General features: G+C 41.7%; 1 pseudogene; it reads left to right on the top strand.

The window, feature by feature from the left end:
• The first annotated feature begins 47,336 nt into the window (after positions 1-47,336).
• On the top strand, positions 47,337-52,567 carry LOC109439552 (developmental pluripotency-associated protein 4 pseudogene; annotated as a pseudogene).
• The last annotated feature ends 19,522 nt before the right edge of the window (positions 52,568-72,089 follow it).

Raw genomic sequence — 72,089 nt, 5'->3', positions numbered from 1 at the left:
TAGACCAAATAGAACAGACATGTACAGAACATTCCATCTAACAGAAACAGAATAATACATTCAAATGCACATGAACATTCTCCAGAATAACATGAGAGGTTACAAAACAAGTCTTAGCAAATTTAAAAAGACTGAAATTATACCAAGTATCTTTTCTGACCAAGAAGTATGAAACTAAACATCAGTAACAGGAGGAAAGCTGGAAAATTCACAGATACGTCAAGATTAAACAACACACTCCTGAACAACCAGTGGGTCAAACAAGAAATCAGAAGGAAAATCCAGAAATGTTTTGAAATGAATGGAAGCATAACATTGAAACCTATGGGAGGCTGCAAAAGCAATTCTAAGAGAAAGTTTATAGCAATAAATGCCTACATTAAAGAAAAAAATCTCAAATGAACAACCTCATTTTTCACCTTAATTAGAAAAATAAACTAAGCCCAAAGTCAGTGGAGGAAGGTAATAAAGACCAGAGCAGAAATAAATGAAATAGAGACTAAAATGATAGAAAATATAAATGAAACTAAAAGATAAACAAAATTGACAAACCTTTACCTAGACTAAGTTGGAAAAAAAGATGATTCAAATACAATTAGAAATGAAAGGAGACATTACAATTGATACCATAAAGATACAAAGGATCATGAGAGACTATCATGAACAATTATATGCCAAAAAATAATCTATAAGACATGGATAGATTCCTAGAAACATACAACCTACCAAAACTGAATCAGGAAGAAATAGAAAATATGAACAGGCCAATAACAAGAAAAGAGATTGAATTAGTAATCAAAAACCTGCAACACAGAAAGGCCTGATGGCCTAGATGCCTCCATATGTGAATTCTATCAAACATTTAAAGAAAAATTAACACCAATCCTCAAACTCTTCCAAAAAACTGAAGAGGGAAGACTTTCCAACTCATTTTAGAAGGCCAGCATTACCCTTATACCAAAGCCAGACAAAGGCACTGCCAGAGAAGAACCACAGACCAATATCCCTGATTAATATAGGTTTTTAAATTCTCAACAAAATGTTAACAAAGAGAATTTAAGATCACATTAAAAGTATCATTCACTGTGATCAAGTGGGATTTATCCCTGAGATGCACAAATGATTCAACGTAAAAGAATCAATAAGTGTGATATAGTACATATATAGAATGAAAGATTTTTTAAAATCATAAGATCATTTCAATAGATTCAGAAAAAGCATTTAATAAAATACAACATCCTTTCATGATAAATCTCTCTCTCTCTCTCTCTCTCTCTCTCTCTCTCTCTCTCTCTCTCTCTCTCTCTCTCTCTCTCAGCAAAATTGGGTTTAGAAGGAACATCCCTCAATGCAACAAAGGCCATACATGACAAACCCACAGCAAACAATGGTGAAAGGTTGAAAGCTTTTCCTCTAAGATCAAGAACAAGACAAGTGTGCCCATTCTCACCACTCTTATTCAACATACTCCTGGAAGTCCTAGCCACAGCAATCAGACAAGAAAGAAGAAATAAAAGGCATCCAAATTGGAAAAAGAAGAAAAATTGTTTTTTACTGTAATGATATCTTATATAGAGAAAATCCTAAACACTCTACCAAAAAAACTGCTAGAACTAAACAATTCATTAAATTCAACGTGCAAAGAAAATGAAAACAGGATCTCGACGCAGTATCTACACTCCCATGTTAGTTGCATTATTCACAATAGCCAAGACATGGAAACAACCTACATGACCATCAATGGATAAATGAAGAATGTCTTACACACAAACACACATACACACCCCAGAGTGTTATTCACCATGAAAAGGAAATTCTGACATGATCCACAACATGGATGAAACTTGAGGTCATTATGCTAATTGAAACAAGTCAGACAGAGAAAGACAAAATCTGTATGTTATCACTTAAATAATGGAATCTAAAAAAGCCAAACTCATAGAAACAGCAAGTGGAGTGGTGTTTACCAGGGGGTGGGAAAAATGGGAACATGTTTGTCAAAGGGTCCAAACTTCCGGTTATAAGATGAGTAAGTTCTAATAATATAATATATGCATGATGATTATGATTAATACTGCATTATATACTTTAAAGTTGTGAAGAGAGGAAATCTTAAGTATTTCACCACACACACAAAAACTGGTTAGTTATGTAACATGATGGCAATGTTAGCTAATGCTATGGTGGTAATCCTTTTCAATATATACATGTATCAAATCAGCATGTTGTATACCTTGACCTTACACAATGTTATGTGTCAGTTATATCTCAGTAAAGCTGAAAAAATATTAGTAGAGATTCAAAGGAACCATGCTTAACCCCCAAATAGCAAGCCAGACTTCTGTCTAACATGATACAACTCTTCTATTTACAACTGAAAACACACTAACCTTTTCCCCAGAAGATGTAAAGTCCTTTGGTGAAGTTCATTTTTCTTCTTTGAAATCTCATAACTTAAATACTGTGATATACAGTTGACTGTTGTTAGATTATAAAGGATAAGAGAAAAACAAAGAATACTTGGTTTATATGCAAACATTCATAACAAAATAAAAAATACTCATAATTATGTCTTTGTTTCTGTAGTTTTTCACATGATCATAGCTGTTACTTATAGCTTTCTTCCAATACCCTTTCCATATTCCCTTTGTCCTCAGTAAGTATTTCCACCGGTCATGGTTCTTTGTCTTGTGGGGTGACACAAATCTTCATTCCTGAAGAATCTGGGCCATTTTTGTAGTATTCTATTGGCGAGTTACAGGACATGGTGGTACTAAGAGACACCCTATGGGGTCCCCTGTATTCCAGACATATTCTTCCATATCTGTTACATAATTACAATCGAATTTCCCCTTGGTAGTCAGGAACAATCACCCTAGTCAGTACAGTACTTTTTTACCTGTTATTTCAGAGGCATGAGGAGCCTAAAGAGGCTGGTGGCAATCTCAACTTTCAGTTCAGTGGACTCGTGTCTCCTGGTAGAATCATTTCTTTCTTTGGAACATAGAGCTATTGACCAACAGAGCCTAAATCCGTGGGACTGAGTAACAAAAACTTTAATAGTGGATCACTAGGAGTAATAGTAAGTACAGGGAATCCCATTTCCACCCCATGATCCCTGGACCCATGAAACCTGGCTACAGGAGAAATAACAACATATACTGAACATTGCTTTAGAACACATACATCATTCTGAAAGACATCTCCCCAGATACCAACTTTGCAAGATAGTACCACCAGCTGGTGCTATAACTGAATCTTCAGTAGGCCACTGCATATTCTTTGACCATTCAGAGAAGTTTGTCCACATAGCTCTGCCCCAGACCACTTTGTCTCCAATTTTCTAATCCTTATTTTTTCCATAGTCCTGACGATCCAGTCAAACCATTGGCCACAGCTTATAAATCCATATAGACTCTTACCTCTAACCATGTCTTCTTCCAAGCAAAGTGAACAACCAGGTACAGTGTTCAAAGTTCTTCCCACTGGGAAGATTTTCCTTCACTACTATCCTTTGTACCAGAAAGGGGCTGGACTGCTGCAGCTGTCCACCTTTGATGTATATATCATGCAGAACTACGTCAGCCAGGCCTGAATTTTCTTTTCCTCAGTCAACTGAGCATAAGGAAATCTCCATGGGACCATAGGTATGGCTGGGAGAAAGAAGATAGCATAGAAGGAATAGGAGCTCTGGACATTTGGACCAATTCCTCAGGTCAGTTGTGCCTTCAGGGTCTGCTCAAGACTGATCTCATATATCCCACTTTTGTTGTTTAATGGAGTGTTGTTGTGCACACACAACTTTGTGGCTGGATGGGTCAGACCACACTCAGTTTATGATGGGCAGCTCAGGTCACGTGGTAGCTTGGTGGTACATGGTTAAGCATTCAGTCTCTTGTAGGGCCCCGTAGCAGATCAAGAGCTATTTCTCAAAATGAGATTATCCAGAGGATGGCAGAGCTTTGCTCCACAATCCTAAATGTCTGTTGTGATTCACCTATAAAGGCCTACCAAAAGCTCCAAACAGGATCTTTATCTGCCAGTGACACTTCAAGCACCATTGATCTGCTGAATCATATGGCCAGTAGCAGAGAATTTTCATAGCAGTCTGGACCTTTTGCAGAGTCTTCTCTTGTTCTGGGCCCCCCTCAAAACTAGCAGCTTTTCAGGTTACTTGTAAATGCTCTGGAGTAACATGCCAATGAAGATTATATTGCTGCCAAAATCCCAAAGCGCCCATTTGGCACTACGCTGCTTTTTTTGGTGGTAGGAGGGCCAGGTACAACCACTTCTCTTTCACCTTAGAAGACATATCTCCACATACTCCATACCACTGGACTCTTAGAAATTTCACTTAAGTGGAAGGTCCATGACCTTTTGTGGCATTTATTCTCTCTAATATGCAAATGTATTACCAATATGTCTAGAGTAGTTACCACTTCCTAATACCGGATCCAGTCAGCATAATATCATTAATATAATGAACCAGCATAATGTCTCATGGAAGAAAAGGTGATCAAAGTCCCTGTGGACTAAATTATGACATAGGGTTAATACCCTCTAGAGTTGAGACCTTAAGAACAGTGAAGGCATATGGCTGGCCTTACTACCTGAAAGCAAACTGCTTCTGGTGGTTTTTACTAAAAGGTGTAGAGTAAAATGCATTTGCCAGATCAATAGCTGCATATTAGACACGAGAAGGTGTGCTAATTTTCCCAACCTATGAAATCACATCTGTAACAGTAGCTGCATTTTGAGTCACCACCTGACTAAGTTTATAATAATCCTGGACTATCAATCTCCAAGATCCATCTGTTTTTCTGCACAAGCCAAATAGGCAAGTTGAATAGAGACGTGGTAGGAATCACCATCCCTGCCTTTTTCAAGTCCTTGATAATGGTACTTATCTTCAGAACGTGGTATTACTTTTGGTTTATTACTGTTGTAGATAGAGGCAATACTAGTTGGCTCCACTTGGCCTTTTCTACCGTAAAAACCCTCAGTCCACAGGGCAGGGAACTAATGTAGGTATTCTGCCCATCAATGAGTGTGACTATTCCAGTTACTTGTTCAAGAACTGAGAAAATAACCATGTGATGTGTTTGGGACCCACTGGATCCACCATGAAATGTATCTGAGGTAAAAACCTGTTACCTTACCTCCATAAGCCCCTACGGTGACTGGTAGACCACAATGACATTTTGGATCTCCAGGAAGTAGTGTCTGTTCAGAGCCAGTGTCTAGCAATCCCTGAGAAGTCTGATCATTTCTTCCCCAATGCAGTCACACTGGTAAATGGTCATAGGTCCATTTTGGGAATGCTGAGACAAAGATTAAAAGTATACAATTTTGGCAGTGTAGGAGAGTCACTCCTTAAATAGGCCAAGATTCCCCTTCGTTTATGAGATTCTGGGTCTGTAAAATGGGTCCAGGTTGGAAATTGAGGGGCTGTTTCTTCTTTTTAAGTTAGACTTTACCATTTAGTAGACCTCTGCTTATACAGATAAAAAATGTACTACACTGCCCACCTATTTCTTATCTAGGGGCCTCATCATCAACAAATCAGCATCATAGGTCTCTATAATTCAGATTATTCTGATTACCGCTTTGGCTCTACTGTCCATTATGGTAACTATGGCCTCCTTGTCTTTGGTGATTAAGTGCTGCCAGTTAGCTACTACCACCCCAATATCCCATTACCCACATTGCATTTAGAGTTACCAGTTCTGTGAGAGCAGTTCCCATTGTAATTTCTGATTTACAGAGAAGATGCTGAGGCTTCCCTCACAATTGTGAAAATTGTGTCCTCTGGACCCTCTTGGGGTGGGTGAACAGGTCGTAAATGAAATCTACACAACATTCCAACATCCCTATGCTTTTGGATATCTTCATCTATAGTATACCAAGGCAACTCTGGCATTTCAACTTCATTTAGTATCGGCCACCTTTCAATCTGTTTTAGATAAACTGCTAGAACCCTTTTGAATGCCTCAGCCTATCACACTGAACCCAAAATCTATGCTTAGTCAATCCATATCAATAGATTCATCCTGGTCCAACAGTATATTCTTTCCATCGTGATCCCATACCCTTCAGATCCATTCCCACATACTCCCTAGAGTAGCAACTGGAAAACATGCAGCTAGGTGTGTGTGTAGCATACCTCCTCATGGGTCACACTTTGTACCTCACCCTTTGGGAGCTCATGGGTCTCAAGTCTAGTCTGTTTCTAGATTTAGAAACAAAGAGGTGGCAGGGCTAAGTCCTAAGGAGAATCAGCAGTGCCTAGGCAAAGCAAGGAAAGTACCTCAAACAAAGAACTACTAACCTCTTTAGGCAGGGCTGTGGAAGGGCTTCTTCCACTGGCAAAGAAGAGAGCAGAATTTAGGATTTTGATGTCTCCAGTATGTTGGGATCTGCCCAAATGTCCCCATTCCAGTGTTCAGGATCCCATTCCTTATCAATGCAGTCACATTAAAAGAAGACACTCTGAGGCTGCGAATTACATTTGCATCGGGATTCAGCTGCTCATAGGATACGGCTCTGGGTTTGGTTTTCAGAAGTCTTGGCCCTGTAGCCACAGCAGATGAGGGTTTCTTTTAGGACAGATGAAAGTTTTCACTTTTTTTATACAAAGCTTTGGCTGGGAATTTGAAACCTTGAGCTTATTGTTTTCTTTCCCCTTTTCTCCAGGGCAGTCAGAAGCATCTAACCAACTGCATTATACTTCTTAATTTGTCAAAAATGTGTTATAGTTGCAAATACATACTCATCCAGAACCTCACCTTTTTAAAAATTTATTTATTGGGGTGACATTGGTTAGTAAGATTATATAGGTTTCAAGTGTACATTTCTATAACACATCATACATCTATATTACATCAGAGTCAGTTCTCCTTCTATCACCATATATTTGATCCCCTTTCCCCTCTTCTACCACCCTCCCGCACCCCTTTCCCTCTGGTAACCACTATTGTCTATGTCTATGAGTTTTTGTTTCTTTGTCTTGTTCCTTTGTTGCATTCAATTTTATATCCCACATGTGAGTGAAGTCATATGGTTCTTGACTTTTTCTGTCTGACTTATTTTGCTTAGCATAATAATCTCAAGATCCATCCATGTTGTCACAAATGTCACCTTCTATATATATTTGATTAAGAGTATTCAGTGGTGCTAGTTTGCCATTATGGGGGCTGGCTAGGTGTGTTCAAAATCCATAAGGAAGGCTTTCAGGAAGGGCAGGCTGAAACTCAGGCACAGCTGAAACTGCTGTCCTCAGGAAGAATTTCTTCATCGGAGAAGCCTCAGCTCTGCCCCTAAAGCCTTTCAACTAACTTAATTAGGATCATCAGATTGTCCAGGATAATGTGCCTTAAAATCAACCAGTCATGGATTTAATCACATCTGTAAGTTATCTTTACAACAACACCTAGATAAGTTATTTTTACTGAATAGTTTGGAATTGTAGCCTGGCCAGGTTAGCACATAAAATTACCACCATAGAAGAATAATCAGGGAGAAGTCACTTCAATGCCATATAAATGAAAAGTATCCATTCATGACTGGACAAATTGAGGGTCTGTAATTTGTTGTATGATGTTGAGCCAGAGTGTAGAGTGTAGAATGTAGAGGATGAAAAGGAGGAAAGAAATAGAGAAATAAGTATACCACTTTGGGGTTTAGGTCAGAAAGGAGGGAAAGGATAATGGCTAGTTTGCCATTGCTGAGGCTAGCTAAGCCAGTCCAAAGTCCAGAAGGAAGGTTTTCAGGAAGGGCAGGTTAAAACTCAGGCACAGGTTAAATTTCTTCATCAGAGAAGCCTCAGCTCTGCTCCTAAAGCCTTTTGACTAATTGACTTAGGCTCGTCAGATTGTCCAGGATAATGTCCTTGGCCCCAATATTTCCCTACTCTAATAGGGGAGCCACATTGACACTCAGGCTTTCAATGTCAATGGAGCTCAGCCAAAATCAGAATGAGGACTATTTCTCTGATACTTTTCAAACATACTATGTATTGCATCATCTGGTGCATTTCCCTCTACCAGTATACCATCCTAATTCACTACCAAAAAGACTATTTAATAATTGGACCACTTCTGTCACAACTGTCTCAGGTTGGATTCTTCAGATAGATGTTGAGAAAGGATTTGGTATGCAGGGTACTTAATAGGGATAAATACTTTTGGAAGGGAGGGGTGAGTACTAGAGTTAGTCAGAGGAAAAAGTCAAACTGCAGGGGAGACCTGAAAAAAACCTCAGCCAATTCCATAGAGAGTTCTGGAGGATATACAACGCATTAGACTAATCCCACAGACCAAAATGGCTGGGCCTTTGTACTTCTAATAAAATTGACTGCTAGATGTGGAAGGGCATACCTTTGAGTGATGTGTCTCTGCAGTTGGGGCAAACTTTGATAGAGCAGACAGCTGGAAACCATATACTGACAGTATCCCCAGTAGCGGGGACAAGTCATTCCTTAAAAGGGAATCTGGACACCCTATCAAAGGTAAAGGAGTCACCCTAACAGGGCACCGTATAAACATGAAAAAGACTGCCCAAGTATTTCTGATATTTCCACCTTATTTACTGAGAACTGAGGAAATAGTCAAAGGTTCAGATTAGGGTAAACTATAATGGAGTTATTACATAAGACTAGAGAATCCAACATGCAATTATTTCCCCAAGAGGGCCTGAAAGATACACACTTCACTGGGGAAATAAGAATTGTGCTAGCAGGGAGAACTCTGGAATCTTTAAGAAGTTCAGCATTGGCTGTCCTATGTAGGCCAAGGTTGGTGACAAAAGGGAGCCCTGCTACAGAACTGGGCTTTCTGTTATCAGTGGGTAACGTAGGATCCTAGAATAGCAGCAGCAATATGTCAGTATTTAACGGTCAGAAGCAAGGTGGATGTAATTACTATGAGAGGCAGTAGAGCTGCATTGACTATCAGGGCCCTGACCCATAGGATCTCTAGCCATAGCTAATAAACCACAGCCTTACTAATGATGAAATAGATGGACAGCCAATGAGAGCATCGCTGGACCTATGTAATCAAAAATATATTTCAGAGGCCTACCCTAGAGGCAAAAGCTATTTCCTTCAGTTACTATATCTGTTAGTTTCATGTTTTTCTTTTGTCTTTTAAGTCCATCAGTATCTGTTAAATCAATTCTTTTAATTAAATTCTGTTCAAATAACTGGTATGGTTTCTGTTTTCTTGACTGGGCGCCTACAAGTACAGGACACAATACAATATTGCATTACACTTTTTAAATGAGTTCCTTTATCACATGCTCATAATATCCCTGATTATTAAGGAGAAACAGGGCTACTGCTACACAATGGAAATTTGTAGGTCCCTTTTTGGGGAAAGAGTGAATACTTCTGGGTTCCAATTTCGTTAGACAGAAACAAGTGATTATGGTTGTTGGGAATAAGTATATAGGTTGTGAGAGGGTGTTAAGAAACTAAAGGGGAGGATTATACTATATATATAAGCAATGATGGTTGACACAGCAACTGCTTCTGACCTCTGATCACTACTATGGTGGTACAACTTTGAAAATAGTCCAGTGCTAGCTAGCCCCCAATTTCAAGTTTGTGGGGCCCTTCTAAATACTTTGTCATTACCTAATTCTTTGTATTATATTCCTACTTGAATTACCTGGAGCATTTTCTGTTTACTACATTAAATTTTGACTGAAACTAAATCAAGGGTGATTGATTTACAGGACGGCCAGTAAACTAATACGTCCTGGCACAGAAAGGTGAGCTTGATCAGACCTCTCATGTATTTATACTGAGAAATACCAAGAGAAGGAGGCAGTTAAAGATCTAAAAGATCATGAGGTAGATCTGTAGTAGGGGTTGACAAATTAACACCCATGGACCAAATCCAACCCACCTCTTATTTAAGTTTTATTGGAATACAACCACACTCATTTGCTATATGTTGTCTATGGCTGCTTTCACACCATAACAGAGTGGAGTAGTTGAGACAAAGATTGCATGGCCTGCAAAGCCTGAAGTGTGTACCCCCATCCCTTTCAGAAAAAGGTTGACAACCCCCAGGTCAGAGAGTCATGATAGGCCCCTGATTTCTAGTCATACTTCGTATGGCTATGCCCCTGTTCACACACTAGTTCCATCATTTGAAATTACTTGACTGAGTCTGTGCTTTGCAGCATACAGCAGCCAAAAGCAAGAAGTTTTGAAACCATAAAAACCATGAATCATGAAAGCAGGAGGTTACTCTTATTCGAGGCACAAAAAGCATTGATTACTCACCAAGCTGCACTTGCCTTCTCCACAAAAACGCAAGGTGACATCAAGCTTGGATCAGGCATGCCACATCACACTATCAGACCAATTCCAAAGCTCCCAAAGAGTTTCCCCCAATTCAGGGACCCCTTGTATTTATTCACTATCCTTTTAGACACTGAGTTTTTACATATCTGCCATCAACATTTAAACTTTAAATGGGAATAGAAACATTTTTACTGCCAAGCAGAACTTGTAAATAACACAAGAGAATCAGTGTTCTCACATCTACTCAAGAAACTAATCAAAAGCAAAGAAACTTGATATTTTCATTTACATGTCAAAAAGCTATGCAGGAAAATTAGTGCATTTAGCCATTTTGAAATGCTAAAATCATGGCTCACAAACTCCCATAACTACCATTTCCCCGAAAATTCGAGGACCCTAAATTAGGAACCAGTGTCCAAAGTTCAAGGGCTTCTGTTACAGACATTCTATCCAGACTTCTGATGTCACCACAAACCTAGAGCTGAAGCTAATACTGTCCTGGTGGTCCCCTAACTGACCACCACTAAACTTACTTAGAGCCAACAAACGTCCATCGAACGCCCCTTTCACAAAGCACAATGGTTATACATTCCAAGATTCATTTTTATACTATTCTCATTTTTTTCATGACAAATTTTTCTTTTTCCAATGTCACATCAGTTTCTCACATTCCATGTATGCCACTTTCTCATGTCAATATTTACTTACAATATATTGCCTATTTTCTGTTGGACATCATACTTTTCTAAGTCCAGGCATGTTTCCATCAGTATTTGGAATTTTACCCTACTTGCAAGCTAATAAAATAGCCTGCTAGTGTTTCATGGAGTTTGGCAAGGGACAAACTCCTACCGTGTTTCCCCGAAAATAAGACCTAGCAGAACAATCAGCTCTAATGCATCCTTTGGAGCAAAAATTAAAATAAGACCTGATCTTATTTTACTATAAGACCGTGTATAATATAATGTAATGTAACGTAACGTAACGTAACGTAACGTAACGTAACGTAACGTAACGTAACGTAACGTAAAATGTAAAATGTAAAATGTAAAATATAAACTAATATAACATAATACCAGGTCTTATATTAATTTTTCCTCCAAAAGACGCATTAGAGCTGATTGTCCGGCTAGGTCTTTTTTTCGGGGAAATACAGTAGGTGAGACACAAAGAATTTTATTATTCATAGCACAACAAGCAACATGAGCATATTGGTGCCATGTCCCCACGCCTCCCTAAGTCCCATGGGAAAGATGTGGCAGGGCCTTGGTAGATGTTACAGTCAGTAGGTTTGCATTGAAACCAAGGAACACTTAACTTTGGGGTACCCACCATTTTATAGTAAGCAGCAAATAAACCTCTTTCCCTAGAGGAAACAGAGTTGCTCACTGAAAACAATCCTGAGATTTGGCCCTGGATATCAATGGTCAGAGCCTTGCATTCTTGGTGTACCCCACAAAGTAAATGTAGCACACTTGAGGCTCATCACTGATTGCTGCTCCCAACAGTTTGCTTCCAGTCAGTCTGTCTGGCATGTATAATTCAGAATCTAGATAGAAAAGTTCATTCCTAATGCAACAAGCTAGGAAGAGATAATTAAAATACTTCTTGGTTGAAACTTGCAACATCAGGGTTTCTGGCATTTTAGGGCCAAGGTCTTAAGTACCAGGGATGTATATTGATAAGGAAATAATGGGCAGAAATAGGATGGAAAATCTAGAGAATCCTGGCTAAATTTTGTTTGGAAAACAAATTAAAAGGAAGCCATGTGTATCAATAAGAATGCAGCCTTAGTACGAGTCCCCACTCTCACATCAGCGTCCCTTACTCCTAGGCTGCCACCCAGCTCTATACTCCCCACCCAGGGAAGTCTCCATGCATTAGTTTATCTTTCTAGCTGCTTCCCTATGGCAACCATACCCGAACCTCAATTAAAACACAGTTCACATCTAAAAGTCATGGAGATTGTATCTGGCCGGCACAGGAGTGTGAGCAGTGGAATAGGAACTCCTGGTGTGCGTATCCTTAATGAAGCTGTGCCATACTCCCTAGAATTGAGTCTCAGGTCCACAACATGAATCCTTCATTCCCTGAGCCCCAAAACTATATAGCCTTATCCAGTCCACACAACCTTGGGGTTCTCCACACACACAAATGTAGTAATAACAGCTCATCCTATGCCAAAGAACATGCTCGAGGGACAAGTCATGTGGATGGAGTGTGGCTGAGGATTCAGAGAAAAGTCAAACCTTAGTACACAGCAGAGAAATCCCTCAGAGAAGCACTATGTATACACAGCGTGGATGAGACTACCCAGAAGTTCCACCTCAGAAATAAGAAGATAGGACCAAGATCTGGCCTCCAGAAAGTACTATCCCACCCTAGCCCTGAGAAGTCACATATGCACGTTCTGTCCCCTTAAACTCCCTGTTTGTGTGATGCTGGCAGAATTTACTAAACAGTCAAAATTCCCCCCTGTAATTCAATGGCATTCAGTAGAATTATAGGGAACTTTCTTTAAAAATTAAAGTGTTGAATTATGGTTTTGTTTTCCTATTCAATCCTTTCCCTTATGTATTGCCTTTCAATAAACTTTGTTTCTGTTCAAAGAAAAAATTTTAAGTATGGCAGGAGTTTTGCTTTCACTTACGACGTAGAAAGCCGTAAGAGAAGGTTTCCCTCATTTTAACAATGAAAAAAGGCTCAATAATCTACAAGATCCTAACTCTTCTGAAACCCCTAGAGCTGAGCTAAGCCATAAAGTAACCTGCATTCCAAAGAATTGACAGGCCTTTCTTTATGCCCTCTCTTTCCAACAGGAAATGAGAGGTAAGTGGAAGCTGGCAGATAATTCACGCTCTCTCCCTCCAGAGCCATCATACTTTGGCAGACATTGTGATAGACATGGAGATTCTTCATCCAGATCCCCTTTCAAAGAAGGGCTTGCTTCTAAGCTAGGAAGTACTGTTAGCAGACAGCCCCTGAGTGACAGCTGCAGAGAACTCCTTCACCTAAGGTCACACCCTCCAAGGGCAGCCAGCATCTGGGGTCTGACCATTGTATTCTGACGTGGAACACTAATGAACAATAGTATCCAGCCTGCATCACAATTCAATTTCTGTATACCTAGTTCTCTGCCTCCTTCCCCTTCCAAAATGTCTGTAAGGTGAAGATTCCTTGTAGAAAATTTGTCCCCAAACTCCATCTCAGCAATGACCTCAGGAGAACCCAGGCTGTGAGAGAGGTTCTAAGTGATCAAGAAAAGCATAACCAGTTTGCTAACAAAGCACGTTTTTGCTTTCCCTTTTTCTGAAACTCAGGGAAAGCAGAATTAAAGCAGAACAGAAAGCACAAAGTAGAATGTTAGAGAGTGACTCTTGTGATTTCTAGGAGTTCTAGGTAGAGAACAAGATTGCCCGGAATGGATTTTTTAAATGTTTACAAATGATATTCAAGAGTTTGATCCTTTAAGTTTTAAAGTAAAAGGATGGAAAAATAGATACTAGGAATGTATCAACAAAATAGCTACTATAGTTAAAAATAAAGACAAGATTGATTACCTGAGGTAAAGCCATTACCTAATTTTAACAAGTTTTAATTTACCAAAAATATATTTTAAGAGTATTAGATTCACAGAGGCTTAAAGTTTCCAACTTAACCTAATTGAGAAATTAAGGAGAAATTGAGCAGTCCACCATAACAATGAAAAATTTTAAGTATACTCCCCTTCAGAAAAAATGTTTTACTATAGTGTTTTCATTTGGCCTGCAAAACGGCTCGCTGCTGTGTGTATGCTCATCAAGTTGTGATCAGCTCAAGTAACCTAACACCTTGTATTGACGATCCTTCTCCTGCCTCATTCTTGCTGCCCTAGGGTTGCACCCATCTCCCCTCAGTAAACTAACATGCCTAAGTTTTGTCTCAGGATCTATTTTCTAGGGAACCTAAGTAAAGAATCTCAGAAGTACAAAAGCTCCTTTTCTAAGCAATGACAACAAAAAAGATGTTCTAATAGTCCACGTAATTGTCTCCCTGCCTGCTGCATTTAATAAGCAGTGTATACAAGGGAACCAAGGCCCTACCACCCTGAAGCTGCCTTTTGGGATATTGATTTTTAAGCTGTTTATTAAGAAATAAAAGACACAGAAAGAACCTTTGACCCTCCTCTTTCCCGCCCAACAGTTTCAGATAGAAAAACCTGTAAAGGAGATTTTAGGATGTTGCTTTAACCTAATTTGAATGAAGAATGGTAAATCGGAGGGCTTCAGGCAGGGGCCTGTTAGCTGGGTACCCCGTGTCCCATTGTTTTTGAGTTGCCAGCAAGCAGTTGCCTGCCATGTGTGTTCCATTCTTCCTCAACTACCTATAAATTGCTCATTCTCACTTCTCACATCCAATAACCCACCTCCCTCCTTTTCTCCTTTGTCCAAAATGTCATATATACCCAATGTTGCCTCACTGTCTTTGGAATTTTCAGGCTTATCTGAATTCCCCATGCACATATATAAAATTTTGATTTTTCTCCTGTTAATCTGTCTGTTAATTTGGTTGTTAGCCCAGCTAGAAGAACTTAGGTGGGAGGAAAAGTATTTTTTTTTTAGCCCCCACAATATCAAGCATCTACTGTGTGTCAGGCAAGTGTGATGCCAGGCACTGAGGGAGACAGTAAAGTCACGCCCCTGCCCTCATGGGGTTTGCGTTCTAACGTTCTAATGAGACAGTCAGGCAGGGATAAGTACTCTGAAGGAAACAAGGAAGGATGGGGGCTGGGGGGGGAGTGTAAGGAGAAAAGAAGCAGTATCATTTTAAATTAGGGTGCTAATGAATAAGGAAGATTTTTGATTCACTCTAGTCTGTCATTAACAGAATATTGAATGACTACATTTTGCAATATTTGTTGTCCTTTTCCATTTCTCCTTATTTACCCGGGAACAAATAGCTTTTGTGTACACAGCAGCATTATTTGTATAGTTTTCATGGCTGGGTATAGCTTTAAACCAGAAGAAAATGGTGGTGGCTTTTACCATATTATTTCGTTATAGAATGCCAGTGATAGAACACACACACTATAGTACGTGGGTGGTTTGAGACTATTAGATATTTAAAGTCTTCCAGCATGTAATTAGGGACCTACCTCACTTTGAGATCTCTTTTGTTCAACCACAAGTCAAGGGGATCCCCCAATTAATTGAAGGAATCCAGCAAGTTTTGCTCTACAAACATATGATGTTTCTGCCATTCTTTCTTTAAAAGTGTATCCACTTTTGAAAAATCAATATAGTTCATTGTATTCTAAATGCTTTCTTGTACATTCTCTTGCTCCCTGTAACTATCTTGTAGATTGGGTATGATGCCTGATAGATTAGGAAATAAAACTCCCTCAGAAAAATAAACTCCCTCAAAGTCACATGGCAGTTAAGTAAAGGTGGGACCTGAACTCAGATCCATTTAAGTACAAATGTTTACCACATCCATGGTTCCAAACTGAAGTTACAGAAAACCTCTGAATTGCTCTAGCTTTAGTTTATCTATAAAAGTGATTAATTTCTTGTTTAACAATTTTTATAAATTTCAAAACCAGTTGCTTATATTATATTACCTTATTTGGATAATTGGTTTAACCAGGGCATATAATTGTTTTCACTTACACCACAGTATTACAAGAGTTAGTAGTTTAAGATTTTGGGATGTGTAGACAGATGCGCAAACAAGGCCTTAACTTCAGACATGAGTTTGAGCTTGGTTTGACAATAAGAGCACCTGATTAACTCTGGAGGGCTAGATCCGGACAGATGCAACCAAGATTTACTTCTGTAGAAGAAGTTGGCCCGGTGGGCTAACCTCTTCTTATTGTGACAGCGTTTATACGGGAAAGGAAAATCTCAAATTATACTAGAAATTTTTATACAGAGGTGCGATACAGCCAACAGACTAAATATTTGTTTGTCAAGTGAGCTACCAAAGACCATACTATTTTGTAACACACATTATTAACTATGAAGTATCCACATGGAAAAGGTATTAAATGTCTAATCTCAAGTTCCAGAACCCAAAGTGAGACAGGTAGCTCTGTATGTAACCGACAGGGAAATAAGACATATTTGGCAAGAATTGTAAATTATTTTGAGAGTGTTAAGGTATAAAATAATGTTTGTACTATGATTTTACTTGGTAGAAAATTAAGTATATGCATAGAACTTCTGGCAGGAAACAAGACAGTTTCTTTTAGAAAGAGGAATCATGAGTGCTAGGGACAGAGAGGAGACCCAATTTTATCAGTGAGTATAATTGGTATATATGTAAATAACACAAAATTCAAAAGATACAAAAAATATATGGTGAAAATTAGGAGTTCAAGGCAATCTGGTAAAGAAAAAAATGTGATAACCAACTCAGGTTTAATATTCCCAATATTCAAAAAAATTTACAAATAAAATACTTAAAGATGAGGAGTACAGACAGATATAGGTAATTTATAAGGAAACAAGTAGCCATTGAGCATATGAATTACACTCAAATTTACAAGTAAGCAAAGAAATATTCTCTTCTTTTTCAGCTTTCAGGGTAGCAAGGATTAGGGGATGCCACCTAGAATCGGAAAAGATTCAGAAAGACAGGCATTCCTGTTGCTAATGTAAGTATAATGGCAATTAGCAGAAAAGAGAAGGAAAGTACACCTCAATTTTGAGCCTGCCATTCTACTTTTGTAGGATTTCAGAAGTAGACAAATACAAGGTATTGAAAATTTGCACAATAATATACCAGTCGCTAGCCTGCTAGGTGATGAAATAGGGTAACTAAACTCCAGAGACCTAGAGAATAAGAGGGGCCAATCTCATTAAAGAGATGGGGAAGACATCCCTGAGGAACTGAATAAAATACTGGCAGATTAACCAATAGGATTTTAGTTACGTTTATGACAGTTGATAAAGGACTACACAGCTGATCTTTCATGCTAGACAGTCTCCATTCTCATGTGATTGCAGTTTTGGGAATAGCTGTCTCTGGACATAAAGATCAGATCCCCTCCATCATGCTTCATACTAGTAAATGACACCACTATTCACACAGAATCCCTGCTCAGAATCCAAGGAGTTCTGTGGATAACTTTTCCCACACCCAGCCATCATCTCCCGTTGACAATACCTCTTAACTAGTCTATTTTCTCCATTTTCAATCCTGTCACACTGGTCCAAGCCACCACCTACTCATACCAGGACTCACAACTCACTCCATTTTTATTTTCTGTGAAATGCCAAGAATAATTTTTAAAATGAAGTTGGATCATATCAAACATACCTCTGTCACCCAACTACACTCAAAACTTCAATAGCTTTTCTATTGCATATAAGATAATGTCCAAAATCCTTATCAAGACCAGCAAGGATGTTATCTAATGCCTTCTCTGCTAGTTCAGCAAATGAATATGTTTCAAACAGAGCTACACATTACAAACTTGAGTGTCCTGGGGAGATGTGATCTGTCCTCATGACAACTTCTCAGTCTGCTGGGGGAAGGTAAATAAATATGTGGTCACAAATAGTAAGAAAAAGTAAGTGCGGGAAAACATAGGGCGGTGAGCAAGGATTGAAGTAAGGCACCTAAGCTAAGGCAGCAACACTTCAGCTGACATCTAAAGGGTAATAAGCAGCCTCAACCTTTGAGCAAGGAAAAACGAAGACACACGAGAACCATAGCTATAAATGCCCCAAGGGGCCTTTTTGTTTTCTTTTGCTCTTGGCTCAATATGAATGAAGTTGAAGAAGATTAGCAGAGCGAAGGCTCTAGAGAAGGACAGAAAAGGTGGTGGAAGGTAAGTCGGTAACTAAGCCAGAGTGGTCTTTTGTAAATTGCTCATTATCTAGTATAGAGATTTTCCAAGACTTAGAATAAGTTGGTGGTAAACGTTGGACTATCACACAAGTGTCCAAAATCCTAGCACAAAGACACCTTAGCAGGAACTGGGAGCATGTATTACACAAGGCAAAAGCAACACTTCAAATTAAGCTGTGCCTTTCAGCCAGTGAGGAGACCCCTGTCTCCTTCACAGATGGCTCCTGGGGCCCAGAAGGACGTCTGGCTCAAATGGTCCTAATCCTTTTGGGCAGAGAGCATCAGGGGATGGTCATGGGGCTAGAGAAGCTGCTGTGCTTCTCCCACTCCACTGGGACCACCCCCCATCCTGACGTGTTGCTACCAAGTCTAGCAGTCTTTAACCTGAACAAGGTTTAAAAACAAACTGGCAGGCTGGCATTAGCTCTACTCCAGCAAAGGCATAAGTAGTCCTAGCAGTAAAACATGAGTTGAGAATAGTACAAGAATCTTAACTTCTAGAACTGTCTCATTGTGAGCATGTGGATCTATAACCTTCATGTCTATAGTTCACACCTAACATGGGGGGAGGGAGGGGAGGGACTATGGGGTGGGTCCACTTTTGGACAGTCCATCATGAGCTTTCAACTCAAGATTAGACCTCATTCAAAACCTCCCCACCAACATGAGGCAGAGAATAAGGTGTCTTCTGGGTCATCCAGCAATGAACTATTAGTCAAACATACTTCCATTCTGTTCCAAAGCCATATAAACCTGAAGACCTCTAGATCTAGAACAATAGGACTTCCCTGAATACATTCTGCACGGACCCCACCCATGGTGAAACTGGTACTTCATGTAAACACATCTACACTCACCCTCTGCAGGCTGGCTTTTTTTCCACTCTTTCCGTGGAGGTGAACAGTCAAGAACATGCCATTCCGAAGTACTTTCCCACTGGGTAGGGAATTAAGTGCCCTCACATCTGGGAATGCCACCAGTATTCTGGCTGTGCTCACTGTTTGGACACTGACTGTCACCACAGCACATCTAGCCCTTGCTGTCACATATAGAACACATTTCCTCTACAGAGTCACTATTTTTCCTCAACCAAGTGGCATAAGAATCCACAACTGTTCATTCACAGCCAACCTGAAATAAATGCTACCTCTTCAGGGCCAAAAAACTTTTTCCCGCTGAAAAATGGGTGCACTTTGAGTTCACTGTAACTTTTAGAACATATACCAAGTTCCCTAAGAGTTGGAAAATTTACAGCTGATCCTTAGAAAGCCTGTAGGGCAATTCCCTTATAAGTACGCAGAGAATTGCTACCCAGGTGAGAAGTTTCTAAATGAATATCACAATTACAACTAGCAAATGGGAATAGCTAAGACTGAATGCAAGTCTAAAACAACCAAGATTTTAAAAATTTTATCTCTTCTTTATTTTTTTATTGTGGCTATTAGACTATTTAAAATAACGTCTGTGACTCACAGGACATCTCTGTGGGACAGCATCACCCTCAGGCAATTAGAAGGCAGCTCCTGTGCTAAGACAACAATTCCCAAGTATCAGGAGGAGGATCTCTGGTGGGACAGAGGGTGGCCGTCTCAGGCTCTGCAGCCTAGCAAAGCCCTGGCACGCCTGCTACTTTCTCATCCTGGTCTGCTCCCTGGAGGACCCTCTTATTATACCCACTTCTCCCTACTTCCCAATCCCATTTTCAAAAGACAATGCCAAGATTTCCTAGCATCTTAAGGCAACCATTCACTCTCTAGGTCTAAATAGGCTTTGTCCTGTTGATGGACTACAAGGAGTGTTCATTAGAAGGAAGTGACGGTGTGGATAGAGATATAGACTGGCAATGCCCAGAAAATGGGCCAGGGGTTGGTTTTTCCACATCACATTGACACACAGCTTACCAGACTGCCCCGGCCTTTACCGTGTCATTAGGAACTAGGAGCGGATTTCCGCGGCCATGAGGCTGCTACTATAGAGCATCACTGGCTTCACTTACAGATACTCCCTTAAGTGATCACGGGTACCTACACAGCCCACAGGGCCCCAACAGGCCCCCATGCTTATACTAGGAAGTAGGACTATTGTTTCAGGCAATAGGAGCCCAAAAGGAACCCTTTCTTCTCTTCCGACTCTTCTCAAGCTCAAAGTTGAAGACTTATTTTATCGTGAGGCTCAGGTCCTCACTCCTTGTGGGTAAAGCCACTTTGAATTCTTCCCCCTTTTTGTGCCTATAAGATGACCAGCACTGGACTGCAACAGCCTATAGGATGGCCCAACCTGAGAACCTGGCAAGTAGCCTAAGAAGCTTCTCTCCAGGCACTGGGATAAATTCTAGACTTTTTTCTTCATTGGATTTCAAAGGGGCAGATACAGAAGGTAACCATTGCAGATTGCCTTCTCTCAAAGGTCCTAGGACCTTGAACTCTTTGACTAGAACAGAGAAAACAAATCTTTCATGGGCTCCACACCATCTGGGACATGGAAAACTGCATATTGAACTGTCTTATTTTGTACAAGTTACAGAAGTCACACTGGAGACATGCAGACTATTCCTAAAATATGTGCTATAAACCGTCCCTGATATTTAGACTCTGATGAACTATATTCTCCTACCCTGGTTTCTAGGTAGGATGAAAAAATGGAAGTTGAAAGAATAGTTGTCCCTCGGTAAATTTTCATATCCTACTTCGAATATAACTAACTCTTGCTCTCCATGGCTTCTGTCTCACTTGCCAGGCATCCAGTAATTAAGACAAGATTCCCTTTTGGAGACTCTGGAAAGGCAATGGCCCTCAGGAGGAAACATATAGACAACATTAAGTTGAGTACTTCCACGTGTAAAGAAAGGACAGCCACCAGAAAGGAAAGTCAAGTTCAAGAAGTTACTGGATACGGAGGACTTGGAAAGCCATCCATCTCCCCACAAGGAAGGGTTTGTTGCTCCAGCTGCTGGAAATGCTGCCAGCAGCCTCCAGTTGTCCCCTCCTTAGGGTTTATCTCTGCTACAAGGGCATTCCCTTTCTTTAGCAATACCCATCCGCTACAGACAACAGAGGCATCAAAAGGCCAGCCACAACAGCCATATGAAAAAATGCTTAACCCCACTACTCATTAGAGAAATGCAAATAAAAACCACAATAAGATACCACCTCATTCCCGTCACAATGGCCATCATCAATAAATCAACAAACAACATGGGCTGGCAAGCATGTGGAGAAAAGGGAACCCTTGTGCACTGTTGGTGGGATTGCAGACTGGTGCAGCCACTAAGGAAATCAGTATGGAGGTATCTCAAAAAACTGGAAAAGGAATTACCTTATGACCCAGCAATTCCACTCTTAGATATCTATCCAGAGAAATCCAAAACGCTAATTCATAAAATTTTGGCTAATTCAAAATAGCCAAGACATGGAAACGACTGAAATGCCCATTGGTAGATGACTGGATTAAGAAATTTTGGTTCATTTATACAATGGAATATTACTCGGCCATAAAGAAGAATGAAATCTTACCATTTGCAACGATATGGATGGACCTAGAGAACATTATGCTAAGTGAAATAAGTCAGACAAAGATAAATACCATATGATCTTACTTATATGTGGAATCTAAAGAACTGAATAAATGAGCAAAGTAAACAGAAACAGTCTCAGAGATATAGAGAAAAAACTGAGGGTTGCTAGATGGTAGGGGGGTGGGGTAAGGGAGAAGGTGAGGGGATTAGGAAGCACAAATTGGTAACCACAGATTGCCACAGGGATACGAAAGACAGTTTGGGGAATATAACCAATAATGTGGTAAAGATTTTGTACGGTATCCGATGGACACTAGTCTTATCAGGGAGACAACTTCATAGACAGTGTAGATGCCTGACCACTGCAGTGTACACCTGAAACTGAAGCTGAATAATAATGTCAACTATAATTTAACATATATATAAGTCACAGGATGTGGACTACAGCATAGGGAATATAGTCAGTGGCATTGTAACAGCTGCATACAATGTCAGAGGGGTAGTAGCTTGGGGGAGAGGGGTTAACACTTTGTGAGGGGTATAAATGTCTAACTATAACATTGTTTTGTACACCTGAAACTAATAAAAAACAAAAGGCCAGCCATTTCAGGCCACCATGGAACTCCGAAGGGCCATACACACACAGGCTAATTCTCCCGGGGCCTGGCCGTACATTGTTGTGCCTGCCTACATTGCAGTAAATTGCAACTGCATCCTAATCCAGTTTCCTTTCCCATCCCTTTTACAGGATTTCATCTCTAATAAGGGCTCTTCATGCCAAACTCTACCTCAATATTAATTATGAAAAATCCAGCCTGCAACACTGGGCAAAAGGGCAGGGAAGACCATGCTTCTACTCTGTCTTGTCCAGGATGCCTACCCATCTTCATGACAAAGTCCTTCTCAACTCTGAATGCTCTCCAATGAAGAGATTGGCACAGTTCTGGCACCTCGACGACATGCCATGGTTTCCAGACTCCTCGAGTTTCTAGTTACTACCAACTCTGACAGTTCTTTATAGCCCTAGATTCCAGTAATTTTATCCTGACATGGTTTCCTGCCTAGTTTAGCTCCTTACCTAAGGATTCTATGTGTCTCATCTATCCAACCCCAACAAGCAAATGTCTAAGATAAACTAAATTGTTTCTTCCTCCTAGAGTTAGGGGAAAGCACAGCCTACTAAGGACCACCAATAGTCTAGATAGAGTTAAGAACTGACTTTACAGGTTCTGTAATTCCAGAGAATCCCAACACAGGGTCCCATGAGCAGAGGGAAGTGAGTTAGCCAGATACGTATGTTCCCTCCAGTCTGCATTCAATTGAAACTAATGTTACATGTTCCATGAGACCTGAAAAAAACAGATGCATTCTCTGCACATGTCAACTTAATGATGTCTTATGCTAGACGAAGTCAGAGAACTGAGTTTTTTGCACTTTGTCCAACACTGAACTGAATTACCTTGAGCAGATGCTTAACTATAATTTCCAGATGTGGTAACATTCAGACCATAGCCCCACATTGGTAAAAATCATAGGATCATAAGAACAGCCTTGACTAATACAGAGCACTTTAATTTTCTATCTTATAGTTTCCCAGCTTTTCTGTAAGAGCCAAAATCTCAAAGTTTTTGACCAAGTAAAATATAGACATTCCTCATGATCTGAACTCACCATTTGTAACTTATCATTGGCAGAACGCTTCTGCCCAAGACTCACTATGCAAATTGGAAATGCACTGAAAGGACCTTTGGATGCACAACAGCATATTCAGCTGCACATAAGTGCAGGGGAGGATGGTGACAAGCTCAACAACAACCACCTGATAGAGGGTTTCCCTGAAGCCAGGAGCTAAAAAGCAAAAGAAAACCCTCCCCTAGTCTCTTCGTTGCAAACACTGTTAAATCAAGAAGCAGTTCCCCCAAACTGGAGTGCTATGACGTTATCTGGTCTTTCTTGAAATTCATGACATGTAGTGGGTTTTGTTTAAGATCCCCACAAAAGACCATGGGAGATTTGCATAGACGTAACTAAGGAAGTACTCCAGGCAAAAGTAGCCAGAACCCACTGGTTCTCAGATCTGTCCCTGTCAGCCTCCACAGCCAATGAGCACCCAGAGCCTTTAGTGTTCCCGTCTATCAAATGGGAGTGACTAGTGTATTTCCCATGGCCAGCATCAACACAGCGGCCCACACTCAATGGTTCCTTTCATGAGCACCTGCCCCTTTCCAGGTGGTGATTTCTTCCCAGTCCCTGCTGTGGTATGAATAAAGGTCTCCGAAGAGGTCTACATCCTGACTCCAAGAAGCGGTGAATACATTAGGTTACATGGCATGGGGACTTAAGACTGCAGATGAAATTAAGCTTACTGAGCTGCTCACGACATAGAATAGGGAAATTATCCTGGATGTTCCCAGTTGGATAATGTAATCGTGAGAATACTTGAGCACAGAAGAGCGAGGCAGAGGAGTCAACATCACAGTGATGGGATGTAGAAAGACTCAACCAGCCATCACTGATTGTAGATGGAATGGGGCCATCAGCCAAGGAACACAGGCAGCCAGTGTACCTGGGGAAGTCAAGAAGACTGAATCTCCCATCTAGATCCTCCTCAAAAGAATGCAGCCCTGGCAACACCTCCATGTTAGCAAAATGAGATTCGTTTCAGAATTTAAAGGGTTTCAGAATGTAAGGTTTAGAGTATGATTCTAGTTCATGAAAATTTAGGTGTATGCTTAAAATCTCTAGAAAGAAGGAAAAAAAGGTGGTTTCTTCTAGGGAGGGGAATCAGATGGCTAGGGGGAAAGGGTAGGAAAAGGTTAAATTTTTCCAGTAATTTATGTACATGATGAACATAACAAAATTCAAGGATACAAGAAGGTATATAGCAAGAATTAAGAGATCAAAGCAAACTCTCTTTATTGAACAGAGCTGCCCTCAAAGCTAATAGGAGGCAGCTCCTGTGCTAAGAGAACAATTCCCGAGTATCAGAAGGATGATCTCTGTGGTGGGACAGAGGGTGGCCCTCTCAGGCTCTGCAAGGCCTATAAGGCACATCTGTTACTTTTGTCATTCTTAGCTGCTTCCTGGAAGACCCTCTTATACCTACTTCTCTCCCCTTTCCCAATCCCATTTTCAAAAGACAATGACAATGTTTCTTAGCATATTAAGACACCTATGCTAACTGGGTCCAAATAGGCTTTATCCTGTTGGTGGACTACAAGGAGTTAAATAATTCAAAGTTAAACAGTGGAAAATATGTCGGCTTATGTCACTCAGGAGATGTACCAGGAGTTGGTTTTTCCACATTGCATCAACACACAGCTTACCAGACTGCCCGGCCCTTTACCATGTCATTAGGAACTAAGATTTCCATGGCCATGAAGCTGCTACTATAGAGCATCACGGGCTTCGCCTAAGAGATCCACCCTTAAGGAGTCACTGGAACCTCTACAGATCCCACATGGCCCCTGACGGGTCCCCATGCTTACACTGTTGTCCAGGGAATAGGAGCCCTCGTCAGCTCTTCCTCCTCATCTTAACTTCTGCTGAATGCCCAGGATCAAAGTCAAAGACTTACGTTATAATGAAGCAAGCAAAGAGTTAAAGCCCTGGCTGCTCATAAGTAGAGTCACATTAGATTCTCTCCCACGTGCGCCGATAAGAAGACCAGCACAGGACTGCAGCAGCCTGAAGGAATCTCCCCCATGTGGACCTGCACAAGTGGCCTGACGACCTCCCCTCCAGGCACTGGGACAAATCCTAGCTATTTTTCTCCATTGGGCAGGCTTTTCAACGTGGCAAATACAGAAAGTAACCATTGCAGTTTGCTTTCTCCCAAAAGTCCTAGGACTTGAACCATTTCACCAGGACAGAGAAAACAAGTCTTCTATGGAGGCCAAACCATCTGGGACATGGGAAATAGCGTGTTAAACTATTTTAGTCTATTTGGACAAATTACAGAGGTCACACTTTAAAAAGTTTCTAGATAGGTTGAAAGTTAAAAGAATAGTTGTCCCTCTGTACACTTTCATATCCTACACTAACTCTATCCCCCCTCCATGGCTTTTGTCTCACTTGCCAAGCATGCAGGAACTAAAGCTCAGATTACATGGGGGCTCTGTGGGAAGGGTAGTGGCCCTCAGGAGGAAACCTGTGCTGAGCACATCCAAGGGAAAAAAATGGCCGGACACTAGAAAGGGTGCACCGGGTCACTGCATGTGGAGAACTTGGAACGGTACCACCAAATCCCACTTCAAGAATCTGTTTCCCCAACAGGTCCTCTTTCTTTTTTCCACTAAACAGCTTCTGGTTTGCACCACCTGCAGAAATTCATTTTCCTTTTCATTTAACTCATTATCTTTTCCCCAAAATTCCCTCCATCCAGGGCTGTATAACTGGGATATCCCTTACGAACAAGTAGTCCATCACTGCTGGTTTCTTCTACCCAGAAAGCCCTCTCAAAAACAGCTTATCTGAAGCTCCAAGGAGAGCTAACAGGGTCTGCTCTACATGAATCCTGGAAGGGGCAGGTCGTTACAGCCCACATTTTGCATGCTGGAGCAGAATCTTAGAACTTCTGTAGGAGGGGAGGGCACCTGAAGACAGGGAAGGAAAAACTCACAATTTGGTCTCCACATAGCAGTTCATTATTCCTGAATCTCTCCTGTGGCAAAGTAGGGAAAGGGTGGTCCTTTGTACATTTCAACGTTTTTCTGGCTTTGGATGTAGGGATAGCAGGTGAAGATCTGCTGATGCCTTTCAAGGCATAGTCTCAAATAGCTATGATTTCTCTACATAACATCACCTGAGAAAGAAACCAGAGAAAGAGGAGGAAGACAAGGAAATGGCAAGTGTCAGGGACTGTTGACATTCAGGGATGTGACCAAAAATTCTCTCAGGAGGAGAGGTAATGCCTGCGCCAGGCTCAGCAGGATTTGTACAGGGATGTGATGTTAGAGAGCTATAGAACTTGGTCTCCTTGGGTCTTGATGGCTCTATGCCAGACCTAATTACCTTTTTGGAGCAAAGGAAAGAGCCGTGGGATATGGAAAGAAAGAAGAGAGTATCCGTACACCCAGCTATATCTTCACATGACACCCCGATGTTTGTTGCCAAACCAGGCACAGAAGATTCATTCTATTGGGAAGATGTGGAAGCTGTGGCCACGAGAATTTTCACTTAATGATATACTGGGAAGGTAACAGGGAATATGAAGGGCAGAACAGATTTCATGAGGGACACATCCAAACTGGGACAACTATCCATGATAAGTGTCTCACTGACAAAAGTAATCAAGACTATAAGATATCTTGGAGGAAGAATGTACTTTAAGTCAGTTGCTTTTGCAAAACAATGTGTTTCTATAAGCAAAGACCCACATCGGTCTTTTAAACATACATATTCTCTGAGAGGAAGTTTAGGAAATCACCTAGTGGAAAGTGGCAAGTCACCTAGTTCATGCTACACATCATGATTCAAACCATTTCTAATATAGTATTGAATTAAACTGTCCAATATTTCTGAACATCAGAGATTGAAAAATAAAAAAACATTCTAAACGGGATTAATCTGAGAGGCCCTTTACCAAGGGTCCATTATTATTTCACCAAATAATCCCTCCTTGTTCAAAAGTTTATAATTTTGAAAAATATGGAAGGCTCTTCAACCACCTATCATTGCTCAACAAGTATCTGAGACTAGATCATTTGGAACAACTTTACATGTATAATATCAGAGAAGCCTCTAGTGAGGACTCAGTCCTAAAAATTTACCAGAGTATTTATAATGGAGAGAAAACTTCTGAATGCAAAGAGTCTAGGACAAACTTTAACCAAGGCTCAAATCTTAAACATCTGAGCACTCAGTTTCCAGAGAACTATTATAAATGTAATAAATGTGGCAACTCTTCCATCAAAGCTCAAACCGTATACATCAGATATCCATTTTGGAGAGGAGTCTTACAAATGTAAAGAATGTAGCTAGATATTACCCAAAGCAATATACAGGTTTAATGCAATCCCATCAAAATCCTAATGGCATTTCTCAAAGAAATAGAACAAAAAAAACCATCAAATTTGTATGGAACCACAAAAGATCCTGAAGAGCCAAAGCAATCCTGAGAAAAACCAAAGCTAAAGGTATCACACTCCCTGATCCAAGCCTTAACTCCCTGACCCACAACCCCAACAGTGAAAAATATGTAGGTGGGCGCTTTAGCAGTCTCATATTCTCAGCAAATTTCAGGGCTTCATGTAATCACGTGGCCTCCCATGATAAGGTAGAAGCATAAGAACATGAAATCACTTTGTTAAAAATGCTGAACATGTCAAACTATGTCTGGAGACTAGACTTAGCCTACCACCATGTGACCTCTACTCTACAATGTAAAGTTTCACACAAAAACTACCCTTCCCGCTTTGGGATAAAGCTATTCATGGGCGAACAGTACTGCTGTCACTCCTGCACAGCAATATTTGACCCAAGCTGAGTAGCAGCTGCTTACTCAGCCATAGAATACTTTTCTATTGCTGCCTAATAAATAACCCCAAACTTAGCAACATAAAGCAGCCAACATTTATTGCCTCCCAGTTCCTGATGGTTAGGGATGCAGGCACCGCTTAGCCACATGCCCGAATGAAGATCTGTTGAGATTACCATCAAGGTAGTCAGGGGTGCATTCTTATTTGAGGCTTCACGGGTGAGAGGGGGATCTGCTACCAAGTTCGCTGGCAAATCACAGAATGCCTCCTTCCAAGCTCACTCACATGGTTGGTGGAAACCTTCAGTTCCTCATAGCTCAAGAGAAGGGTATAAAGGAAAGAAAAGGGGAGAGAGATCGGGGCAATGCCCCAAAGGCATGAATACCAGAAGTAAGGATTATTTGCAGGCCATCTCACAGGCTGCCTGCACCACGTGGACTATGCTTTCTCTCAGTCACCAGGTCCCATCATTCCTTGTCTTACATGTTGCTTCTTGGCCTATTTACTGTGTGCCACACCTTGGAGACCTCCAAGTTTGGACATTACTTGGAACAGCTTGAAATTATTCATCTATGAAGGGACAGAACCTAAAGATCGTGCTTGAGATAAAGTGATTCAGGACATGGGCCAAGAGTTGGTTTTTCCACACTACATGAACAGGCAGCTTCCCAGAATCCCACTGTCCATTACAACAGCATTATCAACTCAGGAGCAGATTTCACTGTGTGGTAAGCTACAGTTGAAAGTCATAGAAAAGGATCTTTTAAGTGAAGCCTAAGAGATCATTCTGGTATCTACACACAACCCACGTAGTCTCTGTAGGCTCTTCCTTCTATTCCTTTCTCTGAAGTCTCCGGCAAACAAAGGGTTAAAATCCTGCCGTGCCCTCTCCCCCCCATGGCGAGCAGAGCCACTTAGGATTCTCTCCCATGTGTACCTGTGAGGACACCAGCACAGACTTGCTCCCGCCTGTAGAATACCCCACCAAATTGAAGAACCTGAGACAAGGAGCCCAAGCAAAACTCTGCTCCAGGAACGGGAAAATTTTGGCTTAGTTGTTCTTCCTTGGATTGGCTTTTCATCAAAGGGGCAAGTTACAGAGTGTAAAGATTTAAGAGTGGCCTATGCCCAAAGGTCCTCAAGTCTGGACCTACCTTTGGCCAAAGGCAGAGAAAAACCTTCTGTCGCCTTAATCTTCTGGTACTAAGAATAGCATCGCATGTTGAATTATCTTAGCCAATTTATACAAGCTACATAAGTGACATTTAAGAGACCATTCCAAGTACGTGTCCTCTAAAATAGCCCTGAAAATTGGGCTCCTATGAATCTGATTCTCCTGCAGTAGTTTCTTGATTCCCTAATTTAGATAGGTTAAAAGAATGGAGTTGGTGGTATCCTGCTTTTCTGCACAATTTCACATCCTACTTAGAATAGAACCAACTCTAGTCCCCCATCGTTTCTGTCTCATTTGCCAAGTATCCAGAAACTAAAACTCAGACTCCATTTGGGGGGTTCGGTATGACAGGCAGTGGCCCTTATGAGGAAATCTGTGCTGAGCCCGTCCGTGCATACAAGCAGGCCAGAAACTAAAAAGGATCATCAAGTTCACAACTTCACTGGAAATACATGACTATATCCCACTTCGAGGAAGGGCTATTTGCTGCAGCTGCTGGGAGTGCTGCCAGCAGCCTCCAGCTGTCATCTCCATCAGGGTTTGAATCAATGCAAAGGCATGCTCTTCCCATCAGTCCATATCCAATTATTGACTGCAGAAGTGTACAAAGGCCAGACATTTCAGGCCACCATGGAACAACTCAGAAGGAACATACACAAGCCAGCGCCCCTGTGGACCTAATGCCAGGAAGGATCCCAACACAGAGCCATAAGTAGAGAGAGTAGAGCTACCAGACAAGAACATTCCCACCAGTGGAGCCCTCAGAGGGATATTGAAACTCTGTGTCTCTATGTCTTCCATGAGACTTGAAAAAATGTAGCTGCTCAAGCAAGTTTAACGGTGTGTATGAAGTACATGAGACCAAGGCAGAGAACTGGGATTTACACCTAGTCCAACACCAAGCTGCATTACCTTAAGATGTTTACCTGTAACTTCCAAATGTGAATTCAGACTATAGCACCCAAGGTGGTAGAAATCACAGAATTCTGTAAGAACTGCCTTGACTACTACAGAGCACTTTAACTAGTATTCTTAATTTTCCACCATCTAGAGAAGGGCCAAAAACGGGTTTTTTTTTTAATCAAAGTTCAATCTGAACTCACCTTTTGCAATTTGTTTTAATAATGGGTAAAAATATTTCTGTCCAAATTCATTTATGCAAATTGGCAGGACACTAAAATGAACCCATGGGTGCACACCAGCAAATGCAGCTGCACATGAGCGAAGGGGTGAATGGCAACGAGCTAAGCTCTTTTCTGCTGTTTCCCACCAAGTCCACATCTAATGTTCACATTGTTTAATTTACTGTGCTTTATTCCTTATCTTCCCCACATAAGGAGAAAAATTAGATGCGTCCTAGAGGCTTAGACAGGAAAGAGTTATACGTTCAGGGAAGAGTTGTATGCGATCAAACATCCTGAATGGTGAACTCATAGAAGACACACTTAGCCATACACTTATTCTTTCTGGTATATTTTCTCTATGCACCAAAGGACAGTGTGTTTATAGAATAGGAACCATGCTGCTTGAGAATAGAAACAGTATGTTTATAGAACAGGAAGCATTTCCTATCCTATAGGTAGGGAATCGTGCTATCCTCTACTATTTTGACACTCAGTCCACTTACCTAGGTGTGTGCGTGCCACTGATACATGACAAGAGCTAACTCTGCTTCTCTGGGGCACTTGGCTCCGGGTTAGCCTTTAGAGTCTGTTTTCCCCCCTGAGGTATTCTTCCTGCTAAACAGCTTCAGCTTTTCCTTACCTGCTTGAGATCCATTTTCCCTTTAGCCTAACACATTCTCTTTCTCAAAACCTCCCTTCTATCCAGGACTGTATACCTGGGATGTCCCTTAGGATCATCTTCCATCACTGCTGGTTTCTTCTACTTGGAAAGCCCTCTCAAAAAGCCTCGTTGAGACTCCCAACTCGACTGAAGTGTCTCGGAAACAGAGCTCCACTGTATGATCAAGTGCTGCCATCTCCTGGCCAAAGTGCTGAACTCAGTCTCGGTTTGTCTACCCCACAGGTCGCCTTTGGGCCTTGTCTGATTTCCCCACCTGTACTTCCAACCAGGAAGGGAGAGCAACTCAGGACCACCCACATCTTATAAGGCATAGATCTCAGGGAATTACGTATAGCAATGTCCTATGGACTAGAAACCTCATTGTTTCAACTCCTGAAGTATTTCCCTCACAGATGAAGATCAACTCAGTCTAACCTGCTTTTTTGATCCTCTGGTCAAATGAGCCAGGTGAAGGGGTCAACAGAAGTGCTGTCTAGCTTTTAGGCGCAGACTTGCCTCTACACAGAATACAGACTTGATTTTTTCTGTCGGGGTTAGGTTGGTTCCTGAATAACAAGAACATGGAAGGCAGACTTTTCATGGAAGACTCAGAAATACAGAGCATCCCTTATTGATCTGAATGGGGAGATAAACTCTGCTTCCTCCAAAGACAAACCGACAATTGGAAGGGTACATTGAACTGTTAGGATTCTTTTGGTTGCAAGTAACAGGAAACCCAAACTATATTGTCTTAAGATGGGAATACATTGGCACAAACTGCAAAGTCTAAATTTGGTGTCTCCAAGTGACACTGGTTCAAGAGGCTCTACCTTCTGGGAAGTTCCAGACCCCACTTTATGACAGTAAGTACTTTATCTTGTATCTTTGATATATTTCTTCCAAATGATCTTCTGGAAAATAAGTTGCTCCTTTTCAGCAATGTCTCCTTGGGTTTTAATGGATAATTAGATAGCATTCCCATCCCTGAACTGGTCACTATCATCATGGGTATGTTGGTAGGGAAATAGAATACCCTAATAAGCTGAAGTCAGGCCTATGGCTGAGGATAGCCAAGGATAGCGGGAAAACTTCCTAGAAGAAAGTCAGGGGTATAAGTAGCAGAAAATATGGGAATAATTGTGGAGGAAAGATCTGACAAGTCTCTCCTCTGACGCTCAATCCCAGAGTAAGATGATTAACCTCCCAAGTTCACAACTCCTTCCTATTGAGGCATTTCCACTCTGAAAGTCCAGGTCTAGCTTAGACAGTAGTTACTATCCCTTGAGACCCATCAAGTTGACTTCCCTGATTAAGGATAAGGGGCAACAAAAAATATCTAGATCTTTGATATTGGTATGTCTACTCAAAAACACAAAGTTTAGCTTTTTGAACTATTTTGGAGGTGACCATAGATGAGGGTATTTTACTTAAGCAACAGCTCCTTAGACAGCTAAGAAATTGTGGGTATACTCTAATAGTCACTGTGAGTACTCTCCTACTTCACATCACCCCTACCAAAGGGCTAACAAACAGATTCTGCAATACATCCAGGGCAAAACAGTGAGTGTATCACATTTCTAGTAAGTTTCCAACTTGACAGAAAGCCACTTGACCAGTTTTCAGAGACTTACTGAGTTGAAACCTATGACACATGAAACTCAGGCATAGTGGTAATTGGTAGAATTTACCAATTTCAAGTGAAGCTGGGGTCAAGAACCATTTAACCAGCTGATTATCTCCACCCCTTGGGATCTAGAGCTTACAACTCGAAGATTTAAAGCCTGCCTCAGACATAAGTGATTTTTAAACCCTCTCTGGGGGACCCAGAGATCTCAACCTGTTTTCTAAGCTTCTTACATTTCATGTTCTCCTCCATTAGCTATAGATCCATGTCCACATCAAGAGGCACCGATAGTAGAAATAAGGAAGAGCCCCAGAGACCACAGGAAAGAGCTTCCCTCAGATCTCCTGTGGTGGACAATGGAATTGATTGACGGGCCCAGCTCATACCCCATGGCAGGAAGACTAAGGAACGTCTATTTATACAAGACATAGGACCTGTCTTCTCAAGCCACTTTGAGTAAAAGACTCCCTGTCAGCCTACCGAAACCTCTTATATGACTTCATGGAAGTCTGAGACTAATAGCTACCATTTTTCCTTCCCTACTTGTAGGATGAAGGCTCTCCCACCTCAAGGCTCCTTCTCCTTTCCCTTAGAGAAGTTTCCTTCAGGGAATTCTTACAAATCCAAACCTAATACAAGAAATCACCAGTTTTCCCCCAACGTTAGCTCATGACCCTAGAAACCATAAGTCCCCAAAACTTCCAGCGTTAGGTACCTGACTCTGATAGAGACTTAGAAGTCCTAAATTTTCACCAGGTCTCTGCCTTATGCCAAACACAATCCATGCTGACCTAGCCCAGTAGTTCAGATTTTGGGGTAAAGAAACATCTGATTATGGGAATGACTCCAGAAACAGTTTGGAAAAGACATGAGATTAAAGTGATGGAGGTCCCAACAAGTACATTTCATGCCCTGCTCTAATATCGACAGATCTATGTTCAAACCAGGAGGGTCCCAGTAGCAGAAATAAGGGCCATGACTACAGTGAAGACAGGCAAGTGGCAGTAGTTCAAGCAGAAGTAAAGGTAGCTACAAAGCAGATCATGCTCACAGCCAAGGACTCTTCCTCCATTCTTCTACCCCCTTGCCGGGACCAAGGAATTTGCTCTGTATCCTCTGAGAGCAGAGACTTGAGTCGCACTGAAACCTCAGACCATGTTGTCCACTGAGAACAAGAAAGGAGAACTTCCCCCTAACCACCCAGCAGAGTCACATCCCACATCCGCACCACCAGGTGGTGATGATGCCAGAGATTCTCTAACCTGCTTCAGAGAAAGATTCCTCTTCTCATGTAAAACTGTCAATTTTATACAGAGTGGATGTGGCTTCAAAGATGAGCTCCTTTACTTTTTCCCACATAATCTGATCTTCTCAGAGCCACCACCAAAGAGAACAAGAACATTTGGTCCTATCATGTCATAGCAGACAGTGCTCTACTCAGATTCACTTCTGATATCAAATGTTTTAAGGCACCTAGCTATCGCCTCTTTTATTCTTACGTGCCTTCTATGTCAAGGTTTAATTTCTTGTAAGGACCCAGATCTCAGACTGTTTTTGTTATAGAGGGCAAGCAGGTGGTATTCAAAACAGCAGAAGAGAAGACTTTGGTTTCCAGTTCCACAAATATGGGCTTGAAAGTCACCACTGTCCTAACAAGTAGAAATCTGAACAGATGGGAAAAAGAAAAAGTCAACTCTTCCTGAATCCATACTAGGGAGAAAAGAGAGCAAACTGCTGCTCCCTAATTTGAAGAGACAGGTGAATTCAGGGAGTTTGTTTATTGAAGCAGAGACTCACAAAGGGGAACACAGGTGGGGAGGGGGGCGGACCTGAATTGTACTTGACCAATTTCTGGAAGTTGACTACAGACAAGTCTGAGACTAAAGAACTTCAGGGGGACCCAGCCATAAGGAACCCTCACAATTTCATGGCATTTACCTCCAGGAGCTCAACTAGCTTCCTGCAGTAAGAATCTGAGACAATTCCCCTCCTGTTTCTGGCCAAGGGAGAAGAGGAACCATTTGAAATATCCCACAACATTATGTTCTTCTTAACAAAGCCTGCACTCAGGGAAAACTAATACACCAGAGCCTGGCTGGCTGGCTGGGGTATTATCTGAGCCTAACTGACCTGAAAGAGAAATACCCAACTCCACTCTAGCCATCATGACCCACCTACAACCTAGAGGGATTGAAAAACAACTGATAAACATGTGTGAACTTCGTAGTTCCAAGGAATAGGATCGCTGAAACCCTGAGACCTAATCATATGGAATGCTTCTCCCACACCTCACCACATTACCCAAGTCTTATTTACAGCAATTTCTTTTACTCAGTACATGATGTCTATCATTAAAAAATTACAAGGCATACCAAAAGTCGAAATGGCAGAAAAAAACCACATTACTTTTTATACTATCTTCATTATACCTACCTTGTTTTCTTTTATCAATCCCCTGCATGGTATGGTTCCCACCACTTGGGCAGAACCAAAATGACCCTGATTCCTCAATGAACACCAAAATCTACAGAGAAAAATCTACTCCAAATGGCCAATGCATGGGCTCATTGGACTTCAAAGTAGAACTAAATCCTCAGGGCATTTTAGCAAAAAGAACAAGTCAACAGCAACACTAAGCCAGAAGACACTATAATAACTATTATTAAGGAAAAAAATATGATCCAAAGATTTTATTAGACAATGAACTAACTTTTACAAATATGTCTACAAGCTATTGTTAATACATAGAACTCAGAATACTGCTCCAACAAGCCCTTCCTTAGAATCCACTAGAGGACAAGCTTAGAACAACCGAAATGACTGGTAAGATGCCAATATCGAGATTCTTGTCCCGGCCAGGAATTAGTATTAGATACACAGTGCACAGCAAGTACCAGGAAGAAGTGTTTCTATACTAATCACTTGTCTACTGCTCCCCTATAATGACCTAGCTCAGCCTCTGGGTGGCTCCCCAACAGTGGGCTCCCCCTAGAAACTTCTCAGCATGGCCCTTGTCGAACCTTTAGTGCATTCCAGAAGATGCTGCATTGGGTCTTGTAAGAACATGGCAAGAGATTTCACATGTTGTTCGTCTTGTGATTAAGCCCAAAGGCAAACATGCACACAGTGAGGAGTCACATTCCTGGGAGAGGCATGTAGAAAGGTATGGCATGAAGGAGGCAAAAGAGCCTTACCTCCTCCTCTTGTGTCCTCTTCCTCTAACCACAATACATGACCATGTTGAGGTCATGCCCACATCCCCTCCAGTTCCCTTTTACCATTTTCTCTGTATCCTCTCAGCTGGGCCTCTCATGTGACCTGCAGGGGCAGCCTTGGTATCTCTTCCAGATCACTGCCCCTGGATCATTTGACCTGTTTTGCATGCACACCCAAAGATCCAGATGTGCCTGAAGGGTTCTACTTCTCTCCACCACCGAATAAGGGTATAGTAACTATTGACCATCAGACATACAACTTTGAAAGCCCCATTCCCAACTGAGTGTAGTTTAGTTTTCCTCCATGGGATCCAAGTGAAGAATGGAATGCGCAGGATTTTTCCAGAGATCAGTCGTCCTTGGCTTACCTACGAACTCTTATCCTGCCTCCCCTTTCTTCACTGTTTTCTCCTGGGAATACTTCTTTAATTACTTCTATACAAATCTCTCCTGGTCTGTTTCTGAAAAGTTCAAACTAAAACGAACACATTTGGTCTCATTTAAGATTCATGACAACTCATAGCATTTTTTGTTTTGGTGATCTACTTCTTGATTTAGTAGTGTTTGAAATTAGACTGGATGTTCCCCTTTATAGTTTCAGGCTTCAGGGAAACCTATTAGAGGAAGACACTGCTCAGTCTAACCCTCCTTATCCCCTTCCCAATTTCAGGCATAATGGCTCCTGATTATTTGACAGCCAACACAGCCATCGCTTGTGTCTTGGTTGTGGGGGCAAAGAGAGGAAGGGACTGCAGGAAGAGGGCCTGAGGACCCAAGGGCCTGGAAATTTATGTTCCCCCAGTTGCAAGCTTTAGTCCAAAAGGGATGGGTGAGATGGTATCAATACTTTTCTTCCTTTTCCCTTGATTGGAACTGAAGTATGACCTATGTTGTCTCCAGCGGTCCTCTGCCATATTGACCTATGTTTGTCATCTGTAGGACTCAACTTGATATCATACCTTTGCTTCACCTCCTCTTGCCCCTTATACATCTCTACTATCCTATGGAGTTTTACTTGATTGTATATCCTCACTCACAAATTCTCATCTTAGGGTCTGTTTCTACAGAGCCAAGCTTAACACCCATTCAACACTCCTGGCCAGACACTGACCCAGGTAAATCTTTCACAGACAACACCTGCCTCTCACCACAGGCTTCCATGTACTCCAAGGTAGTACCATCAACCCAGAAGATGCCGCCAACCACCTGGTCAGTTTGTATCTGAGCACCCTCTACTGGACTTCTATTTTGACTGCAAGGATATGACCCTAGAAAGCATGAGTCACTTTCTATGGGATCTAGTAGAAGAAAGTTGTGAAGACAAGATTCCAAAGACATCCTGAAGTTGCTAAAAAAGAGTCCATCTGCTGCACCCTCTTCCCAGAATAAATGGAGTCACATCGTGTATGCCAAAGATCTGAACTTTGTCCTCATGGATCCATATACCCCGGATTCTGCAAACCATGAATATGCCCATCCCTGTAGTTACCTGGACCACTACTTCCTGGAGGAGAGGAAAAGGCCTCAGGAAGATATTTGCACCATCTGGTCAGGTGGTCATCTAAGATAAGCCCAGACTAGGTGGGATGTACCTTTGGGAAGCAACCTCAGACATGGCAATGACCACCTGAGCTTAGCAGCCTTCACTACCAGCTTCCCCATGTTGGCTGTCCGTTATCCAGCATCTTAGTGTTTTTGTGTCTTGGACTAATTTGGTATATTTTAGGTGGAGTAAAATCAACCCTTAAATATCTCCAATGTCATTATCACATACATCAAGTTATACTTTAAGTTGAAAAAGAGCCATTATCTAGTATTTTGCCCCAAAGAGCTACAATACTATCTATAATTAATAGGGTGTAATGGTCACAGGAGACATACTACCCAACAGCCACTTAGGGAAGGGTGCTTCCTGTCCCTACAACAGCAGGGCCTGCAGGATGAGAGGTTCTGATCCCCAGGAGAGTAAGGCTTCCACCGTAAATATAGAATGGGTTCCAGAAAACATAAAGCTACAATTGGTCATGCAAGACACATGGCAGCAGGCAAAGGGAAGAATTACTGATATGGCAGGGGTCGTTGACCCTGAGCATCATAAAAAATAAAAAAATAGGTTTCTGCTAAAAAATGAAGGACTATGACTAGACTTGTGAGGTTGATAGGGTGCCTCTTAGTACCACCATGGATGACAAAATACAAGTATTGCAGCAATAACAACCTGACAAGAACAAGATAACCAGGTGCCCGGACTTCTTATGGTCTGGACACCTTAGTGGTTAAGCATTCCGATCCAAACTATTGATAGAGGCAAAGGGGAATCTAGAATGAGTAAAGAGGGAAATGAATATCCATTACATTACTAAGGATTAGTTTCAGGACAGTAGCTTGTCACACTAATCATCTTATTTTACGTTTACTTAAGGTTGATTCAAGATGGTAATCAGTTAAGACAAGTGAACTCAATATGGGGCACAAGCAGATCCAAATGTTTATGACGTAGACTGAGCAGATACCTAGCTCCTCTTGCTTATTTACTCAGCCCACCCAAACTCACCTGCCAATAGTTCTACAAGCCAGTTGCTTTCTGTGTCTCTGCTAGTGTTCTGCCACAGGACCAGCTTGCCAAGAGTGCTGGGTTTGAGTTCCCCAGTGAGAACTCCCAATCAGTGAGGGGAAGGAGTTGGTCCTCTGCCCCCTAGCAGTCTACATAGATCATTCCCCAGAACTATCCCACCAGTGGGTCGTCAAGAGAATTGGCCCAAGTTGTCACAGTGGTCACCTACTAATACAGTTTATTGTTGTAAAGCCCTCCCTGTGTCACTTCCCTAAACTCACTGCACTTCCAAGAAATACCTCCTCAGTGAGTTACTGACACCCAAATCCTTTTTTCTGGGTCTGCGTTTTGAAAACCCTGACTAAGCAAGAGTTAAATCTTAATTGGGATGAAGGCTATGCTCAGGTAGAAACAGTCAAAGTAGCTCAAGTAATTGACATTTAACTGGAGCTCAAGAGTTGAGGTCATGTTAGGAAGAGAAAGGATGTAGGATTTTTGTCCACCTCAGCATAAGATAGATTTAGGCATTCTAGACCTGCATGTCTGCTTTTTGCCTCTCATCTGCAAAGGAAAGTCTTGGCCGTTAGGAAAGCTGTGTTGAGGAATTAAAGCAGGAGACTTGATCTTGTTCCTCCTTTTCCTTTTTTGGACTCTATGGAAGCTTCTTTAGAAGTAAATTAAGGAAAGATCTGAAACCCATAATCTGTTTCACCCACAGTGATTTTTCAGTTAAGTTATGCATTTGGTTTTCCATAGAAGAATACCAATTCGGCTTAAAGAGATCAAGGATAGTTTTCCACATACAGCAAGTCAGGAGATGAACCATTATTGATAGTTCTGCTGCTCAGTGGTGTCTTTAAGCACCCACACTTTTTCCATCCTCTCTTCTGTCATCTTTTGAATGCGGAATTGCCAACATGCTTTTAATTTGGGCATAATAATATCCAGCATCACAAGCATACTGCAGGCACAGATACAGAAAATAACTAAAGCCTTTTCTATTTCAACTAAGAAATGACTTTCCAAGAAGCTACTCAGTAGTTATGTTTGGGTCTTAATTCTCACTTTTCTTGGCTCTTTTGAAGCTAAATGTAGCAATAGGTTTAGTTTACACAGCACTTTAAGGCCAAAAATAAAGGGGTGCAGGGTGTGACTGCTACATTAGCCAACCAATAACGAATACTCATGGAGGATGTGAACCTAATTGGAAAGGCCCAAGTTTAGAGTAGTAGGTTCCAACTCTGCTCCTAGGGCACATAAATCCCTACTCTCATTGCTTAGTAACTTTCTTTGAGGCAAAGAAACCACAAGTGCCACAACGACCTACAGACCAACGTAAGTGGACTCTGGGTGCTGGGGACTAGGCCCAGCACGAGGCACAACATACTCCCTCCCCCTTCTAGCCTCCAAGAGGTCACCTTTGAAGTGCCTGCCCAGAAAGCCCTAGCTCAGAAGAGGAACTCATTATGCTATCACATGTACTTTGTTTCAACTGACCCCAGACACTTGACCCAGTAAGGCCAGTCACAGCATAGCTCAATTTCCAGGTAACATAATCTTGCCTAAGGATCACGTATGCAAGCACAAAGCCCACACCATGGACTCAGGCTTATCAGAAGGCCCATGGCAGAAAATAAGAGGGAGTAACTTCCCGCTACTTATCCCCGACTCCTCACCAGGACTGCCTGAGTGTAACCTCACACCCAAGCCTTCTGTTTACATCACTATAGCCTAAGAAAAACAGAATACAGAGGGTTTTTCTACTAAACCACGTCCAGACCAAGCAGACAGTCACACACTGCTGATTTACCTGGGTGAGGTACTAAAGATGCTATCAGCCTCAGAGGCCACAACCTGCACAAACACTAGTGTGATGGGTGCTCCATAGGCCCACACATTCTTGGTGATGTTTCAACAGGAGGTTCTTCAGTTGTAGAATTCCACCTGAACCTGACTGTAGCAGATGTCTGACTACTCCACTCAGAGCCAGACTGAGCTCTAAGGCAGCTAGCTAACCTTAGAGGGATGCTAGTGCCCATCATATGTCACCATGGGCAGCACCAACATTGTAGACTGCACTCACATGACACCTTTCATGAGCATCTGCCCCTTTACAGGTGGAGATCGCTTCCGATAGCCTTCTATAGTAGACAGAATAATAACACCCAAAATGTCTACATGCCAACTTCCAGAACCTGTGAATATATTATGGTTACATGGCAAGGAGAAAATTAAGATTGCAGGTGGAATTAAGGTTGCTAATCAGCTGACCATAGACTAGGAAGATTATCCCAGTGGGACTAGTATAATCATAATGGTCCTTAAACGTGGTAAAGGGAGGCAGAAGGGTCAGTGCCAGAGTGATACAATGTAAGAAAGGCTCAGCTAGCCATCACTTGTTTTAGAAGGAAGACGGCCATAACCAAGGTACATAGGTAGTCTACAGCAGCTGAAGACGTCAAAAAAGTGGATTGAATCTCCCATCAAGAACCTTCAGAAGAGAATGCAGCTCTGCCTACATCTTCTGCCTACGAGATGCATTTCACATTCGACTTCCCAGATTTTAATCTGCTCTTTTAAGCCCCGTTGTTACATAAGCAATAGGAACCTCCTATCTTCTTTCTATTAGGACTCAAAAATCTGTACCAAGAACCTGGCATACAAAGAAAGGCCCATTGAGCTCAAGTTTTTCCTAAGGCAAGTCTAGCTCCACTGACTGCACTTCCCAGCAGTTCTAAGCTGATGGTTCATTCAGCAGTGGGAAGCTCCATAATTACCACCATGACCACCTTCTGCTCAAAGAGCTTCAGACTCACAAGCAAGGACAACATTTAATGAGCCCGAGTGATGCCCTCAATGGACATCTCCCCAAATGCCCAATCCCTCGACCCATACTACCCCAGAAATAGTCTCAAAGAGTCCCTTATACAAACAACTCTGATTTGGATCAGTGTAGATAGTACTCACCAATTTGGTAATTGAAAAGGCAACTCATCCATCAGAAAAAGTTTCAAATCACAAGGAAATGATTTGCATATCAATGAATGGCTCATGTAAGGAAGTGATAAAAACTTGAAGTTGTACAAGTGCATGAGGCCTGTATATATAGTATTTACATTAATACTTGAAGTCCAAAAATAGCACATTTTAAGATCAGTGAAAAGCCCACTAACGCAAGTGTTCCAGATATTGGATAGCTAAACCTCTTCAACTTTTAATAGATATTAGGTTTTTTCACAAAAGCCCCTCAAAACTCAAAGTGGATTCCTTTGTGTTGGGACCGGGTCCAAGAGCAGTAGAACCAGGCTCTCGGCCCCACATGGAAAAGTACTGGCTTGGTTATGTAACCCGCACATGCGCAGGACACATCCCTATGTAAGGACTTATGTAACCAGTCGGCCATCAGCTTTAACCTGTTGGCCATCAGCTATAAAGCTATTGGGGCTGCTCCAGCAAGTGCGGATGCTGGCTTCCTGTGACTCTCCCGGCTGCCTCGAGAATGTAACTGTAGTATGAACCCTCTCTCTATGGCTCCGTTGTCCTCTTTCGGCTTCACTGTGTCCAATGTTCACCTGCCAGGAGCTGAGCTCCTGCATTACACCTGGTGTTACAATGTGGTGTGTTTAGTGCCACAATATTTATACTTTTGTCAGTGATTTTGCTGTTTTAAGGTTGTTTCTCACACTTTGTTAATCCATTTGACACATTTAAGGTGATATTTTCCTTTAGAAATACTATACCAACCCATTTATCAGCTGTGATGGCTTTTTGGGGGGTGTTGACATGGGCAGGCCATAGTCCCCACTTATTCAGACACTACATATTGCTGTGAAGGTATCTTGCAGATGTAAGTAATGCCCGTAAGCAGTTGACTTTAAGGAAGTGTCTTCAACAATCTCATGAGCCTGATGTCATCAGTTGCATCACCTTAAGATCAGGGCTGTGGCTTTCCCTGAAAAAAAGTCCACCTGTGGACAGTAGCTTCACCTGTGCCCATGGGTTCCATCCTGATCATGATTTTCCTTTCCTGATTTCCTGTGGGCAATAGCTTTGTTCTAAACCATTTAGTTCTCAGCCTGCCTGTGGTCTTTTCATCTTGACTTCCTGCCCTAGTGATTCCAGACTTGCTTAGCCAGCCCCCGCAGTCACATAAGCCACTTCCTTTTATATCTATGTAACATTTATACTATATACACATATGCATATGTACACATACACATTCTACTGGTTCTGCTTCTCTGGCTGAAACCTGACTGTGAAAACTCCCAATCTTGAATGGGGCCCTGAAGAGAGGGCTCTGCAACAGGCTCAGGTTGTGAGCCACTATCCTAAACTCAGGTCATGACCAAGAAGAAACAGTGCAGGGAGAGGGCAAAAGTGGTACATTCATGATTGGACTTGTAGTCCAGAGACTAGGCGGAAACAAGAAGCCTGAATACCCTTCCACCTACCTCTCTTGTACCAATTCCTTGCGTTCAGCTCAAACCTATGTGTCTTGGGGATCAGGAGGAAGAGGAGTTTGTCAGGTACCTAAAGGAATAGAACTTGAAGATCAGGAAAAAGTCCAGGTAAGAGGCATGTGCATCTACTCAAGGGAATAAGCACAAAATCTGCATATCACTGACAGTAACTACCATAGAGGCAACACTGATCAGGGAAGCTGAGTAACAACCTTGGACCAACGACTCATTTCAAAGTTAAATGAGTGAGACAATGGACACATAACCATAGTGTCTACTTGTCTTTATGTGTATACACACCCCATCACCTAGAAGCTGATGGCCTTACTGATGGGTCTTCAGGAAGGCATTCCTACAACCTAAGTTGACAGCTTAGTAACAGCCTATAGATCTTGGACACTGTCCTCCAGAATGCCCTCTACAAGTTGAACCAATAGCTACTAAATGGTGCTTTGTTCCCAAACCCATGTGTTATATGTATTGATGACAAAGCAGTAGAAGTCAGTTTAGCCCCTCTCACCCTCACTCCCGATGATCCATGTGAAGTTGTGCTTAAGGCTCTGAGTGATTATATGTGGTCTTCTTTGAGGGATTGGAGAGAGCTTCCAGAAGACACAGAGTTCTAATAAACCTAGAGTTTAGCAACTTTTTGATCATTTGGACTCAAACCAGTACCCCAGCTGCGAAGGTAAGGGTTTGCTTTACTGACAAGCATCATTAATCCTGATCATCGTGAGTTTGGGTACCTGCCATTAAATGTTGGCAGGAGTTAGTATGTCCAGAACTCAGAATCACAGGAGAGTGTTTTGATGCTCAGTGAGAACGGACAAACTACAGCAACCACAGCCTGATAGTGAAGGTAACTAGGGGCTCAGATAGGAGGTATGAAAGTGAGTATTCCACCAGGCTAGAAATCTAGTCCTGCATAAATTCTCGCCAAGAATAAGGGGAATCTATAATGAGTGTTAGAAGAGATAAATAATGTCAATTACATCCTGGGACCAACTACAGAAGCACAGAATACAACTTCCAACCAACGCTGTTGTTATAGAGATTGTGGCCGGCAACCATCTTGACACACCAGTAACTGACTACACTCAAAAGCAAGACAAAGCAAGGCAAGGCAGGGCATGGATGATCAGCTTTCTTGAAACTTGATCCTTTATCTCCTTGGCCGAGTTAGTCTGCAGCTGAAGTACAGTTCCACCACTTACCATCGGCTTTCTACCTTAGGCACCCACAGCTCCGATTCTCTACCCAAGGGTTTTCTCCAGCACCACGTGAGCTTTCTCAGCCTGTTTACTAGATAGCCTGCTTGCAGAGACAACCATCAGCAAGTGAACAGGAAGACAGTAATTGGGTGATAAGTACTTTAACTTCCCCATGCCTCTGAAGAACAATTCTGAAACACATGATTTCATGGTCCCTCAGTCCCCAGTGGGCTGTGCCCCAGTTGCCTATAGCAGTTACCCACTCAGTGTGCCCTTGCTGGCTTCACTCAATCTGCTGTCACTTTCCATACTCCTTCATTTGTTTTCTGCAACCATCCCTCAGATAAGTCACTTAAATCCTCACCTCAGAACCTTCTTTTAGAGAAGTCCACACTAAGGTACTCAAAAACACAATACAAAAGTCACGTGATTGTTCGTAAATTACTATATAATCACTTATAGTTGTCTTCATGATATTTGAGGACAGGAGTGGGCATAAACTGGAAGCATAAACTATACACACTGAAGGGTGGGCAAAAAGCACTATGGAAATACAGAGATGGATTTTTTTCAGTCCTATCCATTGCTGTTGTCTTGAACAAGTCACTTCAACTTTTCATTTAAAGAGGTAAATTTTATTTTTCTGTGAATTCCCTCTTCAAAAGCTATCTGCAACAAGCATAAAAAAAAAAACTTTAATGCTCTAATTTCAACATTTTAGGAACAATAAACTTAGGGATTCATTAACAAGGAAGGTAAGTATGTTATCACTTTCACAGCCATCAATAGTGATTTATGTTAGCATGTGTAGACCAACAGCTCTGTGCCAGTACCTATTGACTTTGCCACAAAGGCCCTATATGCAAGGCTTGAACCACAGCTGGTATGAGTCTTTGCCGAACACCCCCTGTGGACCACCTGGAACCTGAGAACATTAAGAGGCATATGAGGAGCATCCCATCACTTCCCCGTGTATTAAGGAGGCTGTCATGAGACAGTTGTCCAGTGTCTCCAGGGATTTATTGAAGTATGAACAGTGTTCATGGAAATCAGATTTTACTAAGGAATAGACAAAACCTCAATCAACCAACTCTGAAAAGAGATGGCCTCAGAATGTCAGGTTCACCTCTGTCTTATAGGCTAGAGTCAAACTTAAGAGGCAGAATCAAGAGTATGAGGAGCCAGCATCACCAACCAGTCTAGGTCTCTCGTGAGAGCTATGCTGCTAAAAAGCAGAAAGACTAGTGGGATAAGCCTTGAAGCCCATGGTGCAGGCCCAGATGGAGGTGCGGCAGCTGCACATGTTGGGAATACTCAGTGGCAAGCTTGACTGGTTTAAGTGAAGAATTCCTTGTTATCCAGCCACTGAACATGACGTGCTAAAAGAGGGACAATGCTAAGTTGGCCTCTTCTGATTTGGGAGGCAACATACACCACAATTAGATGTGCTACTTCAATTTGCCAAGTAACCTAAAAGCTTGAGGCCTTGAGAAAGCTTCACAGCAAGTTCAGCTTAGTCTGTCTGCATGTTTTGAAAAATAACCCCTAAAATTTTGTAGGCTCCAATTCAGAGTCACTTTCCCTAATAAGGATAGGCTCCCATGTCAGATACTTCACAATAATAAATTTGAGGATTCTTCGATTCTCCCTGTAGGAACATGGTTCACAGAAATTATACAAGTAGTGTGACAAGTAGGCCTTTTTTTTTTCCTATAAGGATCTTCCAAGAAAAATCAAAGACTAGCCAGTGGTTAGAGTATCAGATCCAAATATGTTCATATCTAGGTGAAGAGTGAAGAACAGAAAAGACAGTGTCCTGAGGCAGAGGTGAGCACAAGATACACAAGGCAAAGCAATAGAGTAAGCTACATACTTTAAGTAGAGTTTCCCACTGCTGCATTTGGAATGGAACAGTGCCCTGGCACAGTCTCCTTTTATTTTACCAACATTTCTGTGCCTATTCAGCATAAATATTGCTGGTGATCTATAGCTTCCTGGAGATGTTTGGCTATGCCTAGAGTTCACCTTAATTTTCACTGTTCTTTGGGTGTTCTCCCTGTTTATATTTAATAAGGTTGTCAAGGCTATTTAGTTTCAAGATACTGCTCATGTGGCAATTCAGGTGTTCAGAATGAAGCCTCACAGAAGCCTGCAAAGTCTCTCTAGGTGACCTTATTGACCCGTTTCTTCTTTCAGCTTTTGAAACCTTTGCTATTGCTAACTACTGACAAATTCCCTCTATTGAACTCCCTGGAATAGGCTCCATTTTACTCACTTGATCCTACCTGATACAGAGTGATGAAATCCACTCATGGAGCACCGTAATGCTGGTGTAGAACAGTCCCTTTGAGGGCACAGGGAACTTACTGGTCATGAAGGATTTAAGGGCTCTCCTACCTTGACTCTGGCCACAGCCAAGCCATTTGGGAATTCTAACCCTGTTATTTTTGCCCTTATTTTAACCCAGTCCACTCTAGCATTCCCCCTGTTAATGCTGGACACCCCCAAGACCATGGGGGTGGCCAGTCCTTTAGCAGTTCCCTGAACTAGGCTCTGCTGCACTGAGCTTAGTAGAACCCAACTACTCAACATGATGAAAAGGGCTGAGTGATGCCTATCTTCATCCTGGAGTAGGCCTGTCCCCAGAGCCATCTCACTAGCCTACCAGAGCTTTAACAAACAGAGCTGAGTAGTGTGCCCGAGTAAGCACCAACACAAAGGCGGGTCTCTATGGCCCTCAGCCCACTGAAGTTGAATCTGGTATAAGGAAAGCAGGTACCCTTAAGGCATCCAATGGTAAAAAGTAACATCAAGAAACTAATGTAAATTTCTTTAAGAGTTTTCTTCATGAAAGACAGACCACCCTACAAAGAGTTCATCCAGAGAAAACTGCCCGTACCTAGAGAAGTGCTATTATTCTAGTAGTAAGTCTAGGTTGTAGTCTAAGGTGCCCTGCATGTGCCTTTCTCTAGCAGACCCAGTGGTTCTAGAGGTATTTATGATGCATAAAGATTCTCTATCAATTTCTGGGAAAACCTAATAGTCAAGTACTTATAGAATGTAGACCCCTTAGGATTCCCGAGTAAGGCCACATCTTCTGCAGAACTACTCTCCATTTGAGAGTATACTACTCTCATGAATTATACTACTGGGCTGTAGTAGAGATTTAGTCTTGAACATGACACTACGTGTGGCCTTACAGCTGCAGAACCGTTTGTTACCCCGCGCTTTTCCCAGGATTTCACAAGGGAGTGCCTCAGCAAACTGAGACTCCATGGAAACATATCGATAAAGCTCATTTGAGGGGAAATCTCAGCAGACTGAGACCCAATGGAATAATATCGGCCCCTCCCCTTCAATAGATGGCGATGCCATCCTCTAAGGTTATGCGTGTGTGTGAAGGCACAGTACGTGCTGGAGCACAATGGGGACTTTCAGAAAACAGCCAGCAGGCACGTAACTCACAGACTTTGAGATTAACAAGCTTTATTTCCTCATTTGTTAACTAATAAAAGCTATGCGTTGGCCTGGGGCTCAGTCCTTGAGGCTTGAGTCCCTTAGTCCCGCTTGCACTCTATTCTTGGCTACTGTCTTTCTTAACCCTGTGCCGTCATTCTTGCTTCCCACAGCTCTTGTCATGCAGGACGTGACATCTGGCGCCCAACATGGGGCCCGATTCTGGGGCTCATTTGTGGGGCTCAAGAAGGAAGTTCGACTCCCAGTTGAAATTCAAAGACGTTTCAAGGCATGGGGCCTGGGAGAGGTCGTGGCAACTACTGCTGGTAGGGTAACTCCCAGAGAATTTAACCAAGGTAAAAGGGGAATTTGTTTCTTTCTATGTGCAAGAGAGTGAATGTGTGAATGTGTGATTATAGTTCCACGGCTACGGCTACAGAGCTTGCTTGAGCCCTAACCTGCAATTCCGTGGTCCAGTCATAAGGCAAAATGGTGACTTAGCGCCTGACGGCGTTAACCAGGCCCGGGGTTTATACGGGTGCACGATAACCAAGACAGACTTTAAAGTCCTGAGAAGGACACGGCCAGACGGGCATCTGAATCCATTCAGAGTGAAAGTCTTCTTCCTCTCTATCCTTTTCTCTATACATAATGGGAAAAGCTAATAGCCAATATAGGTCTTATATGTGTTTGCTAAACACCTTCTTAAGGCTGGAGGAGCTCAAGTGTCAGATCAGAAATTAGAGGAGCTTCTCAAAGTAATTGAAACTTATTGTCCTTGGTTCCCAAACTTAGGGACGTTAGATTTAAAAACATGGGGAAAACTTGGTACAGAACTCCGTGGATTGTATCATAAAGGAGTTTCTCTCCCAGTAACCAACTGTGCTATGTGGCAATTAATTTGGTCAGTTTTAGAACCTTTACAAGCTGATGAGGAAGATGCTTCCCACAGCTCTTGTCATGCAGGACGCTACAGCCAAGCAATATCTGATCATTGGAACCACCCTTGGTGAGCTGGATTTTATTGAATCTAAATCGTAAGATCAAGTAGAACAATATTTTCTTTTCTTTTTCAAGCAATCTTTATTTCTTTTTACTATAAAGACAATATATGCTGATTATAGAAATTTTAGAGAGTAAAACATGACCAAAACTAAAAATCACTGATTATTTTACTACCCAGAGATACTCAGTGTTAACATGTTAATATACAGTTGACCTTTGAACAGTACAGGTTGGAACTGCATGGAGGACAATAATTTTCTTTCCTTCTAAACTCTAGCATTCTAAGCTCTTCCCTTCAGCCAATGGTACTGCTATGTTCAGGAATGCCCATACTGGAAAGCTGGAAGCTACCTGTGATCTCTTACTTCTAATTCCAACAGTCACTTTTCTACTTGAAATATTGCTATAATGTTGAAGATGCTAGTCTGACCATAACTCTCCCTTGCCTAAAACCACCCAATGTCTTCCCTTATCTTTTAGGTTAGCATTAACACTCATATCTTACAAGAATCTGCTCCTCTCCTCAGCTTGGTACTGGTAATACCAAGCTGCTTGCAGCTCTCCATAAGATTTGTTCTTTTTGTCTAGGTGAAAGACACTTTGTTCTAGACCTCTATCTTTTCATCTGGGCAAATACTTCTCTAGATTTATTTCAGGGCTTTCTTTCCCTGACCCTACCCCCATGACTGACTTTGGTGCCTCTTCTTTACTATTAGCTAGATGATCTCTGGTCATCACCACATTAAACTCATTCCACAACAGTTATCTTTTACCCATTAGGATTATTCATTGCAAGACAAGATCAGGCCTTATTCATATTGTTCTTAGTTTCTATGCCCCCAGAAGGAAGATTCTGGTGCCAGGAGCTCTAGAGGTACAGCTGGGGACCAGATCAGTTGGGCAGGCAAAGAGCTCTTGGAAGCAATCTGTTATTACTATAGCTCTTTATTCACATTAATATACACTAAAATGGGGGATTCGAGAACTATCAAAAGTAGGATCTGAGTTGACATTGATTTCTTGAGACCCAAGTATCATGATCCCATGTTAAAGTGTAGACATGTGGTAGGGAGGGGAGTCAGGTCTTAAATGGAGTCCTAGCTGAGCTATAGCTGACAACTGGTCCAATAGATCTGGGAACACACCCAGAAGTTATTAACCCTGTCTGAGTGTGTAGTTGAGATTAACATTCTTGGCATTTAGAATAACCCACATGAGATCCTTGGCATGTAAAGTAAGAGCTATCACAGTGGATAAGGCAAATTGTGAGTTTCTGAAATGTCCCCACCCCAGCCAACATATTAAGTCAAAAGTAGTGCATGGGGGATGGCCAAGTTTAGTTTTATGCTTAAGATTCAAGCAAAAAGGTTGGTGGTCCATATATCTCAGTTTAATTCTATTTTCTGGCCCATGAATAAACTGAATGGGTACTGAATAATGACTAAACTACCTCAACTTCAACCAAGTATTAACCCTGGCTCCCAAGTGAGTGAAGTTTCGAGCAGTACATCTAGGTCATCTACTTTGTATGGAGAAGGGGCCTGAGGTGAGAACATACATTAAAATATGGGCAATGGGAAAGGCCTAACCATCTGGTTAGCAGCCTAAAGGGAAGAAGACTGAAACATCAGGGACACAATATTCAGTAGAGGGATAAAGATGGATATAGAAGGATTGGCCCACATTAACACACACCAGAAAGGATTCACCACAGAAGAGGTACTAAATAGCCAAGTAGACACAATGACTGCCACCTGACATTCACCAATCTTTTAGTCACACAGTATTTGGAACAGCAGATATGTGACTGAAGTGGCTACTGTGGCAGAGACAGAGACCAAATATGGGCTCAACATTATGTATGTGCTTTTACCAGCCAGTCTAGCTACTACCACCTATGGATGTCCAACCTGCCCGCAATAGACATCTTGCCACTTTAATCTCTCCTGCCCAGACTTGGCCACAGCAGAAATATTTTTAAAGGGTTTTTATTTCTGCCCTCAATTTATCCCACCCAATTGATATTCCCTCTTATGGCAGAAACCCAAGCCTCTAATACCTTACGGAGGGCCTTTCCTCCAAACAACCCCTGATGTAGACTCTGCTATTATGAGTTCATTTTTGACAGATGCAGTAAGAACTAAATTCAGCATGGGAAAGGAAGCTATGAACACCATCTTCAACTCACACTATCACACATAAAGCTTTTCAATACCCCAAGACCTTATCAGACCAGACCCAACAGATGTCATAGCCTATTCTCCCAAGAGATTATAGACTTAGATGCTTGTCTATCCTGGGAAGCCAGGACCACCATGTTCCCAAACCAGTGTATCTGGGAAGACATGCTTATCCAGAATTTCTATGCAAGAACACATTACAAGAACACTCGACTCACTTTCACATGCAAAAGGAACTGGCTGAGTTCCAGGTCTATCTAATCCCAACTTTACAGTAACTGCCTGGAATAATTTTATCCCCACCGTGTGAAGTAGAGCCTGTCCCTGCTGCTCTGTTGGAGCCACAAATTGTCAGGAGCACCTGGGAGCCTTGAAAACCCAGAGTCTGGCCACAATTCTGCATATCAATGTGGAGCCATGGATAGGAGACCAGCAGCAATGTGTAGCTGATGTGCCTCTCTAAGCTATCTTGTCATGGCATCAACTCAGACCCCAGGCTGGTATTTGCGGTGCCACTCACCTCTCTTTCCCCAGGTAGTTCTGAGCAAATTGAGAACTAACCAAAGTCATAGATTCAGACTACCTTTGTTAGTTACACCGGATCAGAGAACCAAGTTTGGAAGAAATAGTCCCCCTGAATCAGGCTGAATGAACCTTCTGACATAGGTGGAGAAGGCCTGCTTGATTTCACACTCTTCTGCACGAACTGAAGAGGACAGACAGCTCTAAAGTCTAAAGAGAAGGATTCAGCTACATATATCCCATGAATTGTTCCCAGTCTCATTAACCCAATTCTTCTTCTTCCCTTGGATGAGACGTAATAAGGGGAAGAATAAACCATTGAAAGGATGTATTAGCATTCCTCTGGGAAACGTTTCTTTAGAAGTAAAGAAAGGAATGGAAGAAATCTTCCAATGGAACTACACAAAGAAGTCGGGGGTGGGGAGAATATATCTTGCAAATTCAAACCTGTGTCAGAAGAAGCCAAAGAGGAACAGCAGGCTGCAGGTGAACCAAGAATACAAAGAACCTCAGAGGAGGGATCAGAGAAAAAGATCTATGAAAGATGACCACGCCTCCTGTCTACAAAAGACAGCAGTAAGGCAATGAAAGAGTTAGACTTAAGAGATCATTCCTTCATTCCTCTGAACTGCCGCAAGTCAACCTTCACTGAGATATCATGGGAGCCTGGTGCCATCAAACCTGGGCACCAAAGGCCTGAAATTAGATGCATATAAGAGACTCTGCTTACCCTAATCAAACGGACATTCCTGTCACAGCAAAGGGGGCCAAGAGTCTGACGAAAATCACAAAGAAAATCAAAGGGGGGAAAATGACTCTGGAAAGTTCTGATCCCCCTGAAGTGACTGCTCCCTCTGAGAAGGGACCCCTGCCTTTGAAGGCTCTACCGCTCTCCTTGGAGGAGTGGACAATGTTGTCATGACAACTTCTGCCCCGGAAGCTGTGCTTGCCTCTTGGGCCAGAAGTGCAGCCAGGACTGGAAAGATGGAAGGAGTGGAGAGGCCTCTGGCATCAGGTGCCGTGGAGTCCATGGGCAAAGTCTCCTTGCACACACAGAGGGTTAGGTTTACCTACAAGATTTGTGCTGGGCAAGCCTGGGTTTCTGAAAAACAAGGGAGAGCGTGTACACACTTCTTGCTACCTGCCTGCCACTGTCCATCCCCACACCTGCAGGACATGTGTTGTGCCCAAATGTGTTCATAAAAAAGGTGTTAATGAAAAGCTTCCAATGAAATTACAATGCTAGGAAAAAGGGTACAGCTATGATTATAATTAATGGTAGAAAGGTGACTATAATCAACTCCTTGGTACCAGCGACAGCTAAAATCTAAGCCATTCCACAACCTCTATGCTTCCTGCTTACAGGGTACACAGGCTAGTGGGTTGCAGATGTTACTCTCAGACTCACAACAGTCCTGAGGCTTTGTGGGTTGGGGTACAGAGACTCTCATTGTAAAATGGAATCGCATTTCACAAGTTACCATTCATTCTGGTTAATCTAGATGAAAAAGTTGTTTATACTACCAAATGATGACCCTTCTGAAATAGAAGTGACCTCAGCTGTTCTTTTAAAGTGGGAACCTGAGCTGAGCATTGTGAAGGGGATTTCCCGCCTCAGCATTCTGACTTTGTTAGGGGCTGCCGCTTTCTACATCTAAGTTTAACGACTTCAAAGTGTTGAGTATTTTAAGCCAAAGGGAAAGCTGTTCTTCTCTCCACTCCCCAAAACACATTCTTAATATACAAAACATTTTTCAAAGTTTCTTAACCTGAGATGTATAAATGGTGAGTCTCTGGGATAAAGACACAGGGCATTTTGCTGATATTCTTTCCAGTTGTAGCTATTTTGTATACTTTTGCTGCTTAAAATTTTTCAATGTTACTTCTGAGTTGTAAATACATAATATATTTAAATGTGTATAGAAAATAATTCATCTATTGTATTTAGGAAACTATATTCATTGCATGCAAATTATTAATATTCTTATCTCAGTAGAATTAAGCCAAAAAGCATGATTTTCTTAAAACCACTTTACTGAGGTATTATTGACATGCAAAAAGTTGTACACATTTAATTTATACAACTTGAGTTTGATTTGTTTTTAATTTATGTACTTAAGTGTGGGTTTTGGGAAAGATCAAATGTTTTTCACTCATCTTGTGTTTTCATGGTGATTTCCAACATTGTTCTACTGTTATGAATTGTAGGATTATGGGATTTCTCTCCCCTCCAAAATGGACTGGAAGGAGTGGTAGGATTGGAAAGAGACTGACTAAGGAAATAGGGAAGCAGAAACTAGAAAATAACCTTCCTAGTATTTCCAAAAGAATAGAAATTCTATTTCACAGGGACAGACAAGCCACACTGTGAGCCACACTTTTTTTTTTTTAAAGCAGTAGTCTAACTCACTCACCCAATTCCACTGCCCATTCCAAGGGACCTCTTTAAGGTACTCTAGGTACACATTCCAATGTATTCTGGGAGAGCAAAACTGACTTTACCCACCAATAAAAAATCATCTTTTAATTGAATGTGTCCTTCAAGGAACTAACAGCTGACTCTTACAAAACATTGCAACAAAACTTATATTTGAGTTGTTTTTTGTTTGTTTTTTCATTTGACCAACAATTACTGCTATGGTGGTCCAATACTAGAAACCCTACTGGTCACATTACAGATCCTTACACTCTCTTTCCCCTCTCTTAATATTAATATAAACCTATTAGATAATGCTACTGGGAGCTTTATGCCTACTATATCATTTGGTCATGGCATGGCATGTAAAGATGTAATAAGACTATAGGGAGTCAGCCCTACAAGGAATACATGGCCAAGCAGCTACAGAGTAGCCTTCTTCCCCCCATTTCACTGCTTTCTCCTCAATTCTACATGGTCTTCTGGCACCATGCAAACCAGTGGCCACTGCCTCCATCTTCCCCAGCTCCCATGTGTCTAGTGTTTCACTATTTCACTTCCTAGTTAGTCCAGGAGTCTCACGTCCTTTTTTCCCCTGTAAAAGCAGTGAGACAAGAATTTATTCAGGTAGCCCTTGGCTCCTTGCCTCTCGGGAGTCAGCTAGAGTGAGACAGACCCCGTGAGGATAACTAATGCTGTGTCCCTCCTCTAGCCCCAGTCTGGAACACAAGGCATCCCCTCACCTGAAGGACCTAGGGAACTTTGACCAGCTTAGTCTCAGGTGTCAATTCTGATATTGACCATAATTGTATGCAGGGTTTTTCCACACTTCAATGTTGAAACCTATCTTCAAAGCACAATTTAGAGAAAGCCAACATAGAAGAAATCTAGTCATAGCTGTCCTTATACAGGCACATACCGGAAAGGTCCCAGAGCCCATGGCTAGGCATGCCTTTCAGTTACAATTCATAACCACTGTTTGATCAAAGACCCCTGAGCAAGGTAGAATTACTAAGTTATGACTCTTCATTATAACAAGATGGTACATTACAAGGTCATATCATTACCTGTGATATTTCCATTTACTTTCTTTCCCTGACCTTAAGTCACACCAAAAGAAACCCCAAAGTCAGTCTAATTTTGAGTAGTTGAGAATTTAGATCTAATACCACCCTGTATCCTTATTTTATAGATGATCAAAGTGAACCCCAGAAGCAGCTACCTGCCCAGGTCAGAACTGATTCATGGTCGAGTTCAGTGGTAGAACAAGCTGTGCCAGGATTGGTCAGGACATGGACACTACACAGGGCAGCTATGCCTCCGAGACAGACAATGCATGAGATCACATCGTGCATTGCCACGGACCTGGAAGACTTTGGGATCTAAGCAGGGATCCAGTTCCTGGGGCTGGTGTTCGACATGGGAGCTTAGAAAGCAGGCAAAACAGGAATCGGTCACTAAAAATTTATAAATTTCAGCATAGAACCAGTAGCAGATCTGACAAAGCTGAGGGACCATTACACCATAAGAAATAGAATTGGCTCTAGATCCTGAGTTAGCTGTACAGAGGGAAGATTTCCTGCCCAACTCTGCCTTCCTATTAGCGCTGATTATGTTTAAGAATGACTTTGACCTCCAAGTTTCCCTAGTGTGCAGAATATAGTCTGATATGTACTGCTTTTTTCTAGCAAGTTTTTTCCATCTTCAGAGACATATTCTCCACATAGAACAGACCCTTGAGCAGAACTTCCTACCTATGGAGCCACAGCACAGTGGGTTATACTGATAGGAATATGATACAGATCTCTCATTCTTCAGGACGGCTGGGGCCTGCAGCCATGAGCAGCTTCATCTAGCTTCCCAAAACCCCTCGTATATGTTATACAATTTTTTTCCATGTGGGCCATGACTAAAAGTGATTGGCTATGGGACACTCATTGGTTTAATTTTGTGAACATGTTATAAACATTCCCTTTTTGTACAGGCTCTGGATTTTAGCCACTCTTTCTCACTTCCATTCCTTTTACTATCCAAGAACCTCATCTTAGACAACTATAGTTGCAGACAGTCCTGTATCAGGCCAAAAAATAACTCCCCCAACTTCTGAAATAATCCAACTATTTCCTCATCCTATGCAAAATTTCCTCTGTATACTTTGTTTCCAACAACCCTGCTCTCTATTTCTAACCAGACAACTGAAGCTTGGCGAGGATGACCGATTTGCCATAGGTTATACAGCCAGAAGACAGAAGATTGAGAACGCCAGCTCAAGCTAGGCTGCCAAGCCTTGTGTTCTAATCACTAAATTATGTCACCTCCCTGCAAGACTCAGACTATCCCATTGAAAAGCAGCACCTATCTCCAGAATTCTCATATAGGGTGGGCTTAGGGAACGATAGCCTGGTTTGCAAGGAAAAGCAGATCAGGAATCCATTTTGCAAAAAGATAACCATAGCTTTAACTGTAACTGTCTAGCGATGAAAGAGTGAAGGTGTGTTTTTTTAAATACAGCCTTCCTTGATTTATTTTGTCTAAGTTAAATATCTCCAGAGCCTGCTGTGATGGATTCTTCCATTCTGATCAACATACCTATATAAGCCTAGTCTCCCTACGAGAATTATTAAAACAAAACAGTACTCTATGTTATTCCTTGTGAGTAGCATCACTGTCAATCCAACCTAGATTCAATAAATTAAAAGGCAAACTCACGTGTCACATTAAAAATTGAGTGCTTCAAGTATTATTACCAGTATTCATTCTGCATAAGAACATTTAGTGCAATAAATTATACTTCCCATTCTTGATAATACTAACCTATCATTATACAATCATAATTCTTTAAGTCACCTGTTATTCTAATGAATGTAGAATTTATATTTCCTCCTCTTTTGTTCTGATGTTTATCGAATCTAGTGTCATTGTGTATTGCCTAATAGAATCTGGCCTTTATTTTTATGATTCATTTTACTGTATTTTATGAAGCGTTGACCCATGACAGCTTAGAAACTAGTCCTACTCAGATAGTCCAAAATGCACCAGTCAGGGCTACCCCACCCTTATACACTCATTGTATAAAAATGATTAATACTGCCTAGAAAATTAACAGTTTTATTTGTGTCATCTCATTAGCCCCCCAGGTCCTAAAACTCCACCTTAAAATAGGAAGGTATTATTGAGAGGAAAGGTTTTTTGTTTTTTTTTTCCAAGATCAATCAGCAGCTAGGTTCAGGGCCCCGACGGGCCCCAAATTTTTGTTCTGCCCATCTTAAGCAAATGAGAACAAAGCAAATAGCCTTTGGTGGGAGGAATGGAGGGATGGTATTGGTAAATATCAACCCCACGAGCATCAACCTGGGTAAGAGACCCAAACAAGGAACAGTCCCCGACAGTGAAGACTGTGGCAAATACATATCAAAGCAAAGGCATCAGGGGATGACCGAATGGGGTCCAATGTCATTGCTTCACGTTTGCGGATCCTTGGTTTCTATTCAGGGATTACACACAGGATCTTGCTCTTTGATCATTTTAGGGCACAACCACCAATTAGGGCTTTAAACACATCTTCCAACAGGGGGCACTTAGTAACTGTAGGAAAACAGGAAAGCTTTAAGTTGTGAAACCATGACTGCTTTTGCTAACTTGCCTGAATTAAAATATTTGGGCTGAAAGTGTGGATATTATCACTTTTTAGAGGAATTTGATTTACCACAGTGATAGATACAGGAAACATTTTTAGTTGGAGTCCACTAGAAGTTACTTGTTCTTGATTTCACACAATCTTCCAAGAAAGGTGAGCCATGGGTCTCTGCTGAGCTAGTTAGAAATACAGTCACCGAAGCCCTCATTATTAGGACAAGTCATCCAACATAGTTTTGGAACTTTGTCATGTTCAGAGGCCTAATGTCTCGGACTACTTTGGGGAGTTTGTCACATTGAGTCTCATTGTCCTAAGGGCTCTGTATGTCCTGCTGCTAGAGACACAGTCCCAGGACTTAGCCTAGCCTATAGCAGTCAGATACCAGAGACTGATTCAGCAAGATGTCAGTGGGAAGAACCCATCTTAGAGTATGGCACCTACTTAAGTTGGTGAGTTTAGTATAGAAGAACAGGTGAGAATTAGACCAAAACACAAATTTCAACTTCTGCTACATCAATTTGTGGTTATTAATGCATGTTTTACCAACTTATTTATAATCTTTGAAGGCCAAAAAGAAGTTTTTGTTATGAGAGCAAAGCAAAAGTAATCTGTTTAAGAGAAGTCTAAGCTTAAGATTGTCCAAAAACCCTGTTTTTCTGGTTTCTCCCCCCTCTTCCCCTCTGCAAGTGTTTGTCAGTAGGGAGAATCAAGTCAGTGATAAGTTTAAGGCATGAATCTACCTTATTCATTCTTTATGACTTAATTACTATTACTTAATTATTCAGTTTATTAATTCATCCAAGCTCTGCCTTTCCAATGTTACAACAGAGTAGATACTTTGATTCATGCCGGGATAAGGTTTATTAGAAAGGCATAACAAATAGAGCTATACGATTACTTGGGAAAGAAAACAAGCTAACAAGGAAATAGAGCCAGCCACTGGAATATTGAAATAAAGTAAAGGATGGTCAACAGACTGGCGGTCCCTATGAAGACACAGAACAATCTTAATAGGACTGAAGTGTGAATAGTTGAATAAGCAAGCTAGAAGATAAGGTCGATGAGTGAAACAACTGGGTTTGTTATTTGGGAAACAAAGTGCAAGGTATTAATCACCCGTTCATAAAGAAGTAGAGAAGAAGCAATGGACAATAAGGTGAGTCAGGGTATGAGAGAGGCATTACCATAAACATCCCATCACCTTTTCATGTAAAACTAGTATCTGGCTTTGGAAGGAGACCTGGAGTTCAAAATCCCACTACCTCTTATAAGTGAGACTCTGGGCAGTTAGTCTCTCTACACATCACCTATAAAAGTTAATAACTACCTAGGACTGAGTAGTTGAGATTCATTTATCTGGCAGTGAGCCAGTACTTAAATGCTTTCTTGGGAAGTCAATGGAAGTAGAAACTGTTGTAATACGTCAGAGTAAGATTTCTACATCAGTCAGAGTAAGATTTCTACATCAGTCAGAGTAAGATTTCTACATCAGTTCTAGTTTATCAAGTGATGGGTACTGATTGCTTCACCGAATCAGATAAATATTCTGTTAAGGGAATCTAGATTTACTATTAAGTAGGAGAATTAAGTATATGCATGTATTAATCATGTATGCCAAACAGCAGCCCTTAACTGGTTTTATACTGAAACAGCTCAGATCTAGTAGATGGAGTTGAGCCACAAAAAAATAAAGAAACAGCAAGACTTGTTCTATGTTTTTATGACATTTATTTTACCTTTTTATGTCTATTTGGTCATCTAGTCTGATGCAAATGTATACATGACTAAGCTCACGACACTTAACCAGTCACCTTGCCACACCAAAAGCTTCCATTACACATAATGGTGGAAGCCCCATGTTACCCAGAGTTGACATTTGAGTCAGTGTACAAGAGCTGGGTAAGCAAATAGGATTTTGTGATACAGGAAATGACTGTTATTCCCCTAAGACATCTAATTTTCCGCTGAGCAAGGTAGAAATGACATCTACCTGATTATATGTGGGTTTGGTTTATTTTAAAGATTTGGTTTGGTGTTTATGATACTTAACCCATAAGACCAATATTAAGCATTAGGTGAAACATTTGTTCTATAATCATAAAAAGTCATTCTAAGGTCAGTATAATTATACAGATAGGAAATTATTCATTTTAGGTTAAGTGTTTTAGTTGAGAGACTGAGAAATTGACTTAACCTGTGGCTCTGTTTTTTTTTTTTCCCCCTCTATGAAATAATGAAACCACCCTATAAGGTATTTACTAAGGAATAAAGCAACTAGTATATTTAAAGCATTCAGAACAATAGCATCTACTCTTAGTTACCGTTGTTACTATTTCTTGTCCATATTCATGTTTTATAGAGTTAGTTATAACCTTTATTGCTCACATAACCATCACTGTGGTCCTAGATATTTAAGCAATGAACATGTACATACACTAACAATGTATATATACTAAAAATGACATAAGGAAAGGGTAGCCAGAACCATCAATATCCACTAGAAATCAAAGCTAAGTGGTTAAAATGTATTAAGGATACGGAGTACAGTACGAACATAAATGGTCAAGAGAGGTAAGGGGAAACGTGGTATAAAGTTAGGCAAGAGTGTGACTAGTATAAACAAGAGACTGGAATCCGGAAAATACTAAAGAACCCAAACAAAAGTTATCTAGGTTTGTTTTAAAAAAGATCTCTACTTTGAGTGGACCACTAAAGTAGGATAACTTTGTTATGTGAAAACAAACCAGTAGAAAGAAACTTGATAAAAAGCTGCCTTCATTGGGGAATTTATTATGAAGTATACTGAATAGAGATAAACCTGGCTTCCTCGACCTGAAAAGCCTCTCCTGTGATATTCAAAATATTATCACTGCACAGCTTGTATGGGGTGCCCATGGCATTGTTTCAGTAATCCTCCTTTCCAGTTCATCAGGGAACCTGTGTCATCTATTGACCTGATAAATCTCCCTCACCCCTGTGAGATATATGGGAACCTTAAAAAAAAAAAAAAAAAAAAAAAAAAATCTAAAGTACACCCAATACCAAACAATGGGTGTGGGTGGAAAACAGGAAGACACGCAATAGCTAACACTTTAGAAAACTTCTAAATGCCCCTTCTGATCTAACAGATGGAGCTGTTCATTCAAGTTAGTGTTTCCACAGAACCACAGGAACATGCCAATACCAATCAAGTTGCAAAAGTTCAGGCAGTTCGTTTAGTACCTGATCATAATTGAAAATAAGCCCTGTAAAACGCAATTTCAAGCTTCCAGGTTTATAAACTTCAAGAAAAAGCCCTGTGGTTGGACACCTGAAACTTATGTTATCAAATATTACCTCAGTAAGAAAGTCAATGAAAAAGAAAAAGCACTGTGAATGATGGCTAGGATTTAAAGTATCTATTTGAAGAAATGTATTACCAAACAAGGTCATTACCCATTTGCCCAAATCCCATAGATTCTTGGACAAAGCAAAATATTGACTGGATTTCATCTGTTAGCACTCCCTGAGGTGACAAGCTGGGTATTTGTTTGACAGCTGGAGTGCAGCAAGTTATGTTTCTTTCAGCCTGCCTAGTGTTGAATCAAGTCAGATACCCATCAGTTTCCGCGTGCCTAGGTCCTTTGTCTATTGCTGGGTTTAGGCATTTACATCAAGACAGGTTGTTTCAATAGGCTAGGGCGGTTACATGAGAGTACATGTGTAAGAACTGCCTTCACCATTACGTCACATGTCTCTGGCCCCACTCTTGGATTTCATCTTTCAAAGTAATCACATTACATTACCTCAAGACCATAATTGGTATTGGCAGACATCTTAGACTGGATGTTTTTTTGTTTGTTTTATTGCTGAAGTAGTGACCAAAGCTTAGCTTGGGAAAAAAGCACTCAGTCTTGTCTAAAGATTGGGTAGAGAAGGCCACTTATTTTGTTCTGAGATTTGAACTTTTCCGGATAATTTTTTAAAGGAATACAAAAAGGAAGTGCTGCCAGTAAGAACAGTAACTCCTCAGAGGTAAGTTGTCAAGGCATCAGGTTGTAGGACCCCTTCCAGTTACCATGAGGGATTAGCTGCCTAAGAGCCTAATTGCTGAAGGAAACAGCAAGGTGAAGGAAACAGCCTTGCATCACAATGAACTCTGAGTCACAATTTGGCCCAGTCCATTAGGTAAGCTAACTGGTTAAGAACTCACTCGGAAAGCGTCTTAAGTATCGCACATAATTTAAACACTGACCCAGACAAAGCCACAGCCGTCAATACTTGTGTTGATAGTGAGGGTAGTAAAGAATCTCAACGAGAAACAATTCAGCATCGCAGAGGCAGCACAGTGAGAGGAAAGCCCCTGAGATTCCAGGTCAAATGGAGTTACCAGTGCGTGACAAGGTAAATGGGATTTCAGCTTTCTCAGCTATGAAAGTACAGGCATCTTACGAGCTTAAGAATTCTTAATAGCGATGATATTCAAGGTACAAAGCAACCAAATCAGTGATTTTATAGTAATTCTGCCACCAAGTAATGTAGCATAAGTTATTCAAAACCATTTTAATAACTCCAAGTCAATGAGTTTTATTGTTTTGCTACTAGTAGCTGAATCAAGCTCCTGCCTAGCTATGTATGACTTAACAAAAGCTATTATGTCCAGATGACTTCTCTATTGACCTAATGATCATTAGACCTCTGAAGATTTGTTGCAGAGGGAAGGTGGCTGGGCATTCTGCCCAAGATGTGACGAGGTGCATATCTGCATGCAGTCAACACGAGGTCTAGATTTTAAAGTCTGTACCTCACCACTTGAAAATGCCACCAGTATGCCTCTCCCCTCCCAATGCTGGCAAGTTCCTGAGGATCAGACTGATGCGGCACATGCCCGCTCAGCCACCCCATATATCTCACTGGTGGCCACCTGGACCATCAGCATCTGTACAAACAGCTCCTAGGCACCCATTCCCCAACCTTGGGGCTCCTGCTGGCCAGCATCACTAGGGGACTTGCAGTCATAGCAAGTAGAGAGCTTCTACCAATGAAGTAGTCCCTTAATTAACACAGGCATACAGCATACCGACCTCTGTTTGTTCTATAGCTGCTCAAACATCACCCACAAAAAGCTTTGCATTACGCATTATTGGGGATGTTGTGCCTATGAACTAGGAAACCCCAGTTTGCTCATGTTTCAGCCCCCTAGGACTATAAAGGAGATCACAGTAGTGGCAAAATCCAAATCGTTAGCTCAAATCTTCCCTACTGCATCATACACCGTGGCCCTATACAGCAGCCCAGCTTGGGCCTAGGGCTCAATCTCTCATGGCCTCAGCCTCACCACAGCCCTCTGAAGCAGATTCAAGGAACAGACACTCCTCTCTTCTCCACCATCCTACTTCCAAGACAAAGGTTCCCCCTTGGCAAAGCATCTGGTGAGTATAAACACCTGGGGAAAGTCAACCCCGTTGTTCTAAATTCCAATCCAGGCTGAATCAGTTTACCTAGAAAGAAGTGTTGAGTCAGGAGTTGTGCTATAAAGACAGGGATCCCCCCACCTACCCTCCAAAGGAGGCTTCGTTCTGTTTGATATCCATTTACACGGGTCCTTATACAGGCATATCATCATCTCAGGTCCTCGTCAGGCACCTTCGCAGCTCTATACTCCTGTTGGCTTGCAAGAGGCCTCCTTAACATAGCACACTAAGCCTAAGTTGAGTGTAGCAACAGGAAGAGGCATAGTTCTTCCCCACCAGGAGGAAATGCTGGTATGTGTTTTGGAGTAGGGGGGTGGAGTGAGGTCCTGGCAAGGTAGATACTAAGTGCTTAAATACTTGATCTTTAAGATATTTTCTAACTCAATTTGGAAAACACTTAAAGAGTTACTCGTGGTATTTTTCCAGTGTCCTGTACTTAGGACAGCCATGAAGTACTAAACTAAGCTTTAGGATGTGTGCTTTAAGTATACATGGCAGAAAAAATTCCAGGACAAAGTTTTCCAGCAATAATCAAATAAAGTGATTGCTAGGGGTGTGGAAGATAGCCATATTGCTGATGTAGGATTGTGTGAAACAGAAAGGCAGTCAATTCTGACAAAGTCCAAGTAAATAGCTTAAATGGTTTCAATGTTGTGGTTCCTGGCAATTTCTCTCTTGAAAGGTTTGCACTCAGCTGACAGGGATACTGAAACTACCTTCTATGCAAGTCATTTTAGAGCAAGTCATTTTAGACCAGCAGAGCTCTCTAAAACAGATAGCAAATAAATGTTTAAGAGGAATAGTAGGCCCCAAAGTTACCTTTTCTTTTATCTAGTCCAACTTGACAGCTACTAGCCAATGAACACTTGATATGGGGCTAGGCTGAATTGAGATGTGCTCTAAGTTTAAAATGCATACCAGACTTCACACTACTGAAAATATAATCTCAGTAGTTCTTATTGAATGTTGAAATGATAAACATTTTATCTTTGGGTTAATATTAAGTTCCACATGTGTTTGTTTTTTTTAATGGGGCTACTATAGAACCTAAAATTACATAAGCAGCTTGTATTAGTTTTGCATGATGGGTCTCTTGGACAGCACCATCCTCGAGTTTCCTATAAATTCCCTGTAAAGACAATGTGCAGAGAACTCTGATCTAGAAGCCTTCCGCAAATGCTTTCAGGTAGAAGCTGAAGGTTCTTAGGGATGAAAAACCTTGATTACAGAGACCTAAAGATCACCAAGTTTTTCAGTTCAGACCACATCTCACCTACCTGGGAGTTTTTAGACCCCAGACCCAAAAATGATATTAAATAGAAAGACAAAACAATTAGACGAAATTAGATCTCTTCAGACAACTGTTGCTTGTCCTTTAGTTGACTACGCCGAATCTAAAACATCCTCTAAAATTTTGCCAAACTGCTTCAGAAACCTCACCAGCAGTAGCACAGACCAAAAGCCATCCTGGGCTTTTCCAAACTTCTTTATCTCAAAACTTAGCCTTGCTTCCACCAGGCCATCGCATTAGGGAAGTGAGAGCACACTTCATGGTCATCTGCAGGGCTTTCCTGCTATGGAAGAGAAGCTCCATTCTCCTCCATAATTTTTTTGTAATTTAATTTTTTTAACTTTTTAAACCTAGTTTCAAATATACAAAACAATGTAATAGACATTTATCATTTATATTCCTCACACAGTGATAACCCCCCTCCCCCATCCACTACCCCTCTGACATCACACACAGCCATTATATTTCCACTGTCTCTATTCTTAATGCTGTACTCTGCTTCTTGTAAGTATATATATAATTGTAGTTGATATTCATTATTGTTTAATTTGGGGAATGTAATCGATAATGTTATAAAGATTTTGTAGGGTATCCGTTGGACACTTGTGTCATTAGGGAGACCACCTCAGGGATGATATAGATGCCTGATCACTGCACTACACCTGAAGCTGAAACTGAACATTCTCCTCCATATTTAGTAAGTTCTTCTCAAGCACCTTCTGTCACCTAGTTGAATAAGATTGTGCCCGGATTAGACACCAAAATTTAGACATAAAAGGGCATTACAATGAAAAGTTTAGGCCAAAGATGAAGTCCACTCCAGCATCATTTTTAAAGTTACTTCAAAGAAAAGCAGCCAGACTTGAAAGTCAGTTGGAATTCCCAGCCAGCTTTCCCTCCCCATTTCCTTGGGGAGTTATGCACTGCCATTGATTAAGCGCCTCGTCACAGCTGGGTGTGTGTGTTTCCTCTGAAGGTATCCTGCAGGCTCCTACAGGGGAACAAGGCCTCCCTTCCGAGGATGCTCAGCACGGGGGTGTTGACAGTAATAGTCACCATCACAAGTCTCACATAAAAAGCCAGCTGCAAGGAGTCTTGTTTGCTACCAGCCAGTCACTTGCTTCAGTCACTGGTCTCATGACCATGGCTCTCTTTGGGAGGTGGGGGAAAGGGCAACTGCTTGACCTGCATAACCTCGGGCGACTCTGGCTGTCTCCCACAGGCTTCTAAAGGACTGGTTCCCCCAGAGAGGAAACATGCCAGCCATTCCGGTTAAAAAAAATCAGATGCCTGAAAGGGTTGTTTGCAGGCAAATTGCTTTATGGATCAAAGGATTCAAACCATAGTGAAGGCCCGAGCTCCCCACTGAGCATTCCTCTCCAACTTCACCTCCATCCCACTGAAGATCCGCCGTCATGGAAGCCGTAAGACCCAGAGTGATCAATTCTACGTAAGCTTAACTTTGCCACAAGATAGATTAGGGCTAGATAAGGAGTTTTCCTAGAGGCAGCCTGAGAATCTGGAGAAGATAATGTTGTAACCACAGCTGCAAGCTTGAGAGCTTAACAGGGACTGGTTTTTAATACCTAATGGTTGTGTCGCGTTCCGCCACGAGAATTGTGGGGAGCGAGGAGGGCGGCGCAGGGTTAAGAAAAGATAGTAGTCATGAATAGAGTTTAAGCAGACCAAGGGACCCCCAGTCTCAAGGACTGGATGCCCCAAATCGGGCCTAGCATCAGCTTTTATTAGTTCGGTGGGGAAGTAAAGGAGATAAAGCTTGTCAATCTCAAGATCTGTGAATCCCATACATAGTAGGAAACCGATTTAAGTCAATCACCCTTGCCTTCAGGCAGCTGGATCGTAAGTCTCAACTTCCCCAAGGGACAAAAACCTATATGCACATGAATAGATGGAGAGCGCATCATTCAAATCACTTCCCTTGCAGGTTTTGGGAAGGAATGCAGCCACAGAGGCAGAGGCTCTCCTTAGCATGAGGAAGGTGGGGGCTGTGCCCACCTCTGTGAACCCCATGGGTTCTCCTGTTGATCCCCATGTGACTGCGTCTGGCTTGAGTTGTTCCTTCCGTGAGGAATCTTACTCGTCATTGACTGTCCAGTCATCTTTCTGGGACCAAACAGGGAGGCATAAGGTGCAAACACAAAGGTTTAGCAAAGTCCCTGAAAGGATCCATCTTACAGACTTTTTCTTTGGGGGCACGTTCAAGGATACGAACGGTTAAGCTGCTGCGTGGTGACAGGTGAGCATCGTCATCAATAAGATCAAGTATTGAAACACTTTCAAGCTGCGTTCCCCAGTACCTTAGATATTCTCTGGGCCTGTTGGGGCAGTAGGCTAGAGAAGGGGTTCTGCATACCTTCTCCCCTGCTGCTCCTACAGCAAGCTTTTTCTTTGTTATGTAAGAATATTACACACATACACACACACACACTCAAAAGCTTCAAAAGACAAAGGCTTGAGTTACAACATCTAATATTGGCTCCCCTACAAGTAGATTTACGGGGATGGTGGGAGTCATAATCATGGAGAGCTACCTTTAACAAATCCCTCCAAAGAAATTAACAGTTTCTCCCAGAGACACAGGTTTTAGTTCACCTGGTTCCAACTTCTATCATTGAATTCCCTCACCCTTGACCGTTTTCCTGCTACCCCCTTTTCATTGCTTAGTACTTGTCTGAGTGGCATATTACAATTAAGATATACTTTGATCATAGTTTTAGGTAGATTTGGTGCTAAGAAATACAATACATGGCTACAACCAGAAAATAGCCACTGGACTTTATTGAGCAGCTCTAGGTGAACACTGGATTCTAAGCAGAAAGCTGTAGAATGAACCCAAAGTGGCCTTGGCACACAGAGGAATTTCAGTTAAGGCCACCCTAAAGGTTAGTCAGGGTTTGAACTATTAAGAGCTAGTCAGACAAGTTTTAAGAGAAAATGTAAAGAGGTTCAGGCTGAACTATGCCCAGTGGACAGAAAGCAGGTAGACAGCATTTGAGACCAAAGTTCAGAGGTATCCACACAGGAAATGGCCTAAGGCATGGCCAGATTCCCACTGGCAGAGGGGGATCCTGCACTATCCCATGTCTTGTTCTAAAAGAAAGTTTGCAGTTAAGCTTATTATTCCACCTTTTCTCCCACCTCTCCAATTATGGTTTTAGTTATAAACTTGTCTCCTAACCCATCACACCATAGTTTGATATCAAGAGCCATGTGGCTGGCTCTCCAGAAGCCTGTGCAGTAACACCAACTACATTTAGCCACCAGTTTTATAAGATTCACCTGCAGCTGAGTCCCTTGATTGATTAGGTGGGTACAAGTAGATGGCAATTGTTTTGCCCTGCATTTCTAAAGTAGGAAATGTGAACTTTTCAGTGTCTCCACTGTTAGTACTGACTTCTCAATAGAATGCTCTTTTCTTTACCCAATAATCCATTGGGGTATCTTGTAGATTTGAAGTGAAGTTGTATATATATATAGGTTGGCTTTATTTTATTTTCCTTCATTTTTATAGTGGTTGAACAAATTTACAGAAATGGAAAGGGGTTTAGTACACAAAGGATACCATGCATTATTATTTTAGACTTCACTTAAATTTAACCAAGTTCCTGGTTGACAGGATTAAGTCACTAGTACACCCTCTTTTGGAATTCCTGGAAGCAAAGTTTTGCTATCAGTAAAGCGACACAGTTATAGGTGAGAACACTACAGGATGAGTAATCAGAAAATTTGTTTTTAGTGTTGTTAGGCAGCAATAGAGAAGCAGAGTCACTCACTGTTGCCCCTGGGCTTCATCCTGCAGAATGATGGGTCCCACACCACATGTCTCAGCATCCCAGTTCTATTTATAACCATTAACTAGCAGGGACTCTCAAGATCCCAAGTCTCATGTGTCAAGTAATTCCATGTCAAACACTGTGGCCCAGAACTATGCATCTTTTGAGCCGGGTATCTACATGAAGCCAAATTCTTTGCTCTTCTCTTTCAATCCTGGTTCTTTCACAAGTACAGTGTAACAAAATAACTCCCCACTGATGGGATGGGGGTGGACAAACTTGCATGTCCTGACTCTTGTACTTTTTCTTCACTTTTCCTGGGTGGTTTTTTTTTTAACCCCCTTTTCTTCCACCTCCTCCCCCCACTTCGGTTCAAGCCATTGTTTCTCAGTCTAGTTGTGTAGGACGCAGCTCCCTGACCCATGCTGGTATTATGAGCCTTGTATTCCCCCCGGCTGAGGCAGTCAGTCACTAGTCATCGGTTGGCTGCTCAAAGCAGCTCATGGCAGCTCTCTCCAGCTGCCGGCCACTCAGGGTAGCCCACAGCAGCACACAGCAGCCCACAGCTGCTCACGTTGGCAGCCGGCCACTCATGCTGGCCACCGGTGGCCCATGGCAGCACACAGCAGCTCACGCCAACCTTCTGCTGCTCACAGCAGCCCAGCTCCAGGGAGAGCTGTTGTTCACAATCTTAGCTGTAGAGGGCGCAGCTCACTGGCCGGTGTGAGAATCCAACAGGTGACCTCGGCATTAGAAGCACAGTGGTCCAACCACCTGAGCCACCAGGCCAGCCCTTCCTGGTTTTTCTTAATGCAGGTTGTAATGCAGGGACTCAGCTCCCACTCCCTGCACAAGAACGCAGGATATGGTGAGGCCAAAAAGGAACACCAATGGAGCCATGGATAGGGGTTTCATTCCACTAAATTCTCGATGGCAGCTGGTCAAGACACAAAAGCCAACATCTACCAGCACCCCAACAAGTGGTCTTCCTGCACCCCAGTCTCACTGGTGACCAGTCGAGACACAGGAATTAGGATCAACACGATCCACAATCCACTTGCTAACTGCAATCCGCCATCCACTTCTCTGCCAACCAACCCCCCAATGCAGTCACAGCAGCCATACCAGTGGCCAATGGCTAACCGGTAACAGCTGACGGCCAACCAGCCACAGCTGATGGCCACCTAATAACTGAGCCAGCACCTTTCCACGTGAGGCCGAGAGCCTGGAAACTGCTCTCTGGGACTCTGTTCCCACACAGGTTGGGTATAGTGTGGTTTTTAAAAGAAACACCTTTGTTTATATAGTTGACATGACAGTTTGCTATATATAGCAAACTGAACCCTTGTGAAATCATCAGTCAGGATAACAAACATATCCATCACATAGTAAGCCCTCAATATGTGTCACAAAGATACCATATTATCCCCTTTCCCTATGTCAGACGTTTGTCTCTTATTAAGCACAAGAAGCCTCACCATCCTCAGTACTCTGGGTAACCAGCATCTAACTAGATGAAGTTTCTTCACTATCCCAACTGCAAAAGTTTCTCCCGACCCTTCACCTTCAGAAAAGTGCTTTCAGATGAGCAAATCTGACACCAAATGTAGAGCCCAAAGTGAGGTAATAAATTTCCTCCCCACCTCCACATCCAGGTGGAAGGTGAGCTTCAGCCCACAGGTTTTATATTATCTTCACATTAGACAGCGGCTTTTCAGAGGAATGTGGTTAAGAGTTTAACTCCCTGGTAAGAGGGCCCAAGATGCTCGAAGTTCATTTTAGTTTTTTCTTCACTATCACAAAGGAAATTTCCCTCCCTCAAAGAAGCCTAATTCAAAAATAGTACATGCTTTCCTCCAATGTTTTCACCCAAGCTGATCCAACCTTTAATCTCTGAAGCAGGGAGGAAAAAAGCTAGTTTTTCCTCATTTTCTGCCATGATTCTAGATAGCAGCTTGTCTCCAACAGAGATTTTAGGATTCCAGCTGAAGGCTAGAAGGTAGACATTTAGAAGCTTTTCATGAAGAAAGCAAAATAAAAGTTTGTTTTAAGCTCTAAACTTGTGTATTTCTTTTAAAGGGGGTTTATAAAACTGCAGTAAGTTAGCTAGAAGAGTGATTTTGCTGAAGTATCTTTTATGCTAGAGGATAACAGAAGTCAATAAAAAGCAGGTGAGTTCTCAGAAAGAATTGAGCAGGAGAGAAGAAAATTCAAGATTTGATCTTAAGCTTAAGAACTCCCTTTAGAAACCCCAATAGTTAGAAAGTTTTTTTTCTGTATTTCTAGAAAGAAGACAGGCCTGATAAAGTGATTTCAGGAAGTTGCAGGGACCTCCTATTTTCTGTCTGCACAACCCTGGTTTCCCTTCTTTCTAGTTCCTCAATCTGTATAGATTTCCTTTGCCTTTTTTTTTTTTTTTTTTTTGTTCACCTTTCACTTCTAAAGTAAGCTAACCAAAATTTCCCTTGTGATCTATGAAAACTTTGGTTCTTTCCACCCACCCCTCCTCGCCATCAGAGAAATTTGTAGCACGAGAATGCCTGTAAAACTTTGGACTACATCATCCACTGCACAGCCCACACCCAGCACCAACAGAACAATCAACAGCCTTCGCACAGCCTTCCTCTTTTTTATACCCAAAGCCCCTCCTTCTTCTTGGGTGCAGACCAATGAGAATGACCAAGAGCTGCTTCAGCTCTACAATTGGTCCTTGACTTCTGGCAGGTGAAAACAAGCCTCTGGATGCCTCGTTGCCCAAGGGCCTTTTTTTTTAAGCTAAGCTTCCTATTTTAAAGAGGCACTGCTCCCCTGGCCTGCTTTTTTACTATGTTGTGTAAAGTCTTCTGAGTTGTTAAAGACATATTTTGAGGGAATAGTTTAGAGTCATCTTCAAAAAGTGGCTGAATCAACTTCCCATCTAGCACTTAGTCTTAATAGCTATGAAAGATTTTTAGTGTGCCTTAAGGAATTTCAAAAGGAGACTTATGAGTAGCTATAAGCATACCTCGATTTATTGTGCTTCGCTTCATTGCACTTCACAGGTTTAGCGCTTTTTACACACTGAAGGGAAGACCCTCCACCAGCAAAAAGGTGAGGACTCACTTTATTGTGATACTCATTGTATTACAGTGGTCTAGAATAGAACCGACAATATCTCTGAGGTGTGCCTATATTTGGTCAGATACTGGTATTAGTTTACCCTCAGACAAAACTGATGATCTTTATTGCTCACCTGTGTGGGTCATTCATTTATTCCTTCTTTCACAAGTATTATTAAAGCCTATGATTCAAAGGAAACAAGGAAATGAGCTAGTGGGGCTTGGGTTTTGTCTGTGCTTATCAAACTGCATGCTTGATGTATGAGACACCTCACGATACACATGCTTCTGGAAAGTCAATTCCTCTTGTGGATGTGGGGGTAAAAAGATTGTTTTACATCAAGATAGTAGAATCCAAACTGATATAAATAAATCACTTATTTAATAAATAGGGGAGAAGAGACCAATCTTCTTTACAGAAAAATTTCACAGTGTATGTCTATATTTCCCCATCCAGGAAGTGGAGTTTCATTCACCTCCCTTTGAGTGTGGTCTGGACTTAGTGACTCATACTTCTAAAGAACAGAATAGGGAAAGGGTAAAATCATAATGTTACAGTGAAGAAACCTGGCAAACACTATGCGGACCAAGTGATCCAGGTGAACACTACCAATGATAAATCATGTTGCTATTCTGTATCCCCTGATATGAGGTGATAAGAGCACTGGACCCCACGGTATTCTTCCTCAAAGCCCATAAGTCCAATCTAATCATGAGAAAAACATTAGACAAAAGCAAATTGAGGGACATTTCACAAAATCCTGACCAGTACTCTTCAAAATGGTTCATCAAAGTCATGAAAAAAAAGAAGAGATTGAGAAACTGTCACAGACCACAAGAGAATGAGATCTAACTAAATGCAATGCAGTACCCTAGGTGGAGTCCTGGAACAGAAAAGATATTAGTGGAAAAATTGGTGAAATCCAAATAAAGTTTAGAGTTTATAGTAATATATAAATGTTGATCTTTTAGTTTTGGCAAACATACCACCGGCATATAAGATGTTAACATTAAGAAAAACTGGGTAAAGGTAATAGGGAACTCTCTTTACTATCCCTGTAACTTTTCTGTAAATCTAA

This window comes from Rhinolophus sinicus, chromosome 1 (assembly GCF_057876585.1).
Source record: "Rhinolophus sinicus isolate RSI-liver-muscle chromosome 1, RSI-T2T, whole genome shotgun sequence".
NCBI classification, from domain to species: domain Eukaryota; kingdom Metazoa; phylum Chordata; class Mammalia; order Chiroptera; family Rhinolophidae; genus Rhinolophus; species Rhinolophus sinicus.
Note: the sequence above shows the minus strand (reverse complement) of the source record. Positions and strands in the feature narration are given on the sequence as shown.